Source organism: Botrytis sinoallii (genome assembly GCF_014898435.1).
Source record: "Botrytis sinoallii strain Bc 23 chromosome Unknown BSIN_013, whole genome shotgun sequence".
NCBI lineage: Eukaryota > Fungi > Ascomycota > Leotiomycetes > Helotiales > Sclerotiniaceae > Botrytis > Botrytis sinoallii.
In genome coordinates this window covers 1,600,090-1,655,451 of record NW_024066040.1, presented here as the reverse complement: position 1 = coordinate 1,655,451, position 55,362 = coordinate 1,600,090, and the positions used below count along the sequence as shown (strand labels likewise).

General features: G+C 38.8%; 8 protein-coding genes across 8 annotated transcripts; 5 read left to right on the top strand and 3 right to left on the bottom strand.

The window, feature by feature from the left end:
* Positions 1-7,628: 7,628 nt before the first annotated feature.
* EAF02_007779 (uncharacterized protein) lies at positions 7,629-7,994 on the top strand (the record flags this gene model as incomplete). The annotated part of the gene is made up of 2 exons (XM_038903827.1): positions 7,629-7,709; positions 7,827-7,994. 2 exons carry the CDS (start codon positions 7,629-7,631, stop codon positions 7,992-7,994), a joined length of 249 nt encoding a protein of 82 aa, XP_038756641.1.
* Positions 7,995-10,880: 2,886 nt separating this feature from the next.
* Positions 10,881-12,309, top strand: EAF02_007778 (uncharacterized protein; the record flags this gene model as incomplete). Its single annotated transcript, XM_038903826.1, has 3 exons — positions 10,881-11,069; positions 11,121-12,006; positions 12,071-12,309. 3 exons carry the CDS (start codon positions 10,881-10,883, stop codon positions 12,307-12,309), a joined length of 1,314 nt encoding a protein of 437 aa, XP_038756640.1.
* A 7,076-nt stretch (positions 12,310-19,385) lies between these two features.
* On the bottom strand, positions 19,386-19,903 carry EAF02_007777 (uncharacterized protein; the record flags this gene model as incomplete). Its single annotated transcript, XM_038903825.1, is given in 3 exon segments — positions 19,386-19,538; positions 19,591-19,829; positions 19,846-19,903. 3 exon segments carry the CDS (start codon positions 19,901-19,903, stop codon positions 19,386-19,388), a joined length of 450 nt encoding a protein of 149 aa, XP_038756639.1.
* A 26-nt stretch (positions 19,904-19,929) lies between these two features.
* On the bottom strand, positions 19,930-22,746 carry EAF02_007776 (uncharacterized protein; the record flags this gene model as incomplete). The annotated part of the gene is made up of 6 exons (XM_038903824.1): positions 19,930-20,303; positions 20,354-20,734; positions 20,785-21,387; positions 21,445-22,318; positions 22,369-22,644; positions 22,723-22,746. The coding sequence occupies 6 exons, from the start codon at positions 22,744-22,746 to the stop codon at positions 19,930-19,932; spliced, it is 2,532 nt and encodes an 843-aa protein (XP_038756638.1).
* Positions 22,747-23,379: 633 nt separating this feature from the next.
* On the top strand, positions 23,380-24,452 carry EAF02_007775 (uncharacterized protein; the record flags this gene model as incomplete). The annotated part of the gene is made up of 2 exons (XM_038903823.1): positions 23,380-23,410; positions 23,479-24,452. 2 exons carry the CDS (start codon positions 23,380-23,382, stop codon positions 24,450-24,452), a joined length of 1,005 nt encoding a protein of 334 aa, XP_038756637.1.
* Positions 24,453-30,606: 6,154 nt separating this feature from the next.
* Positions 30,607-32,191, bottom strand: EAF02_007774 (uncharacterized protein; the record flags this gene model as incomplete). The annotated part of the gene is made up of 3 exons (XM_038903822.1): positions 30,607-30,875; positions 30,937-32,067; positions 32,125-32,191. 3 exons carry the CDS (start codon positions 32,189-32,191, stop codon positions 30,607-30,609), a joined length of 1,467 nt encoding a protein of 488 aa, XP_038756636.1.
* Positions 32,192-34,252: 2,061 nt separating this feature from the next.
* On the top strand, positions 34,253-37,961 carry EAF02_007773 (uncharacterized protein; the record flags this gene model as incomplete). The annotated part of the gene is made up of 4 exons (XM_038903821.1): positions 34,253-34,496; positions 34,675-36,596; positions 36,653-37,749; positions 37,868-37,961. 4 exons carry the CDS (start codon positions 34,253-34,255, stop codon positions 37,959-37,961), a joined length of 3,357 nt encoding a protein of 1,118 aa, XP_038756635.1.
* A 3,634-nt stretch (positions 37,962-41,595) lies between these two features.
* Positions 41,596-43,416, top strand: EAF02_007772 (uncharacterized protein; the record flags this gene model as incomplete). The annotated part of the gene is made up of 1 exon (XM_038903820.1): positions 41,596-43,416. One exon carries the CDS (start codon positions 41,596-41,598, stop codon positions 43,414-43,416), a length of 1,821 nt encoding a protein of 606 aa, XP_038756634.1.
* Between the last annotated feature and the right edge of the window lie 11,946 nt (positions 43,417-55,362).

The window sequence follows — 55,362 nt, the reverse complement described above, 5'->3', positions numbered from 1 at the left end:
ATCTGATGTATTTGATGATAGCCGATTCATCGACAGGATAATCTCCCACGTTCACATGTCAGTAATAATGAGAGTAAAAAGAGTAGATTAGCTTTCCCTACACTTTTGACAAAGTGAGACATTCGAGCGGCGCTTTGGAAGTTTGGGCAAGGTGAATTTTAGAATAAGGGAAAAGATATGTACGGACTTTGGAGAAGTAGTGCTGTTACATTACCGGAAGATTCCATACAGTTTTGCATCGTGGAATTCGCGGGTAACATGTGAAAACTGAGTGAACCAGTAATGTTTCTGAATAAGATGATGGAATTTCAACCTGAAACAATACTATGGATACACCGTGAAGAATGGCGGGATGACTGCCGAGACCGGCTTCAGCACATCAATAACATGTTTGTATTTGCGAAACCGGGCCGAAGAAATGTCCGCACATAGTCTGAACATATCGGGATATGGGTATAGGGGACAATCAGATAAGGCTACTTCTTCTTACAGCACCCTGTGATTCTTCACGTACATAGAGTGATAGGCTTCATAGTTTACAACAGATGACACATGCATAATATTGAAAGTTACATACACCTAAACTTTGTGGTGAAAGAAAGAGTACCTGAATCTCAAAGTCAAAATCTGGTCCATGTTGTTCCAATTCGTCGTTACTCATGTCGCTTTGACTGTTGTTAAAAAGGAACTTACATTGTGATTGCCCCATGACAGGAAAGTAAGGTACCATGCTTAAAACTTAATTGGATGCCTGCTTATAGACAATCCATTGGAATAATCGGAGTCAGTATTTCGGTTATCTGAGTATTCAGTAAAGAAACTACAGATCAGATCTTTGAGCAGTTGTAGAAGGCTTAGTTGCTTGTTCAGCACACATGAATCGAATGACTCGGAAGATAGCCAGTCCGCGCTAGAACAACAGCTGCTGGAATGTGCAAAGGTTGCTACGGCAAAAACTCAAAGCATTCACTATTCTTCGACAAGGAAAGAGATCCTTCCTCAAAGCTTACAGTATACCAACTCAGACATGTAAATACGTGCGGGACCCCTTGTCCGTGAATCTTTAATGACTATTCGAGTCACCGTTCCGTTGTACTCTGTGCTTGCAAACACTCTCAGAGAAATGAGTATGTATGCAAAAAGTTTAGACTACTTGAAAACAATGGCAAGTATTCAGCAATTGCCTTTGGGCTAAGCTATTGTTGTTTGTCGATCCAGATTACATTACTTCAAGCATTTGACCTCTATATCATGTAGTCACAATTTTGGACTATGCAGCTCTACTACTCCAATTGATCGAGAAGGATCTGAACGAAAAAGCATATCTTAGCCATACAAGTAAATCATTAATCTTAGTTCTTATTTCCGAGAGGCTAGAAGACAAAATATATTCCATGATAGAACATTTCCAGGAACAGGATTGCCAAATAGGCAAAGGAGTGTATCAGGTTGTTGACAAGCCCAAAACTTTCCTCTAAATCAGTGCTGAATTCTGACATTCGCAAAAATCTATGATGCGATGAAGAAGATGGTAATCTTATGGCTTTCATGGGGCTGGAAACTACTGAAAATTTGACACGCCAATAGTGTTCTGAATGAAACGATGAAGATTAATCAGCAGAATATACCACTAGGAATATCACTGCTGATTCAGACGACGCAATGACCATGAGAACGTCCATACTGGTTAACTTTGAGACATTCTGGAGCGGCTATCGTGATAATGTTTGCTCCGTATGCTCCACCGACACAATTTGAAAAGCCGGTATCCATATTTCCCGGTCCATGGCGAATCACTTGATCTTTCAGCCTGGCAATCAGTGAATCAATCGTTGGCAATTCACGAGAGTGTTCAGCAAGGCAAGCAACATGCAGATTTTGAGGTCACTAAAAGGAGGTTCCTGAAAGACGGTGACCCGAAAATTCGGGATCACAGGGTTTGGCAGATATACTTCTGTTAACTTCAAAGGATATCGGGCAAGGGGAAAGTAGCTATGATCTACTATTCCATCAACTCATCACAGTATAGCGCTGACTATACTTTCCAGATCTCAATCTGTCTACTTGAAGTCTGATCATAATGTCATTTCCCACCATCGATAGCATGAACCGAGGCAAAGTGCGACCCCATTCCCCAGCCTTTAGTCTTTTGACTAGAATCTTACTTTAAAGTTTAGAACTTTCGGTATTCCTCAATAAACCATAATTACTGGTGCAGAGATACATGAGAATGTGTGACATGTAGATCTCTCCAGGAGTAGCAAAGCTGACCGCCACTTCTCCACATTCAAGAGATCGACAACAGAGACAATCACTTTACTGCCACTTAGATCATCGATTTAAACTTTATTAAGTCGTTGCTCTTGATTGTTGATGTTTCTGTTTATCGTGAAGCGTTTGTCATGTTTGTATTTGAAATCAACGGAGATACTGACATGAAATATTCGTATGGCGCCTCGCGCTTGTTTAGCTCACAGTAGTGACTTGGCTAAGCCAACAAAGCATCTAATTGGAGCTCTTGAAGATCATCACTCCACTTTAGAATCGACGAAGAATGAGGCCATGTCTAGCTACTTTATGAAGACAATAGCTAAGGTGTGGCCTAAGGTATCTAAATAAGGGACTGATGGGACCATATAAATCGTTTCGCCGTTAAGCCCGCACGGCTCGGAGATTTCCGAGCAAATCCGGTACTTGTGGATTTCTTATTTTTATTTATTCTCTGCCGTTTCTTTGACACTTAACTGAAAGATACATATACTCCGTGCCGCTCATAATAGCCACAATTATATCAGGATTCAAAAGTGGGGGACGGGAAACACTGGCATTCGCAAAAACGTGGGAAAATACTGTACAGGGGAAAAGCAACACGGGTAGATCGTTATTTCTGAAAGCCCTGTCTAAATTGCCGCGCTAATTGCATTTTTTAATGACTCGTGAGTTCATGACGAAATAAAAAATCGTGCCGTGTAATGTTACGAGTTAGTTTATGAACTGACAGTCTCGGGCCCACTGTGCCTAGCTCTCAAGACTAGACAAACTTGAGCACATCCAGCCCTAAGATCAACGGACGCTTTGAAAGTCCATCATGTTACGGTGAAAGTTACTCAATGAAGAAAGTAATCCGTTGTCAAATATTGGTAGTGTCTGATCTCGGATATGTTCTCCGAGCTATGCATAAATTCAAAGCTAAGAAAACTAAGGGGTCACTAACTAAGAGCCATGAAGTAATAGTAAACAAGCGGACGGCACTGAGATATAATAAGGAATTTGGCAGTTTGACATAAATCTTGGCTTTTCCGGCAAAGTTTTATAATATGAAATTGGAAATTCGGTTCGAATGGCAAGGAAATATTCAGCGATTAGAACAAAGCAATAATGACAAGTGATGCTATACGACGCTATACGAAAAGCTTGAATACCTAGATACTGTAGTCCCCATTATTTTTTGTTGATCGATGGAGGTTTTTTCGTTTGCACAGATCTATCAAAGAGTCCAGAAGGGGCGCTGACGGAAACTTACGAAGGGGGTGAGAGCTTACACACACTTATTTTGCTCGTGGATACCCCCAGGCCCAGAATCGGGTGAAAAATTATGCAAGAAGCAGGAGAAACTTTCAAGCGTTGTTTAGATCAAGACTGGATCTTTGATATTACGAAGGCATATCGCTCCGGAAGGGTGTTGTAAAGGATCGTCCGAGCCAAGGAATTCCCAAAGAATGATAGTCTTTCTTTAGGCTTGTGGCCTCGTCGATAATGATGTTATAGCCGGTATATATCGCTACTTAAAAAAGGTATCGAAACTAGACGATATAGAGGTCCAGAGCATGCATCCAAGTTGTCGGAGATGAGGATTAGGATCCTAGAACATTCTCATGTAAAGTGTGCTAAAACCTGGAATGCGACTCTAGCGTGGGGTATGAACCCTGCTTGGCATTCGTTTCGTTGTCACCAAAAGAACGAGGACCAGACAGAATACCACAGCAACATTGATATTTGTTGTATACTAGAGATCCTCTGCATGTTGCTCTCGAGGGGGTTGCAGGTTCGATGTCAGTCTGATATATGCAGTAAGGTAATAGCGAAGTTGACCACTCGTAGCAAAGATAAGAAAGTAATCAAGCCCAGAGAGGTAATATGAGATAGGGAGCCAATGATGACGATAATCATATGACGGTGTCAATATTGTCTTCGCATAGCGAGAGAGCTCGCTGCTCATCTATGGAAATACATTGGAAATCGAATTTTGGAATGCTATACCCTGCAAAAGACCCTGAATGATGCAACACCAACAGTAATGATGGTGGTGCTTGAGGAGGTTTAATAGGCCTGGGCATTTTGTTTTCCAAGATATTCAGGTCTTTTATTGGAATGTATTGAGAAAATCCTCGCAGCCCACACCTTTATGGGCCGATTAAAACCGGCCCCTCATTCGGATCATCGTGAGTCTTGAGATGCCAACCCTGGGACCGATCTCGACTCAAGTGTGAGATGGATGATATTTGGCTTTGATGGTGTCGCGTAAATTTGCCATATAGATATTAGTATACTGAGGCTCATTGGCGCTGCGATCAAATCGTAACCGTCCGGGTCTTATCCTCTAGAAGGGGCACATCTTTCTTTCAAATAAGATATAATTAACTTTCCAAAATAAACGTCAGATGTTGGTCAGGGAAATCAGATAAGAACCTTGTCGAAGGATTATGATCGCGTGGGGACCATGGAAATCGTGATTGATGACTGCAGTAACTCTTACTGAAACTCATGCAGTATCGAAAAAGATGAAAAGGTTAAGATATTGCGCTAGTGTTCATTGGGTGGAACCCCTTGATTTTGCAACGTTCTTGGATATGGCATCCACGAGGCGAAGCAAACCACTACATCTTCGTAGCTATTGCAGGAAGTGAAAATCGAAGTATGCAGTAAGCTTTGAATGGTTACTTAGCAAAGTGAGACATTAGATATCGGAGAGAATTTCTAGCAATCAGCTATATACCCGTTCCGAGCTATTAATTCAAAAGTCGGAACCAAAAGAACATGAGATCCCGATGAACTGGTTTTGGAACGGCGAGCTGCGTGCAAGACTGGCAGTATCTGTACCACTTACCCTAAAGGCTAGCCACAGGTAGCGAGATGTGCTGCGCCGTCTACTCGGTTTTTAGGTCCCCGAGCTGGTAACAATGTGGACTCGATGGGCCAATTCTGTTGTACATTAGATATGTAAATAGCCGGATGTTCCCAATACTGCTGGCTTCCGCTCGCTTTAGATTGGCGAAGGTGCGATAGTCTCGAGGACATCAGCTCGTGGGTAAAGTCCTGTGATTTGGTGGAACATTCTTGGGGTTACTCTGTACCGAGTGTGTGTCAATGCTTGATGGTGCTTTGTGCATGACACTGAACAGGAGCGATATTGTAAAGTTGAGGATCTTGAAATTGACCGTTGGTGAGGTTGTGGGCGATTACACAACGTAATCACAGCAGTACAAACGAAGATTACGTCCTACAGTAAATTAGGATTGCGTACTCTGTACTGTTGTGACTTTCAGGCTTTGTTTTCCGGCTGCGAGTTCCAGGAACCCCGGAATTTCCACACGGCCATACCCGCACACCATGAATTGAAGCTGCGCCCTCCGGATTGAATGCTGTATGGGTTATTTCCGTATGTTGGCTGAACTTTGCTGTTGGCGTGTTTGTATCATACATATTATACATTTGTAGAAGTACAGTACAGGCAGCTTTCCGGGTAAGGGCATAACGGATTACATAATAAGCGTCAGCACTTCCTCTTCCAGATATTCTTGCGAATTTCTGCATACAAAAGTTTGGTGGCGAGCTTATACAACCATGACAGCTAGAGCAACCAATGTTGTTGCTAGTAAATAACAGGACCCTAACTCCCTGTCGGTGGAAAGGTGCCGCTGTTGATGTGAATTAACTTTAATGATTGACAGATGGAGGGGTTGCACATAGCAGTTGTGCATACAGTCGCAGATATGACATCCAATCGCAAAGCTTTTAAGCTTTCGATTGGATGGTATAGGATGAATTAGTTAAGGGTTCTTCGATCTTAAACGCGTGAGCATATCACAATTAGCATGAATAGACAGCTATCTTTTTCATTTCTGAAGGCCGTCAAGTCTTAGAACCCGTCCGTGCAAGATAATTCCCCGATGAACCATTTGGCATGCTTTAGTTTGCATATATTTGTTTCTTTTGCCAAACATGCAACCGTTCGAAGTTTCGTTGGAAATTCCTATTCTGGAAACATCAGCGATTTCCATGACACCCGTTGCAAAGTTTGAAGTGATGACACTTTGCACTATGGGACCCATGACTCCCGCTGCCATTTGGGCAGCATCCTCGAATATCCTTGGATATTTTGTTCTTGCCGTGACAATGAGGGCTGCTTGGATCTAGGTTGTTTGAGATCTCTGGTCGTTTCATGGGCTCGAGGGGCGGCTCATGGCCCCTCTACATTAAATTGTGGCTTAGATGCTTCGAACCAAATAAAGCACAAGATGCTGCAAGTAAGGAAATCCGGAGGACAGAAAGCATGACAACCTAACCCAAAGCACGAGAAGTCGGTTATTTTTCCATGGCAATTTGCACTTTCACTGCGTTGACTTCTGCTTTCCGAGAATACTGAGAGGGATCAGTACAAATTTCCATAAACATGGTGTCTCGGAAAGACGACATTCGCAAGATTGTACAAATATTTACAATCATCGTATATTTCATCTGAACTTGCCATGACATTTCCAGCCGTAGCTAAGTAAGTATCTCTGGCATACTAGAATCATGAGAAGGATGGCTGCAGTATGTTATGATCACATGTCTTACTGTTGTTCACTATACTGATAGCAAACAGAAGAGGATTCCCAAGAAATGATTCGCTTAGTACTTTGTATACATTCTCCAAAAATGCAAGTTATACGGCCAGGTGCAGGTACATCAAGCATGGGTATATAAATTGATAACTGCATTGTAACAAAACCCCACAGATCATCACGATTGAAGGGACTTTGTGTAGTATAGCCCAACACGACCATAGAAACCTCTGTAATATCGAATTAATGAATCTCACAAAATTAAGTGACTAGTCTAATAAACGTCTGACTATGCATGTTACCCAACCATAACGACATCTATCTCGATTCGTAACGTCGATGACGGTGCCGTGAGAAGGCCTTCGTATAAGTCCAGCCAGTCGTCTGCTGCATGCTTGCTGTAGCATCAAACCTGCCAACCGATATGTAAAAGAACTGAAGTATCCGGGCCTTGCAATATGTCATGTCATGTCCCAAGCCATAACCGAGCCCCACGATCTCGGAGAGCTCGGGGGTTAAATTTGAAATTTGGTGGCTAAATTTTACTATACCCTATCCCCAAGAATCCCATTGAGGATTGAAAAATGCCATATTGAGATTTACTTGCGAAAATTGTGTCACTTGTCAGATAGTTTCAAGATTCACATTTCTCTTACATGGAGAAGAACGGATGAATCATAAACGAACTCCTACACTCAGATCCGTTTGACCTTGAAAAATTTAGACTGGGTGCCTCGAGGGTGCTTATCGGCTTCCAGCCGTTCTAGTATTTCATTTTTTATTTCAATTGGAAAAATCGTTATGGTTGGTCCCAAGCAGACGGGTCACTCGGGTCAGAGAGAAAAAAACCTGCAAGATCCCATCGTTCTGCATCCTGCAAGCGTAAGCAGTAGCAATAGTGATAGGTCGCATTACCTTATCCCAAGTTCAAAAGGTATATTAGCTGGTGGGTATTCGGCGATTTGGATCTCCCCAAATAAATCACTGACAATGATCTAGACAGTTTATTTGTCAATCGCCAAAGCTTTCTCGGCTCATAACAATGTCCCTGTTCTGTACAGCTGTCATTCTTTCTTCGCCATTCATGCCCTAGGATCTCTTGGAAAATCATCAACTCCCGGTGTCGATCATGACACTGGTAGAGGTAAGCCAGTCAGTTTTGCCTGAACGTCGTGGCTTGCGAGGGGATCGGTAGTAGGTGAAACGAGTGGTGAGCTAATCAAACATCTCAAAGTTACTTCCTAGAACCCGGCAGATTACCCTTGGATGTCTTGCCCTATGTATTGCCATTTTCACAGACTCGCTCGGAAGGGGGATTTGATCTCCATGAATTCAGCTTTTAGGTCATCCACATTATGAATTCACTCTGCTGAAGCTAATGCTGTGTCACCGCAAATTGTAGCCTCGGTCCAATCGGTCAATATATCGTAGTAGCACGATCAGAAGCAAGACATGCGTTCTCAACGAGGAATCATAGGGAATTATAGGCAAGCTTTGTATTTGGAACTTTATTGCACACGAAATGGTTTCCAGCTAAACTTCATCAGTTTCTATTTTGATATCTGAACATTTCCCTGTCTGCGAGAGATGATGAAATGGTGTATTCTCGTAACCTACGGAAGTAGAGATTCAGGAGTAACTGAGTCCCAATATCTTCTAGGACGCTGCACTGTATGTTCTGTTTCAATGACAATGATGCTGTATGATGCGTAGGGATATCTCTGGTTTACTATTCCCTATATATAACAACAAAGTTAAAGTTTTATCAAAATTCATCTATGTGAGATATCGAATTATAGTATCTTTTCTCGTAAACTTTCTAATTGTGGATTTCATAAATTAATGACTTTAGAGACGTGTTACCTGCCCTGCTAGTTGCAGTGCGGAATAGCCACCTAACCCCCAAATCATAAATTAACCTCCCATTCGAGGGCCTTGTAGGCATTCCCGTTACTATAACTCGTTATGGTCTAGAACCGCGTGCTTTAATTTTAGCAATCAGAATTTTCAGCAAATCATTCACCGTTCACCGTGATTCAAGTAGTAATACCTAGGTATATGTGAAAATTCTAATGTCTTTTTGGCAATGATCTCTCCTCTTCCTCTGATCCATGCAGATTCGAAGTTTCGATTGGGGTGGTCGAATTAGACGGATTCTCAAAGAGGCTTTCGAAAGGTTAATAACAGATACATTAATGAGAAAGAAAAAAGCCGTCAGCCACAGAGGGATCCTTACAGATATTACATTTGTAAAGTCGTATTCTGATATGTGGGAAGACAGGAAGGGAAACACACAAGACAAGGCTGATCCCAGAAAGCATGAATAGATTGTTCAAGAATCAATGCACATACCAACAATCTACAAGAGAAAGAGGAGCACGGTGAGCACCGACCAGCAGACTGACCAGGGAGGAACTCCACCTATGACCATTGACCATCAAACCTGCCAAATTGAACATCATCTCGATACAAGTCTCCATCCATCAGCTATCACCTAATGTACCTTGACCTTTGCAGCTAAGCAATAAGGAGTAAGAAATATATCTGACCCATAAACCTTCTTACTCGACTAGGACATATATCAACGGATGCTGGGACATCCAAAAACTAAAACAAAACATCCCATGGAGTTTGTTTGTGTATGATGTTTCTTCATACTAACTAATAAACACTCGACCAAATCGCAAGTCTTCCTTCAATTGTCAATTGTCACCTTGACCTTCATCATTCGTTCGGCAAGGTGCAGTAAAGTTGCAGGTTTGGAACATTCCCCTGCTCGGTATTGAATAACATGGAATGTTTCCACCGGGAAATATAGCGGCTGCAGAGCTGCACGGTTGAAGAGCGTAAGTGTGAAAAAAGACCCCGGCATCGTGACGCTGGCACTTGACTTAGAACCTAGCTCGTGGGATGCAGCTTCTCCATTGCGGCGAACACTATCTTTGCATCTCACCATTCTTCTTCTTCAGAAGTACATACTAGATAGAGCCTGCCACACAAAACTTCAGTCACAGGTACATGATATCAAGGGTTCCTTAGTTCTAATTCCATTACTCGCAACTCATACACCTGGAACCTTTTTGGAACTTTCCAGGGGAAAACGCCACACTAGACGCCTACTGAGTTATAACCGTTCTTATTCTTCTTTTGGATTGACGCAAGCAGATTCCATGTAGCATCATCGACGAGGCTATCCTAACCTCACCTACCCCCTTCTTTACCAAAGCACAAACCTCGGACGGACATTAGCTCCACCTCTGACACTGCGGTATTCTCTTGTGGGAAACACCCCTGACACTTTGATCCTGTCCTCCCATCCTCTTAGCCTTCCATGGAAATCCCATTTCGGCAGCTGTGCAGCGGCCCGTTGATCTACCTTCTTCAACTAATCTATTATACTTAAGAGTCTTCAGTCCTCATTCCATTTTTTTTCAAAAGTCAAAATATGTTTTATATCAACTCGAGCTAAAGTGGGATTACTATTTATCACAACGCACACACCAAATCTACATACGGTTCACTGCAAGAACTCTATTTCGATCCTTTCCCTTTTTTACCAATATCGCCATCAAATATTCCTAGTTGAATCTCAGTACTACAGGAGTAACGTCACCAGTCGTTATAGTCTAATTCGAGGCCAGCTTTCGGGAAACACTCGAGTTTCCATTGGAACATAATAGATTTGCACCTAATCAAATTACCCATAAAAGTTATCGTTCTGGAAGCACTATTGTTTTATGAACTGATTTTTGGGTTTGATCCTGCCACTCGTAGTGGTCGATCTAGTCTTGGTCCTTGCCTTGGTAAGTCATTGAATTAGGCCGTTGCAGCTTCCGAATTGTCTAGTTCGAACTTTGAGAGTTCGGACATCTTAGTATAAATCTCGAAGTCGGCATTTATTGCCATCAAATCATCCTTTCACACTTTCATTTCATACTTCAATCATTAATGTCATCAAGTTATACTCTCACTAATATCATATAAGAATAATCAATACCGCTCTCTATATATCTTTCTTCTTTCCACAGAGCCATATCGGGCAAACACTTTGAAATGAACTTTCACACACCAGAACAATCTTACACGCAAGATACCCAGCCACGGGAAACACATCCCACCATGGCTTTGTTACAGAGACCTCACGTATTTTCTGGCTCGGATTGGCGTGGCCTTGAGCCTGTAGAGATGAGGTCAAAACCACGCATGGCCAATGTTGGGGAATCACTTCCATCTATTCGAACAGTAAGTGAATCTTCTAGGTTGCCCTTCAGGACAGTACTGACCTCCAACTAGATGTTTTCTGGATTTGAGAGCCAGGAAAGACCCATTGAATCCGAGTACAGACATGCTACATCATTTTCTCCCATCACAACAGAAAGAAACACATCTCCTGGGTCAAACAAGAGAATGAGATTATCCGACGATTACTATGATGAGGAAAGCCAGCAGCAACGAGAGAGATATCAATCAGTTAGTAGTGGTCGAAGCCCAATGACAGCGACCTACGGTTATCACAGTGCAAACTCTTCGCCAGTTTCCTCAAATGCCCGTCGAGAGTCTAGAGTTCATTCTAGCCATGGAAGCCCTTATGTTTCAAGGTCTGGACGAGAGCAACCTATTCTCTCAATCCCAGAACGCAGAGCCCAGAATCAAGATCACCACACTTCGAGACCACCATTCCATTCTCCCATCTCTGAGCCATCGAGTACGACATACCGCCCAAGCCTCCCAAGTATCACCACCCCCGACCGATCTTACGAACGAACTTACTCCCAAAACCCCGCAGAACGATCACATGGCGAATACCCTCCCATGAATGAGTACCCAAGAAACGAGTATGCATTGGAGGCTTCCCGTTCATACCACCAACAAAAATACGCACCTTCACGATCGGACTACGGTTACCACCAACCCAGAGACCAAGGTTACCCCCAACCTGCAACTTTCCCTCACCATCCAGGCCAAACCCCATTCACCAACAGACACCACGCAGGAAGTTACAGTCCAACTCCCTACCAAGCCCAAGAAATGGGCGACTCAAAACCTCGCAAGCGTCGAGGAAATCTCCCAAAACCCACCACCGATATCCTAACAACCTGGTTCATCAACCACCTCGAACATCCCTACCCAAACGAAGAAGAAAAGCAATTATTAATGAGACAAACGGGTCTCCAACTGAGTGCGTAGCCATCCAACCAACCCCCCAATCTCTCCCTACACATCATACTAACAAACTTTCCCAGACCAAATCTCCAACTGGTTCATCAACGCCCGTCGTCGTAAATTGCCTGCTCTTCAAAACAGCGCTCGTGCAGAAAACGCTGCCCGATCGCATCACAACCGAATGCACTCTGCAGATGGGGGACAGAGTCCCATGAGTCTCTGCAACAGTGAGCCAGGACTAAGTCCTAGAGCCGCATCTGCATTTAACGAAGGATGGCCTTCGCGCCAGGAAGAGCGTCATAGCCAAGAGCATTATTAATTCTTTCTCTTCTTTGTACTTGATTACATTTTGCAGCATTGAAGGCGCACTTTTTTTTTGGTTACGAACATGACTTTTCCAGCCAAGGCTTTAGAAAGGGAGAGGTTGTGTGCGGTTTTTTATTCTTAGTTTCGTTTCTTTCTTCATGTCTGCACTTTTGTTGCATTAATTCTACGACTTTTTTGTATTGCATTAATTCTACGACTTCTCTTGTTAAATTAGATTTGAATTTTGGGTGTTTACATGCTTCTCACAAGTGTAAGGGAAGGTAACCGCACTGAGGTATTATCAGGAAATGTATGACAACATGGGTATATTGGATTTGGGATGGACAGCAACAGATACCATATTTGTATATTTGGGTTATTCGGTGAAACCAAATTCACATGAGCTCAGCGGAGTAAATCACAGACTATCACATCATAGTCTGATGTAAAATTACCCGCGAGCGTCATTGTTAATGTTTTTTAATTCTTACCATATTTTCGCTTCTTATAATGAATATATTACCTACATAGTACAGTTAATAAATCGAGTATTCGCATTCTACATTTTACTGCAAATTGTAAAAGCACGCACGCACGCACGCACGCACGCACACAGATAGAACCCCAGAAAATGTGCCTCGGGGTGAAAATCTCTCGTGCCGTGCGTCCACTTTCAATCACGCATGCGTACCCACATTGATCGCTCAGTTGTTCGCTCAATCTTTCCCTTGTTACGTTTTTCTTAGTAATCTGTTCGGGTACACATTCACATTTGCACATGTATATCCGTATTCCGCTTTCAGCGTTGCACAACTTTATGCGTATCTTCCACGTTTCCCGCTTTCAAAGTCGATCACTTCGCCGCACTTAGGCAATCCGTGAAAACTCCTCTACTCACCGGTATTCGTGGTATTCGTCCTCCCCGCTGTTATTTTCTGAGGGTTAGGGGGTTAGTAGAATGTATCATGTACTGTTGCGTGGTTGTGGCATAGTATGCGTTTGCTTGTCTCAGATCCAAATCTGCAACACCCACCCGCATGGAAGCCATATGGAAGGGAGAGAATCATTCAAAATGCAATACGTCATTGAATATTCTCAGTCAGACATCAATACATTTGGATCATTGTTATTTGAGTTTCTATACGAGTCCTTCACGAGTCCTTCACCACCATGTGATGTCTAGGCCTCAAATGTGGGGTACTTTGCTAATTGTTCGCTCACGGCATATAAGCACAGTTATACATTACTAGCACCGAGCATTAATGTGTAAAAGGCAGGAAATTCTCCGACTGCAAGGGCTGGCTGAGCTTATTTTTCAGATACCATTCATATCACTGCAAAAGCTCTCGCTGCATGAGGATTTTCACATGGCAGTGCTTTGTCGAAATGTGCAGAAACTGAGGTCAGACTTTGAAGGAGAAGATTGTCCTAATGAATTAACCAAAAATTGACTTGACATGACAAAAAAGAAAGTTAACAGACGCCATTTTCATCATCGTATTAACCACCAGGAAAATAAAAAGTGCCACTAAAAGCACTTGGCTGACTGACAGACATCACTATTTGTCATGGAGTCGCTACTCAGTAACAGAATTACAGTACCTGAAAAGCCACTGTCAGAATTTTTTAGTACACGATAGCGTACACTTATCGTGCACAAATCCACCGAAATGCTATTCGACAATCTTCTCTTGACCTTCTATCAATCGATAGTTTCTATTTTGAGTTTGAGATGGATGTCGTACAATGACTAGAGTTATCTAGATGCAGCGAGGGACAAAGCTCATGTGCATTTCATGAGCTAGACACCGTGATTTCTTTCCATGTAAAGTTAGGAGAAGGACAAGCTTCGGTACTGAGGGTCAAAATGATTGGCAACCTGTCATTTGGTGACTTTATTTAACTACCGGTGTGTCGAGTGTGTCAATCAATTTCCGATGGCAAAAAAATTAGACCACATTGGTCGTAGTAGATAGCGATAGAATTGTCAAAGTGTCCGGTAACTCGGATACATGGCGAGATATAGTGTAAGTAGAAGTTCTGGGGTCAGGCACGAGTCACATGACATGGTCATGAGCAGATGAGCAGTATTGAAAAGCAATAATAAGATCATAAGACAGCAATGAATTAACCAAAATGAACGTGAGGTACAGTAATTGCAAAAACCATGTTTATTAATGGAGAGGCTGTGATTCGGTTGAGAGGATACTGGGACTATTTTAGTTCGTGATATAGGCGAATACTATTTTCAACCATTTCCAACTATTTTCACTGGTATTATATCAACAATGGCGGAGCGGAATAATCCATGGGAGAGAGACGGTCTCCTCGCCGAACGTTTACGATCAACTTAAACTTGCCCCTTAAATTTCCCAGATTATGCGGCCAAGAAACGTTCGATACGATACCGCTAATGAAACATATATCGAGATTCAAGATGGAAATATCTCGCACTGTCTCATTCCATGCCGCCTTGAACTGCTTTGACATGTTAAGAAAAGCATTTGGCAGATCCCAAACCTTTTTCTGATATCTCCGGCAACATCTCCGGTGACAGTTGGTACAATGCATGCCACGGACAGTCACTTGACATTCTTACTCCACGTACATTTTCTTTTTTGCCTGTTTTCACCAACCAAGCCTTAGTTGAAAACCCGGAGCTTAATACTGTCGGGACTTGACGTAGATCACTCGACTAAGTACTGATTAGGATATTCGATATCCGCTAGTGCGTATTATTCCTTGTTTCGAAACCAGCATGACCATGACACTGGATGGTGAGCGTGCTACTGAATTTAGTCAAAAAAAGGTTCCTTCCTCTTAGTAAACAGCGAAGCCCGAATATGCCAAGGATACAGACCGCCGCCATTGATGTCAATGGTACTCAATTGAATCACCCACGGTCAACAGACAATGGTATTGCAAGTTGCAACGCTGGTAGAAAATCCCAGTGCCTGCCCCTTACTAGGTATTAGCTAATGCCATTTGTTTTGCCATAGTAGTAGCACGGTGAATTATCGAGATTTGCCTTATCCGCAAGAGTACTAGCAAATGGGGTGCAGTAGACAAGTATGCACGCTACTGGCACAGGACCGGAATCTAAGACGGGGATTCGAAGTCTAAGTATCAAGAACCCGATTGAGGTTTCGATTGAATAGGTACATAATGGTGAGTTGTTGTTTGTCCATCAATGTGCAGAACAAAAAGAGAAGAAGAAAGGAAGAGAATTGTTTTTGGGGCGAACAAAACAAGCTTTTTCTCAAATTGTAAGTTCCCTGCGCACATCAATCTTGTCAAAATCGTATCAATCCCGATTCCCGACCAATCAATCAAAGTGGAAGATCGCCCGAAGACCCACTGGGATAATCAAGGGTCACCCGTCAAACAAGGCCCTCTCTCGCCTCGAATATCACTTGTTCAGTGGCCATCACACAGACACGCAAGTGCACACGCCGCCTTTGTCCCTTATAACATGCAGCTCGTATGGTTTTGGTGGGAGAAAAAAACCCTAATTTGGATCTATGTCCGCCTCACAAGTCCTCAACAAGGACTGCAATTTTGAGATGATCTTTTTGGGAAGTGGCTGCCACCACAAGGCCAAATTGGTCGAATCCACGAAATGAAGCCCTGTCCCGCGGTCCGTATCGTTTTCCAACACTTTGATGATCGTATTTGTAAGGTAGGCACTGATGAAGGTGATGCTGGTCATCAATCGGATGATAATGAATGGTCTCTTACCGACTCGAAGGTCCAGGTGTATTTCTCCACCTGCCGGGGGCAGCTGAGCTCCAATGAACTTCAGGATTTTCGGGATCTTCCATAGATGATCTACTGTGGCTAAGAAATTGTTATTAAAGGTATTCACATCCACTGATGTGAACATTGAATGGGTTGATGTTTCAAATCATGGAGTGAAGATGCGCTTATCGCCGATTGGCTGAAGGGCAAATCACGGACAGTGCCAGCATTATGCTGGGGAAAAGGGATAGCCTTGTTTGTATGCAAGTAATGAAAACACATGAGAGATGATCTGGAATGAGAAAAAGCAATTGTTTTTGGTTTCTGTGCGTGGTTTGTTTTTTGAGGGGGAGGGGGCAATGGACAGTGGGCATTTGGACGAGTAGAAAAGTATTTCCTCATCAGACCCCGCTGTCCACGTGTGAACGAAAAAAGCAAGAATAAATGATGATATAATTGTGTAACATTCCCGTCCGAAGCACTGATGAAGTGCATGAAGATATATATTACGCTTTTCGGGATGATAGTGCCAAAAATTGTCCGCCTCAAGTGAGAAGTTCCGCCCGGCGCGACGGCTCAAGTGGACATCGAATGAACTTGGGAGTCCCAAGTCAAGACGTCTGGCAGTGCACATCATGGTGATTCGCAGCAATCCTAGGAGTCTGGACTAGGTATATCAGAATCATCAATTTGAGTGAAACCAGGTCTTCATGGAAAATAAAAATAGATATACCAGGTTCAAGAGCTGGTATGAATGAACGATGCTGGTACTTTGTTTGAAACATGTGTTGCGAAAAGGAGAGAAATGGAATGTTTGGAAGGAACTGCGCAAAAGTTAATAATACTCATGAAGCGTACAATTTCTTTGAAACTACCATTGAACCCATAAGGTGGGAGACATTGGATAAAGATTCATCCTACCAATAGCAGTAAGGAACATTGATCTCTTTCAAACAAAATATCCATCAACCGGAGTGTTCATGCCGTTCGCAAGGCTGGAGAAGTGGCAATTAATTCGACATGAATCGGACAAGCTTATACTGTCATGGTTATGGTCGGTTTTGTAGGAAGGAGTTTGCTGGTTGAGTTTTATGTCGGTTGAGAGTGAAAAGGACAGTAGAAATATCTTTTATGAGTGGACGGGTGCTGGGAGTAGAAGTAATAGAACAGGAAAGCGCGTGTACACCATAAAGGGAAGGAACGGATTGTCATTGAATACAAGTGACCAAGATACTGTACTCCAGTTCGAAAATCATTTTTAATTCTTCCAGCAAAGTTTATATATGCGATATGAGATGTATAAAAGATATGTCGTAAAAAGCTTGGGGAAGCGATATTCTTAACCGCCACCAGCTCTCAGCTCACAGCTCACAGCTCACAGCATACAACGCCAATTCTTGATTAGAAACAGTTTCTAAAAGCACCACTCATTACCTAGGTCTCTAGGTATCATTTTAAAATGAACAAAGTGCTTTGCTCGCCCTCTTTCCCTCTTAGAGAATCGATGAATTCTCGTCCTCTTATCTACCCAATGAACCTAAAACTTCAAGAGCGTGCAAAGGAACACTCCTAAAAACTTCGTTTAAACTTCACTTCACTCCTAATAACCCCCATTTCCACACCATCAACACTCACTTACTTCACCGTTCACTCGACCATCCTCACCACACATATCCCCAAACGAAACCCCTTATTGCACATCTAATCCAACCCAAACCGTCCATCCCAAATGCTTCTTCTCTCACTCGTCTCGATCGACCATCTTCTCGAGCGCGTTACTCGTAAAGCACTCTTACAATCCATGGCCCCAACGCATACAAAAAATCACCAAAAGAACCATCGACAGAAGCACCAAAAATGAGAATGGAGAAGCGAATATTCAAACAGTATCTAGATGTATAACTGAAGGGCTGTACTACCCATCACTCCCCAACGGAAATAATACCAATCCAGAGGATACAGTATCTCGTGGCTAGCTCAAGTTATCAATCCTCAAGCGAGGCTTTCCCCCACAACCTTTCCCTATTGCATTTGATCAATCGTAAGAGAGAGGACCGCAGGGGGAACCCGCCCAACCCACAGCACAGGAAAAGTGACCCGCCGCAACCGCTCCAACAAAACCCAGCCAAACAAAGCAGACGGCCTCCCCCCTCCCCTCCCCTCTCCCTCTACCCCTCTCATCCACCTCCCTCCCCAACATCCCACCTCTTCAATTCCCCGAACCACCACTCATCTTCCTCCCCACCCTTCCCCGTTCCCATCCTCTTCCCCATCACATCGAAGAACCCCTTACCCCACCCTTCTCATCCACTGCATCCACCCCCAACAATACGCATATCCCCTCACTCCCCATCTTCGCAATCTCCTTCTCTTCTCAAATCATCCTCTTCCTTATTACACCCTACCTTCCATTCACTCTCTCCCTTCTTCGTACCCTCCCTTCCCTCCCCTTCTCCACTTCTACTCTGCACCAAATCTCCTTCATCCCCAGTGCTCATTCCCATTCCGGCCTATACAGAACCCCTCATCTCCGTCACGCCTTGTATTTAATCCATTCACCTCATTGCCCTGCAATCGTCATAGACCACCAACAACCACCATCCATCCTCCTCCATTCACATTTTCTTCTCGCTTCCACTTATTTCTTTGCCCTTCGCACCCCCCTCACTCTCCAACCACACTCTTCAACCACACTCTCCAACCACACTCTCCAACCACACTCTCCAACCACCACTCTCCAACCACCACACTCTCTAATCACATCCATCTTTTCCTAAGAATCTGCGAAACCAACACCCTAAACATCCTTTCTCCCCACTATCTATGGAACTACTCCGCTCTTGAAATTGTAGCGGTGGGATTAATTGGCGGAGTAATATTGTATCTTCTTCCAAGACCAGATCCGCATTCATCACCTCCAACTTCCACTCCATTCCTAATTACCATAGCAAAACTCCAACCAAATTTCAACTCAAGTGGTCATTTCACTCACATTCTAAACCTCTCAGTATTGCTATTGCAAGTGAGAAGCCAAATCATTTATAATCATACTAAATCTTCATTCATTCTAGTCTATCCATATCCACAATCTTCTTTCCTGAATATGTGCAGATTTGAAAGACAAACTACCACTACCACCTATAGCTGATCACCCCATGCATCCCTTCATTCATCCAATCCGTTCATCCAAACACCAGAGAACTATACAACTCAGAAGGAAGAAGATCCAAATTCTTTCTATCCATCGTAAGAATTAAAAAACACCCTACTCCTATCATCCAGAATAACGCCATCCCCTAATTCCGCTCAAAATCAACTGGAAATGAGCACTTGTCCCATCTTTCCTAGTAGTCATCCTATATTAAGGATTCGACAATGAAACGCCATAAAAACACCAACGCCAAACATTAATGGTATCTTTTTGCAATCTAATGTCTTCACGCTAAACATTACTAATCTCGGACTTTTGTTGACTCTTCGCTGTGCCAATAGTGTGTTGTGGACCTAATATCATTGTTAGTATTGGGTGATGTTGTTAAAATTCGTAGAAGCTTACCTTTGTTGCGAACTTCAAACTTGTCAATGTTTCGCCCATATGCAGGCTTCCAATGGGACTAGCCATGACGAACATGAGAGTCTTCGAATTTCCTCCAAGGGAATATTGTAGGAGATAGGTCAATTTGGAATTGCGGTAGGGAATGTGGGTACCCTCTTTTCCTGATCCCAATGCCCCGATAACGTCACCCAGACAACTCAAACTCTTGTTAATGTTTTGAGTTTCCTTCATTCGATCTCCTTCGGCACCAGACACCTTCAATCTTTCGGAACCAGCAGATCAACCAAGTGAGGGTACCCTTCGCAAGTCTCATTTGTAGAACTGTTTCGTCCAAAAGCTTCAAGATGAAGGGGGAACAGAGTGTGATCTTGATGATCGTTCGTTGGATTTGGTGGCAGCAACGCTACGATTCTTGTCCGCCTTCTTAAGAATTGCTTCTACCGCGTTTGGTGAATCCAAAAGCACAGTCTCCAATCCAGTAACAGTGGTTTGCTTCTTCTTATCGTCATGTCGGACCTCGTGCTTCTTCTTGTCAAGGTCTCTAGAGCTTCCCAGTAGATCATGAATTTCCTCGTTGTAGACTTCAACAAAGCTAACTTCCATCGTATAAGTCCATCCTTTCTCCTTGAGAGCTTCGGCGGACTCATAGATTTGATGAGTGGCACGAGGAATCATACCATCAGCAGATGACATGGTATGTGTCTTTCCAGCGCCTGTTTGCCCATAAGCAAATATACAAACGTCTGTAATCCATCCAAAGCACTTTGGACTAATTGTGGAAATTTCTCGAAGACCTCCTGATTTTGACTTGATGGTCCAAAAACCCTGTCGAAGGAGAACGCGTGTGAGTTTTCAATCGAGACTTTTCCAAAGTTGCTCCTCTTCTCCTTTCCAATGATCGATAGCTCCTTTGACTCCTTGTCGGTGTCAGGAAATAAGATCTTTGCGCACTCGCCCTCTGCACCTTCTTTGAAAGTCGGTCGAACTCTGCACATGACCCGAATATTTCCTTTCAGCTCTTGAACTTGGTTGAAAAGAATACGACGAAGAGTCTCCTCCTTGATTAACTTCTGTTTGGATTCCTCTGCGGAATTAAGAGCTTCCTGGAGTCGCCCTTCCATCTCAACAAAACTATCGGATTGGGCTTTGCTTCCAGACTCCAAGAAATGAATTCTTGCGCGAAGGCTGGCCGACCGTGCTTTCGAGTGTTTCCCATCGTTGCTGATGTTTCAACGCCTGTCTTTTGCATGGTTTGCTGAACTTCCTTGATGGTGTTTAGAGCATTCTCCTTCAACTCTCTCTCTCGATCGATATTAATCTTCAGTTCTTCAAGCTCCGTCTTCAAAATTTGAAGTTCTTGCTCCTTCATCTGCAACGCAAGGTTCAACCCTTGGTGACCTGTAGTGGACTTGCTTTCAAGCTCCTGGACCTCACGTAATCTTCGGCTTCTCTCTTCCTCCAATTTCGCATCACTTTGTCGTTCGAGACTTCTGATACGGTCTTCAAGTTCGACAGCCGATCTTCGTTCGAGCTCCAGCATATCGTTTCGGTGAGTACGAAGAACTCGGTCAAGCTCATCTATGTTGTCTCGTCTCATTTTATCTGTCTCGTTGCGATGGTTTCGATTTACGTCATCCATCTCGAGACGGTGCGCTCGAATGTTGTCATCCAAGGCATTTGTGGCTTCAATCAGTTTCTGCTGAATCATACTTAGTCTCTGGGTCGTATCATCTAAGTTAGCTTGTAAGGTCTGGTTGGAAGACGAAAGATGTGTTTTGAGGCCTTCAAGTTCATCGACTATATTGGAGTGGGTTAGTCATTATTCAGTCCAGAGAGCTCCAGTATGCTACTCACGTTTAGTTTTGTATTCGCTGACTGCATTTCTAAGTGCGTCGTGGTCCTTGCCTGTGCCGTCGACTGTTGATGCGAGCCTGGCATACATTGCTTCCATGGATTCGAGGCGACTACGTACATCAAAGGCTACTCCGGAAACATTAGAATCTTTTGTCAAATATGGTTTTTTGGTGGGGGAAAATTTGGAAGATTTGCAAGGAGTCATGGGTGTAGAATTGAAATATTCCGACTTAGCAAGGACAGGAATATGAGAAGGCGTCTTCGGAGCTACTGAGCTATGAACCGGAGCCTGATATAGAACAAGTGCGGCTTCTTCATTGTCTACTCTCAAATTCCGATGTCCTACGCTTTGGGAAAACCTGTGTCGAATACGGGGGTCCTTCCTTGGTGTTGAATTCAAGTTGTATCCCGTGGTTGGATCAGTCTGCTCATCATTGATCTGGAGCCTACTCAATGCCGTACTAACGGAAAGATCTCGTAGGCTGTCCTGGGAGTGAGATCTCACTGAGTTGGTTGAACGATGACCGCGGACTTTTATAACTTCCAACTCGGTATTTCCATTCAATTGTTGGGAAGATGTAAAAGCAGGTACTGGGATCATGGGCTTCCGTCTTCCTCCAGGGGGTGGCATACCGTCATCATCCGAAGAGGTGCTCGAGGCATTTGTTCGACCTTTAGATTGGGATGTATTGGGCCTTGTAGTTGTAGATTGACTGTAGGATGGTGGGCGTGAGCCAAAAGCAGACTTTGGTCGTCCAGGTCCAACACTTTGAGAGAAGCTGCTGCTTGATGTGTGACGCGAAGATACTGATGGTGTCCGGGATGACATTGATGAAGCTGAAGTGGTTCGTGGTTGAGAGAAATTATTCTTTATCTATTATCTGTCAATGAACAAATCCGATCGGCGCAGAAAATGCGACTCACATCTACAATAGAAGTTCCTCTAACAGATGGCTTGCGTACAGAAGGTGTTCGAGTCATTGTAGTAGCAGGCTCCCCTGCTCTTTCAGCAAGAGTCTTGCGTTTGGGTGCCGGTTCGTTGCTTGACTTGTCATTTTGACGCTTCAAGGTTGTAGGTTGTGGCATCTTTGATGGGAGTCGTGATCGAACGTTGCCATGAGAGTCTGTGATTTCTGCAAGAGGCTTTCCGAGAGAAGGAATGGCACTCATTGTAGGTTTGGATTGTGATGTGTGCGAGTACTGTTGCACACGAAAGGTTTCTTGTTAGTATTTGATGGCACTTTTATTTGTTTACTCGGAATGGATGTTGTACAGTACCTGATTTTCTTCTTGATATTCCATTATAAGAAGTAGCAAATGCTACACAATATTAAACTAGATAGAACATGCAAAGATAAAAAGAATTGAATGGGTAGCAACGCGTCCAGGTTGAGGAGCAAATGGTTGTTCTTGTCGGGTGGTAATTGGTAAAATTGAATACTTTAACGCTTTTGATGTATTTTCGAGTTTGATTCTGTTTACCTCAGTATCCTGGTCTCGAGTTATCCCTTCAATTTTGGTTGCTGGGGAGAACTCGGATGACTAAGAAGTCAGTTTTGGTAAGGTGACGATTTTATGCATTTTTGCTAGTTTTTGTCCCACCTGTCAGAACTTATGCAATTTATGCAAATCTAGATTAGATCATCACATACCGGTATACCTCCAGCTGTCATCCATTCATCTTCACGTGTCAAAATAAGCTTATTATTATGTTTGTATGTACCTGGTACTCCATATGTGTGATGTGAAAAAAGATGCGACTTTTGCCCACCAAAGAAAGTATTTAATACTGTCTTGTTCAAGCAGCTTACAACATTCTTAATATACTGAACAGTATACGGTCGGTTGGTCTGTTGTAGTAGGAATATCAACAAAGTCATGATATTATAGTATTTCGAATAGTTTTCCTTCATCCAACTGTCCAGCTCATCTACCATGGAGAAATATTCACAGTTTCGCGACAGAGGTACGTATCACACCCACATGAAATCTACTGAAATAGGAAGATCCCAACTAATCCAACCCATCATCCAGGATCTGGTATCGCTCCGTTCTTACCCGTTCAAACTCCAAGTGCCGGCATCTATGCTCCCGTCCATCTTTTTCTCTTCCTCTTCAAATTACCACTCTTCCTCACAGTATCCACGACTTATTTTCTCTTCCTACAATGGTTTCCCTTAGGGTCCCTACTCAAGAAAGCGATATTATGGATGTTACTTGGAATACCGGGAGTGTGGTGGATAGATTTGCAGATTGATGGAGTGAAGAAAGGTTCTCTGGCGAAGAAACATGAAGGACGAGTACCAGAACCTTCGGATATTATCGCATCCTCCTTTACATCACCCATCGATTCTTTATATTTGGCTGCCATCTTCGATCCCATATTCACAGTGTCCTACCCGCATACCCGTCAAGTTCACCAAATTTCTCTTCTGGGCGCCATCTTCCGAGCACTACAAAGTCCCCAGGAACATCCACCCAAGGGTTCAAAAATGACTGATTTGTCCGCCCTACTCTCTCGATTTCCTGGGCGTGCTATCGTAGTTTTCCCAGAATGTACAACTACAAATGGAAAAGGAATACTACCCGTGAGCCAAAGTCTTTTGACTGCTCCTTCAGGAACCAAAATCTTCCCAATCAGTCTCCGCTATTCGCCCTCAGATATTACGACACCCGTCCCAGGGAAATACTGGTCATTCTTCTGGAATCTTCTTTCGAAACCTACACATTGCATTAAAGTCCGAATCGCTGAAGTTGTATACAATACATCCATGTACGAATCAGAAAAGGCCACTAAATACTTGAAGAATCAATTAGATACGGCGTATACAAGCAGCTCAGATACTCTCACGTCTAAGAACGATCTATCGGCAGAAACAACATCAGAAGAACAACGTGTCTTGGATAAGGTTGGGGAAGCATTGGCACGATTGGGAAGAGTCAAACGCGTTGGATTGACTGTGAAGGATAAAATTGCATTTGTGGATGCATGGAATAAGAAAAGATAAAAGATGTATGATATGGTGTTCGAGGCATACATCTATGGAACAATATCATATGGGAACCTTGACTCAATGTATTGGGAGGAGGATGGTTTGATACCTAGTGGATGTTTACAACTAATCCCACTCAATCACTATAAATATTCACTTCGATTTAACAATGAAGTCTTCAATCATATGGTGTCCCCAAGTGTCTTGAGTGTTCCATTTGATAGAAGGTTAGCAATATACCGAATTTCAATAGTATAAGTCATGATAAAGGATACCCCTGATGGTTCAGAATGATCTATCCTCAATACTGCATGGAGAATATTCGTTTGTTTCTTGTTTACTTGCATTAGCCATTTCACCTCCATTCTCTAAACTCTCCCTATTGTTTATCCACCCCCTCCCCAAATTAACTCACCCTGACTTTGTTCAACCTCCCTTCTCTTTAACCCCTTTCATTTTTTCTCTTCCTCCTTCCCCTCAACTACTTATTTCGCCGCTCCCTTTGAAATCCTTGTGCTCCAATTTCTGGCCCTCCCTCAAGATATCAAGATCCATGATGAACGCCCAATCAAGTTTCACAAGGTAAAACCAACAGTCCAGCTGACTGGCTCATCACCTTGCCTCATACCTCCACGAAAGATTTATCTATCATCTCCTATGCTATTGCATAGCCTTCTTCCTAGCTGCTGTTAGTTAGATATCAAATTGAGATATCCACGATGTCATCACGTATTGAAGATAACACCCAGGTACACATCAATATCAATCTCACATCAGGGTGAAGACTATCGATGAATAGGATCTGAGATGTGAGATGTGAGATGTGACATGCCACACCTCAAATCCATATTTTAGTAAAGAGTAAGCTCTGTAAATGAGGATAGTAAGAAATTGAATCGATGTTGACATGGTGTGATGTGATGTGATGTAATGAGGAAAGGAAACATATCTTTACTCTCTAATTCATCTCACAAGCAAGATTTCTGTTCTTCAGATGATAGGTCTATATTGCATATGGTTAGGAAGTCATAGGAGTGCTTTTGAAGGATTTGGGTACATATGTACTCCGGGTTTCATAGGATGAAATGGTTAGGGGGAGCTTGGGTGGGGGGTAGCGATGGGTGGGGGGTTATAGAGGGCGGTATGTTTTGGATGGATGATTGTTTTGGTTGTGGTGATTTGGTCATCGGTGTATTTGAAGAGGAGAGAATGGGAATGAGGAGAGGAGAAGTGAAGAAGATGGGAGGGAAAGGGAGTGAAAGGAAGAGAGATACAGAGAGTCAGTAAACCAAGAAGATTGAGAATATGAGAGATCGAGTGCGCATGAGGTGATCAAGAAAGAGTATGCGGGAAGTGATTGGCGCGCACAAAAAGGAATAGGAAGATCCAGAGAATGGAGAAAGAATTAATATCAGTAGAAGATATGTTTCTACAGTGAGTAGACGTCTAGAGGGCATGAAAGGAACAATCCAGATATAAGTACACTAGAACATACATCCTCTCACATCCCCTCATACCAAAACATCGAATGCCCAAAAGAAACATCCTAAAACCCCCCGACTGAGAATCTCACTAATAGTACAGTATCTCTCGAATCCTTCAAAGATAAAGATGCTGTTAGAAATCATCAAAGATGTAAAAATTCATATATTCCCTATCTCCCATCTTACCTAGTGTTCATATATAAAATAAAATAAAACATATTAGTGATTGAGAATATGGAAGTGCATGTATAATTCAGGTTTTTAATCTAAGAGCAGGAGTGTAGAAGTGAAACTAACCTCCCACCAGCTTTTTCCCTTAATACTCTTCAATGCTTAATGCTTCAATGCTTCAAATATATATCGAAGAGTTTGAGAATGGAATCTCCACTACACCACAACCACACCACACCAAAACCTCAACCAAACAATCTTCCGCAGACGGTAAAATATACCAGTTCTAAATCTAATTTCAATATCCACTCCCAAAAATCTCACCTCACCCTTCCGCTCTTTCAAAATTCAAACCGGCTCCACCCCTTAATTAGAGCAAAACTACAAAATCCAAAACTCCTCAATTCTTGAATCTTTCATTGAAACTCTGGATTACAGCTCTAAAACTATAAATACATTTCATTATATCATATATATCATATTCTATAACACACACCCCAAAAAACCACCCAGCTATCGCTAATAGGGGAAGCCTACAAATTAGCGAGCAGGATTTCTTTTCCCCTTTTCCTTTTCCTTTTCCTTTTCCATTTCCACTTTGCATATAAGATATTATCTATCTACCTACTTATAATTATCTCATACCTGCATAGCTGGGAATCTAACAATAATATCTACGATATAATATAATACAATACAACGATTATAAAACTCGTAGAGGATGGAGATTAGATATGTCTATTCTTTATTATTCATCATTCATCTTATCAATATCAATATATCCCAGATTTGATCAAAAATTCAAAAATTCAACGCATCTCGATCATCCGTTGAGTAGTCAACTAATCAGCTTGCTAGACATTTTCACATGTGAGGGAAACTTCTAGATGATCTCAATACATATACACACACACACACTCTCTCTCTCTTTCTTCAGATACCGATTTTGAAAAGCTAGTGCGTTTCTTCTTTTTTGAATCTTATGTTTGAATACTACGAGATTAGATTAGATTGGATTAGATAGTTTTATTTTATTGTATATAATTTTATATATTCCATTCTATTCCTTTCTATCCCATTGATAAGTTAAAGAAGTCTGGTAACTATAGCTATATTACCCCATCCATTTATACTGTATATCTCGTTGCTATCCCTGCTATTCCTTTCATCTGTTATGAATAAACTTGTAATTAGGGATGCGAAGACTCAACATCTGTACACAGTGCATCCTACAAACCTCCAGCTCTCTCTTGAGAGTCTGTAGAGCTAAAATTGAGTTGCAAATGGAATTAAAAGAATTGAAAAGAAAGAGGTATCAGAAATATAGCGAAGAATTATATTATAATTTTATAACAATAATATTTATAAAGAGTTGAATATTAGCTTTAGATATGAATACAAAGATTATAAAAGCTTTAGTCAGATTCAATATCTATTATTGATTATTATTTTATAGAAATAAGATATGCAATAGGTCTCTTTTCTTAAGAAGAGTCTTTTCAATATAAAGCTTGTATTACTCTATTTGTACTACAATCCCTTTTTTTATATCCTTTGGCTTTCAATCACTTGAATATCACAACAATACAATACAGAGAATACTATTGCCTTCAAATTAATATTATACTCTAAGTATTAATACAATATAACGTTTTTCCTTTTAATTTTCGAATTTTCGAATTTTCCGAATTGATTTGTGTATAGGCTTAGGGTTTAGCTTTACCCTATTATTATTAATAATTTCGATTATATATATCTAATAAAAACTAAAGGATATTAAGTTTATAAAAATATACAAAGGGCTAATTTAAAAGAAATAAAGATAAAAAAGAGTAATATCTTTTATTACTACCTCACTAGCAAAAGAATTCTTTATTATATTAAAGGCAACTCGGGAGAGGATAACTCTTGCTTTTTATAAAAAAAAGGAATAGCAAATGGATTTAGGATTTTAAAAAAAGAGAAATTGAATATTGGGATACTTTAATTGGATTAAGGGAGAGGAAGAGTTAGAAAGGAAGTGTCTCAAAGGATGAAGACAATTATCTCTATTTGCATTTCGAATAGAGATCGGGCTTGGGATACAAAGACTCAACACCTATACGCAGTGCATTCTATAAATCTCCAGCTCTCTTTTGAGAGTCTGTAAAGCTAAGATTAAATTGCAAATGGAATTGAAAGAATTAGAAAGAAAGAGGTATTAGAGATATAGTAAAGGATTATATTACAATTTTATAACAACAATATCTATAAAAAATTGAATATCAGCTTTAATATAGATATAAAGATTATAGAAATTCCGATTAGATTTGTCACGGGATCACCTCTGGGAGTATTCAGAAGCTTTACCGCTGAGCTAAACGCCCAAAAGACTAGGAGGTAGAACTGGAAGTTCTACCTTACTCTCACATATATAGCAGGACAGGACAGGACAGGACAGAAAGGGCTTAGTGTCACCCCGTGACAAGATTTAATATCTATTATCGATTATTATTTTATAAAAATAAGATATACAATAGATTTCTTCTCTTTAAAAAAGTCTTTTCAATATAAAGCTTGCTATCACTTTATTTGTACTACAATCTCTTTTTTTATACCCTTTAGCTTTCAGCCATTCGAATATTATAATAATATAATACAGAAAATACCATCACCTTCAAATTAATACTACTCTGGGCATCAATATAATATAACATTTTTCCTTTTAATTTTCGAATTTTCGAATTTTCCGAATTGATTCGTATATAGACTTAGAGCTCAGCTCTACCCCACTATTATCAATAATTTCGACTATATATATCTAATAAGAACTAGAGAATATCAAGTTTATAAATGTGACGGAAACGGTGTTGTAGACCACGTGGATCAGATCATGTGATGATCAGGTATTCATTATATAGAATACTCCGGAGCGGAACAACGATAACCGGATCGGCCGCAGGACCGATCACCGCTCCCGTGATCGGTACCCGAAGATCACCCAGTATATAATCCGATCTCTTCTCTACGAGAAGAGATCAGTTCTAACTGTAGATGAGGAGATATACACATTCTTATACTTATACCATTATTGTCCAATCATTCCCCTCCATCGTGATATGCTATTGTCCTGTACGATAATAAAAATATACAGAGGGCTAATTTAAAAGAAATAGAGATAAAAAAAATAGTGCCTTTTACTACTACTTCACTAACAAGAAACCCTTTATTATATTAAAGACAACTCGAAAGGGAATAACTCTTGCCTTTTATAAAAAGGAAAGAATAGCAAATTGGATTTAGGATTTTAAAAAAAAGAAATTGAATATTAGAATACTTTAATTAGATTAGGGAAGAGGAAGAGTTAGAAAGGAAGTGTTTTAGAGAATAAAAACAATTATTTCTATTTGCATTCTGAATAGAGATTGGGCTTAGTTCTCTAGTATTCGTTTTTACTCCCCCAAATTGAATATATCTACTGTAGATATTCAATAGTATTTGCTAGGCCCCTATAGCCTAACTGTCCTAAATAGTCATGGACTGAAAAAGGACGTTAATAAAATCAATCAATCAATCAAACTTGTGATTAAACCAGACCTCTCAAATATATCAGCCCTTCAGCCCTTCAGCCCTTTATATCTTCTAATTTTCCCCCTTTCTTGTCTTCCTTTTCCTTTTCCTTTTCCCTCTCCCATCGCCCATAGCCCATCGTCCATCGTCCACCCCCTTCCACAGTCCCCCAACCCTCAAACCCTGAAATCCTCAAACCCACCTCAACCTTCCTCAACACACACACGTACAAATCTACCCTACAAACCCAAACCCCGAGATATCACCCCAAGACATTCCCCTTCAAAACAAATCCAACTTCTTGACTTGAATATACTATATATATCTAGATACAACTTTTGATCTACCAACCCAAGCACTTTATATAATTCTCCTTCATTCCCAAGAATCGCATCTAATTTGAAATCCACATTCACATTCACATTCACCCATCCTCTCTCCATATACTCAATTATTCTACTCTATCTAACAAACCATCCTATCCCATCCTATCACACAAAACTTCCCCTCCCAAATCCAAAATCCAATCCAGTATCTTCAATAAATCCAGACTATCCATATACCCATCAATTGAAGCATCATCAAATTCACAAATACAACACATCACAGATTCATCATTTCCAAATAATCCAAAATCAAAGGCATTTTCATTTTCATGTCCAAAAGGGATAGAATTCTCCCAATTATTGAATTTCGGACTGCAACATATGCTATTGGACACCCTTCATCGTTTTGATATCCTCTCTCCTAGGTATGCTTCCTCATAGGATTAAATCTCGCTCTCTCTGCCATATGGTATCCTTCTATCAACTTTTATTACATGCCTTTCAATAGTTCGTTTTTTGCACAATCGATGCAAATCCCAATGATTCACCAGAAATCCTAAATATCATCTCGATTCTATATTCCCATCAGAATTCTCCCATTACCACAAGTAGCCTTTAGCATCTGTCTCTCCCTTCTTTCTACTCCATATCCTCATCTTCATCCTCCTCACCACTCGCAAATTGATTAGTTTGATTTCTCCGTCCATGAGCCGCAACTCTTTGCCATGGATACTTCAACTTGTCAGTTTCATCATCACTAAATCCCATTTCATCTTCATCACTATCATCCTCGTCAAATTCCTCGAGATCTGAAGCGTTACCAGTACGATATGCATAAGCATTTCTATTGTACTCGTCGTCCGAGTCAACTTCCGCATCGGGATAATCTGCTGTGTAGTAATTCTCATCTTGAAGGGCATGTTAGCATAATTGTTTTGAAAAAAACTAGGAAATCATAAGGGAACGAACCATTCTCATCTTCTTCTGCCTCATCTTCTACTTCTTCATCTGTATCCCAATCTTGAAAAAACTCGTCAATGTCTGATTGAGCATCGAGTACAAGAATACCAAAATTGATCTTATTATCTTCATTGTCGATATCTTCCGCAGGGACACGAATATATGTCTCAATGATATACTCTGAGTCAGTATCCACATCCCCATCAGTCTCAACTCCAGACATTTGATCCTCGTCAACCTCCATGGTATTTTCCTCAGGATGACGTTCCTTGTAGCGCAAAGCTGGTACTTTGGGCTTGAATCTAGTAGATGTTGATTTGCGATAAGAGGATTGTACTGGCACAGATGGTTTAGGTTCTGCTGCCTTGGATTCTGCAATGCTACGACCAATTTCTTGTAGTGTATAAGCTTGCATCTGTGCTGCCAAATCATCTGTATCAAGACCCCAAGGATTGACCAAAGCAGAGGGTGGTTTTGGTTGAGGTGCAGGGATTTCCTTTGAATCCTTCTCATCTTTCGTTTCCTTTGGAGGTGCTACTTGTACTCTCGATCCTCGGCCTGGCTTTTTCTGTGGTTTTTCTTCTTGGTCTTGTTGCTGGGTAGCAACATTCTCTGATTTTATCGCAGCGTTGGCTACAGATGTCCACTTCTCCTCCTGGGTCTTTTGTCGCACGCGACGCTCAATAAATACTGTAGCATTGCGCTTTCGTACCCCAGTACTTGGACCTGGGGAAACGGAAGGTGTTGTACTTCTCGAAAGATGGAAACGTCTCTGTTGCACTGCTTTCTTTGTATTTCCACCACTTAACGGAGACCCACTACTTGAAGGTTGTATGCTGCCTGAAGTATGATTTACTTCGTCATCTTGTTTGGTAGGGATGTTGGCAGTCGGAGGTTGGGTATTGACTTCTTGATCCTCTTTATTGACTTCATTTATTGATTGAACAGTTCCCTCACTTTTCCCTTGTTTTTTGACAGTCAAAGACCGGGAGCTTGTGGAACGATGTAAAGGTTTAATGCGTCGTCCTGGTGGAGCTGATTGAGGAGTAGAGGGGGTCGTATCGACTTGTGGAGTTTGCTGTCTAGAGTAACCAAAGTCGGTGGTCCTACGTTGTCGTTTTGTAACGGCATCATCAACACCTATGACGATTTGAGTTAGTAATTATTAGCAGCGCATAGAGTTTCTGTTTAGCTTACGAAGAAAATCTTGAGGTAAATCTGTGGCTTTCCTCTTGATATGAATAATTGATGGTGGCAGAGACATGATTGAATGGAATTGGGGAGACCACGACCTGGAATCAAGGGATGATCGAGAAACGTTCTGCGGGAGATCAAACAAGACTGCACAGCGATTATATATCACTGTAGACACCGAGATACCGAGATACTAGTAACAAATCCGTGTTTGTAATGTGGTTGATATTTCTCTGTAGATTGTGAAATGGTTGAGGTTAATACTGGACGTAGTAAAGTCGAAGTCCTCGAAGTCTTCAGTCGTGAAGTGAATTAAGATTGTCGAGGTACAGCTTCCGTGTGATGGAAAAAAAGCGGCACACCAAACCACTGGAATAGAATCACATATTGAAACATGTATATATTTCGATATTTTACAAGGGTATTAATTCACATCATAATATCAATTATGATATATTGATAGATTGCTAATGTATTTATTCAAAAATCAATTCCAAATAATGTACAATTGATTTCACATTGAATATTGAAAAGAGTGGATATTTTGCGTGTCCCTTCTTTTTCCCTTCCTGCTGGAGGTTCAGCCTCGAAGAAAATAAATGTTGGCCTCGCATGACAAGGCTGAGATATCACATGTCCAGCATCATTGTAGTACTGCGGTGGTTCCCGTTGGCCATAGTGAAGGAACCAATGATTAGTCAATGATTAGTCACACTGTCCAGCTTTCTCACAGCTCCATCCTTGCTTGTAGAAATCTCCCCACTTTCAATGTCAACCTTGGAAAGCTAAAATAGAGGCTAGGCCTATCATACGAAGTACTCCAGATCTTCTCTGGCGGAAGGAAATGTCCACATCAATCTTTTATCATTCCACACTTCACTTCACTTCAGTCACGAGTCACCACCCACTCACCACCCACTCACCACCCACTCACGTGCCACTCACGTCCCACTCACGTCTCTTTCCCTTCACTTCGTTCCGTGCATATGTATATTTTGACTCCTCTGAAAGGCAACGAACGGTTGAACTCATACATCACACTTCTCAACCCATCAGATTCACCTCCCATGTCCTCATCCTCAATGAAAAAATTTCTCACGGAGGAGAAGCCCAACAATCATCCGTGGCGTGAGCTATGATGTGGCTGCCAACAATGTCGCACAGATAGAAGGTGGATATCAAGCCTCTCATTCGTCCAGATGTGCATAGATCAAGGATGATTTCTTATGTGACGCAGGTCTTTCCCCTCCCCAAATGCTGGTGTACCCAAAGAAAGAAGAGTTTGGTATGTATCGAGAAGGGCTAGGACGAGTACGGAGTAAACTTGCATTGTATCTAAAAAGTGGTGGTGTTGCTTTGCCAATCCAATAAATCTTAAAGTTTACCCTTCCAAACGAACAACTGATCTGATCGAATGTTCTTTGTACTTTCGTGATTCATCTCTCATCTCGATCTCTTCAATCCTCTTCGTAAAAGAGAAACATTACTACGACCCCATTTGATATCCGGCTCATCCTATCAGTTTTTGGTCCCGATAAGCCTTGTCGTTATCAGCCTTATCTGAACGACAATAACCTCCGAATACTCTCTTTTTCGACGTCGATTTTTGGTATACATTACTCAATTCATGCATCGTTGTGAAGTATAAGAATCACGTTGGCTCTCAGTATTACCACCTCCTAGATACTATCAAAGGCCTTTTCCGTTGCAAGGCATTCTTTGGTGAATAATCTTGTTGAGGAAAAGTTGTTTAGTATCAGAGCCAATTAATTATCTCTAAACAGGTACGGACTAACCTTCTTTCCCTCTTTCCTTCCTTTCTTCCCCTCTTCTCCCCTTTCTCTACATGTTCCTTTACATTTTGTCACTGTTCGTCCTTCTCTCGGTGAATTATTGTGCATTCCGGTAGCATTCACGCTGCCGTACACATCTCTGTTTGTTTCGAGAACCTTCAAAAACCCCCTCTGTCGTTGTCATTCCATTTCCCTACTGTTCTCATTCTTCCAGGCAGTCTCTCTGCTGTCTATAACCGGCACTCCCTATATTCTATGAAGCAGTGATATCTTTCCTTTCTTGATCTCAATTATACGTCAAACACCGGTAATGACAGCTCGCAGATTACTAGGTCAATATGGCAGACACGAAGACATCAGTTGTCATTACATATTCCAAACCAGGAACTGCCCCACCAATATATCTTGCCGGTTCCTTTCCTGAATCAGGATGGCAGCCTCGGGAGATGGAATATAAAAATGTTTCCAATGATCATTACGTATTCTCGAAAGCTGTCGAAGTAGAAGAGGGGAAGGAATATCAATACAAGTTCAGAATCGGTGATGGCGATTGGTGGATGTCGGATGAAGATGCTCCAATTGGTATGTGGATAACCCTCATGTTTTTGTTTACCTCACTACTCCAAATCTCCCACGGCTTCGTTCATTACAAAATTTGGTTGCCACATATGAAGCGAGATTTCCATTCATCAATCCACTTTTCAATGCATGATAAACAATTTTAAATTTTCGGTCATTTAAATAACACTCATTTCTACAGTTGTCGATGACATTGGAAATCGAAACAACCTTCTTTCAGTTCCAATCAAACCATCTTCACACAACAAATCCTCTTCCGACGAAGAGAATTCAACCCCTCGCACAATACCCGAAACTGATATCAAAGCGTCAACAATGGATACCATAATTGAGCCAACTCATCACACTGAGTCTGAAGACAAAGTTTCTGATAACCCAAATCTCGAGGCAGTCACGTCAGTCAAGGATTCTCCATTGGATCATGGTGTCGAAACCGAATCAGAGAAGCCCAAAGAGACTCACGAATCATCACTACCTGTTGCCGAAGCTGGCCATGCAGTTGAGTCTGAAAAGGAAACTCTAGAACTCGATTTGTCCAGCGTGCCGGCCGAAGAGCTCGAAGTTTCAACCACCGGATTCGATGAACCAAAAAATCTGGAATCACACCCTCAACCAGTAACCGAGGAAATAAAGACAGCAACCGCAGATCTCCCTGATACGTCAAGTGTACCAGTAGATGAGCTTGAAGTTTTAGACACTGAAATTGAAGAACCTTTGAATTCGGAGTCACATGCTCATCCAGAGACTGCCAAGGAGTTGGAGACAACAACTACAGAAACTCCTGACTTGCATCCAATCTCAACCGCCCAAGAGGCTAATGAGACTTCCAAGGATTCTTCCGCTACCGAAGCGAATGTGTCAGAGTCTAACGAAAACAAAAGTCAAGATGATGAGGTACTACATGCCGAGACTGGTCCAAAGAAGGACGAAGTCACAGAACAACCAGAAGAGCCTACCCATTCTGCAATCGAAGAACCAAAATCTAGCGAGAGTGAGACAAAAGAAGAGGCTACGCTTACTCACGCCAACGAGCCAGCGTCCATCCAAGAGCCTGTTACTAACGAGGACGTGAATGATACCAAGGAAGAACCAGAAGTTGCCCACATCGAAGAATCAACATTGGAGCCAGAACAACATGCTAGCAAGAGTGAACCAAAAGAAGAAACCGATTCGGTGGTTGGTGACGCCAATCCCGAGGAAAAACTTACGGAAGAGATCGACACAAGCAAATTACATTCTGAGCCCCTCATTTCGAGTCCAGTCATCGCCGATGAAACCACTGAGAAGGTAGCCGAGGAGCCCAAGGAAGAAAGACTAGAGAGCTCCGAGATCGATACTTCTAATGCTGTACCTCGCAAGGAAAGTGTTGAGAGTATTTCAGAAGATTCTCACCCCACGGAACAAGCGAATGCACAGGAAATTGACACTACAACTAAAGAAGAACAGCCAGTGCCTGAACCAATTGGAGATGAGAAACCGATTGAAATCGAAACGACTACCTCTAGCAATGAAAATGCGACCCAGGACGATGTCAAATCCAAAGCAACTGATGTGGAAGAAAACTCTGCTGTCGAAACATTAGTCGACGAGACGATTGAAGCACAGAAGCCAGTTGATGAGATCGACTCTAACAACAAAGAAATTCCTGACCAGGAAGTTGTTCAAAAAGATGAAGTCGACGAACCTGCTGATAACACGGAAAGTGTTAGGGAGGGCGATGGCCATTCAAGCATCCCGATCGAAGCTGCATCGGCACCGATTGTAAGTGTTGAGAAGGTTGATTCTGAGCCACGTCTTGGCGATGATTTTGGAAGTAACGCAACATATGCGCAAAAGGACGCACATACTTTACATGCCCAAGATGCTTTACCTGATCATATCACCATCAGAGAGCAAGCTAGCACTCCAGACCTAGCCAATGTTGCTGCTGAGGTTGCAGACTCTGCTGAACTGCTTGATGAAACACCACCAACACCTCCTATGTCAGATACGGAGGCTGGTAAGACTGGGTATAGAAGACTCTCATATACACCAATTCCTGAGGTTGCAGCAACTGCTGCCGAGGTTGCCGATACAGCAGCTCACATTGATGACGATTTTAAGGTAGGCCGCTCACCATTCTTTTATTCACGTATGCAGATTATTGACCTCTTTCGCAGCCAACTTCAATTGAGCTACCAACTCCTCAGCGAGACTTCGTCTCACAAGACGTTGAAAATTTAGAACGAGATTTGGACACGGAAACGCCATCCGAGGAACGAGCACCACTTTTCGCTCATGAGTGCAACGGACCCCCTACCGCTGAAGAACGTCTAAAATACGAGAGTGCTCAGACTCGATTACCAGCTTCAGAGCCAATGTTTCGAGAATTTGATCCAAATGATCCTGGTCTCGAGCCATTCCCTAACAATTTTAATCAGATATTGGAGCATGTCAGAAGACTTGAAAATCACTTGAGCGAAGATCCGGCAGATGTTGAAAGAACCCCACTTTCCCCTGTTACCACGAATGGCAATCATCATGCAACTGCCGGTTTAACAACCCCATCACCCCAATCGCTTGCACATGAGATTTCTCCATCATTACTTCCAATTGTAGAAGAGAATGCTGAAGGTGAATCAGACTCCAAATTGACTGCTCTACCACCTAGTATGGAGACGTCTCAATCTGATGGGAATGGTCCGGAAGGAGCGAACGAAGACTCCGGCGAACAACAGATTGAAACGAATGACAACGAGACTTTAAAGACAGATGTAGCAGAATTGCCTGAACCTGCAGCTCTCGAAACTTCCAAAAGCGCATCGCCTCAATTACCAGCCATGAATTTCACCGAGGGTCCAGGTAAACTCCGACCGGTTCTTCCAGATTTTCCTCCAACTCCTTTCGTGGAAAACAAATCTCTCAACCTTGCTGAAGGCTCTGCAACCAGCTCTCCCGTTCCAGTTCAGGACAGCCCAAGCATCACAGTCCAGCCAGCAACTCCAGCTGCGAGTGTGAATGCAAATATCGACCGATCTGCCCCTGAGGAAGATGCTGCTAAGACCACATCATTCGCAGATGGGGCCAATGACTCGCAATTGAGAGCTCGCAAACAACCATCATCTAGTGCACCCGACCGATCGATTACCCCATCTTCCATGCGCTCTGCCGGAAATGACGCCAAATCCCGCAACTTTCTCCGAGCATTTTTCCAGGTAGTATTTGTAGATTGGATTGGAGGACTGATTAGGAAGTTATGTGGTGGCGGGCGTCACACGTAAGGATTTCTTCCTTTGGACTTGATCTTTCCTTATTTTCTCACATGATACCCTCGAGTCTTTTATTATAACTTTGGACTCGCATCAAGCTGATCGGTACCCTTAACATGAAATTAGGCTTATAGCCGTTCCTGCACTCCTCATCGTCGTTACTGCACCCATCCTGTACTTATCTGGCCTGGCCAATTTTGGTCTTGGTCTTAGCTCCTGAACAACACAATTGCTTGCTTGCAACGGAACGGATTATGTTTATTTCGCGAATTGCTCTTTTTTTGAACGAAGGGGGGAGGAGGGGAGGAGGTAATACAAGGGTGGGAAGGGGAGGATGATGAATGATGAATGAAAAGAGGATCGGACGACGCAATCAATCATTGATTCATTGGTTCATTCATTCATTGATGGTTGGTGAAGGCAGTTGTCTTTTTTCAAGGAGGTTATTTACAACATTACATTGCATTGCATTGTATAGTATCCTAACGTTCTTGATGCTTTTGTACTTGAGGTATTTGAGTAGTCTAAGGTGTAATGAAAATGAAAATGAAAATGAAAATGAATTATGAAATATGAAATATTTTCCGCTTTAAAGTTTGTGTGTGTAAATTGATTTTGGTGCTACGATGTGCGTGTGTGTGTGTGTAGTAGGTATATGCCTGTGTATTAATATAATGTTTGATGGTTGCTTGTTGGGGCATCTTAGGGCATACCTAGGTACTCTATACAGTGATCGTATGTACGTAAATTAATTTAGAGAAGTGGAACGGAGGATGGAAGGTTAGGGAAGGAATTATGGGGACGGGTATTTCAAGTGGATATTTGGATGTTTGTTTGAATGGATTGGAAATTCATTTGTGGGTGTTGTAACTTGTGGGTTTTGTGGGATGGATGGGATGGGATGGGATGGATGGGTAATTTGCGAATTTATACCGTGGGTAAGGTTGTTTATAATTGGTTGGTTTATGGTTTATGGTGGGAGTGGGAGTATGAGTATGTGTGGGTTGTTTGTGGGTTATGGGTTGGGTTGTGTTGTAGACTTGTGCGAGTGTGAGTGGAGTGTGAGTGCGAGTGTGAGTGTGAGTGTGAGTGTGAGTGTGAGTGTGAGTGTGAGTGTGAGTGTGAGTGCGAGTGTGAGTGTGAGTGTGAGTGTGAGTGCGAGTGCGAGTGAGTGATTACTTTATACGTACTGTGAAGGATTTTGTATCTATCTAGATAGGTGGTAGATAGTAGGTAGTAGATAGAATATAGAGATGGAGATGGAGATGGAGATGGAGATGGAGATGAAGATTATTTTTTACGTGTTAGGTAGGTAGATAGGTAGATAGATAATTTAGATATATATATATTGACATAGTGAGTGTATGTGTATTGTATGAAAAATAATAAGGGAATGAAATTGTTATTGTAATTGTAATTGTTGAGAAGCTACTATCTATCTACTAGGTAGTTGATTTGTTTGGGGAGAAAAAGGTTTGAGAGTAGAAGATGATTTGGGAAGAGATTTGGAAGTGGAAGATGGACGATTGAATAGATGGTTGGATGGTTAATTTATAGTGAGGTATTCTGTAGATACTGAGTCTGAGGGCTGTATACTTCGTAAATAGGATAGGACTCGTGGGAGATGGCGAATAGATAGAGTACATATAGCGTGTTCGAGGGGTGGATTGGGTATGATATGGTGGGGTGGGGTGGAGAGATTGTGTATAGTATGGTATGGTATATCGTATTGGATACGCGGATTATTTTGTAGGGATGGCTGGTGGAGGTTGGTGTGTGTGTGTGTGTGTGTGTGTGTGGGGAGAGGTGGTACGGTGAGAGGGATTGGAGAGGGGATTGGAGAGGGGATTGGAGAGGAGAGGAGAGAGGAGTGGGGGAGAGGGAGAGATAGAGGAGGATACCTAGTAGAGTAGAGTAGAGGAAATTGGGGAGGGAGTTGAGGGATGGATGGATTGGAAGTATATATGCATGCATGCATTGTAGTCACGTGATATCGTGCTGTATTGTATTGTGTTGTGATCCATGGATGTGCTGAGAATGTATGTGTGGCTGGGTTCATTTGGGGATTGGATGTTGAGGGTTGAGAGATGAGAGATGGAGATGGAAGTATTTATATATTAGTATTATAGATAGGTAGATATATCACCACGGAGGAAACGCAAAAGTACAAAAGTGCGAAAGTATGATTTCAGATGTACGGAACGATGTATCAGTGCGAATGCGAGAGGCGAGTAAGAGGAGGAGGAGGAGGGGGATTGAGATGGGATGGGATGGAATGGGAATCATGGGATGATATGATATATACTATGTATTACTGGCATGGATACTCGTAGTGGGATGGAGAAAATTGGAGGTGTCTATTGTACTGTGCTATTCATATTGAGATTCGAGAAGACTCAAAAAGTTTGAATTGAACATTGAAAGGGCCAGGGAATTGTAGGTGAGAGAGAATGGATGGAATACGATTAGTAAGACACCTAGATAGGTCACTCTCTTGATTCTGGTTCGTTTGTTCGTTTGTTCGTAAGTTCAATGGAAAAGAGAAGAGGAGAGGAGAAAGAGTTGAGGATTCCGAGGTAGTACTAGTACTAGGTATGGACATATGTACACCGTCCGTGATCAAAAAGAAACTGTTGGATTTGAGGTATACTCCGTATACCTGCCGAGTATATTCAGTCCAATGGCATTGCATCATGTGTGCTGTGCCTCCTTATACGGTCGTAACTGTGCATTGAATCGACATGACAATCGATATGACACTCTTGACATCAATCTTGACATGATAATAAAGTAAAATGTTACACCAAAACCTCAAAATTGATCAAACCCCAAATTCCTCAATACAGTAACCACTGCGTTAATCTTACAAACCATCATTGGTCACAAGTGGAAAGAAAAGGAAATATGATGGAATGATTGGATATCAATGACCGAGGTTTGTTTGACGGGAATTTATAATAATTTATAATAATTTATGATAATTATGATAATTATGACAACTTATATCGTAATAACTTAACAACTTATGGTAATTACGGTAATTCCGCCTTTTGTCGGGCATCGGGCCTTGTATCATGTATTGGCCGCGTCAATTGTGAGAGGCTAAGGACGCTAGTTGAGACGCTAGAGAGCTTAGATTCTGGGGGCTATGCAGATGCAGTAAAGTCGATGTGAAAAGGGTTTTGGGGGGGAAAGGAAAGGAGAAAGACTAAGAGAGGACCCTGATTGAAGTGAAGGTGAAGGTGAAGAGTGAAATTGAGGTCAAGTGAAGTGAAGTATAATAATAATCATAATAGAGTAATACCTAGGTAGTAATAATAAGTTTGATGAGTTGATGAGTTGATTCGAATTTTAATCTCAATTTCAATCTCATTCTCTCTCTCTCACACACACATACACACACACACTCTCTCTCTCTCATCCTCATCCTCATCCTCAAACAAACAATCCAACAAATAATTTCACCACTTGTTATATTCTTTTACGCTACTGCCTATTTTATTCTGTTTATGGTTTTTTAATTGTGAATACATACTCCTCCCCTTGATTCACTCTTGCATTGTGATTTACTACTTTCTTTTTTTATTCTATTCAATCCTTTGGACCTTTCCTTTCCTCTTCTACTTCTACCAAGACTTTTCGTCATCACATGGCAGTTATTCCGCTCTTTATTATCTCACCATAAATATATTTGCTTGGAGTTGGAGTGCGACGACGAAGGAGAAGAAGAAGAAAAGAATTTCGATTGTCCCAAGAACAAAACCACACAACGAAGAGAGTTACCGATTCAATAATACCAAAAACTCGTCAGATGAAGGACAACTTATATCAGAAATCCGAAGAATAATCTCATCATGGGAATCAAAAGTCAGCTCTACCGGATGTCGCGATCATCGTCCCCTCGATACGCTCCTCTCCCTCGCAATTCCCTCGATGCCAACGACTTTACCTATGAATACAAAGATACATCGGTTTCCTCGCGGCGTATCGCATCGAAACTCCTCCGGGCTTTGAGAAGGATCTGCAAACCGACATATATCTTCCTCTTCTTCATCCTGTTTCTATGCTGGCAGGTTATCTTCAATGCCAGTTACACCAATCCTCCGAAATTCTCGATACCTAGCGATGAAAAGGTATTTATCGCAGCGAACATTGTCGATTCGAAACTGATAGATGGGCTTTGGGGCGATAATTTGGTTGCGCTGGTGAATGCGATTGGAAAGGAGAGGGTTTACGTTAGTGTGTACGGAGGACCGAAAGATTCCTTGAAGCGATTGAGCGCGAGGTTACATGGTGTGCAGAAGAGAATTGTGGCAGAGTCAGACGATGTTATTGATCTTTCCACTTTACATCGCATTACTTTACCTAGTGGAGCGACGAGAGTGAAGAGAATTGAATATTTGGCTGATGTGAGGAACAAGGCTTTGGATCCCATGACTTCTGGCGAGGTGAAGGAGAAGTATGAGAGAGTGCTTTTCTTGAATGATGTAATCTTTGAGGTCGAGGGTGCGATGAGATTATTGTGGGGGACAAATGTCAATGAAGAGGGAAAGGCCGAGTACAAGGCAGTTTGTGGTGCGGATTTTATTACGAGCTGGAAGTACTATGATACATATGCTACAAGGGATACCGAGGGTTATAGTATCGGTGTACCAATCTTTCCATGGTTTGGAGGAAAAGGAGAAAGCACCAGCCGAAATGATGTTTTGGCTGGAAAGGATGCGGTCAGAGTTAAGAGTTGTTGGGGAGGGATTGTCGCTTTCGATGGGAGGTTTTTTCAAAAGGAAGTCGCAAAGTCGACCACTTCGAAGTCGAAAGAAAGAGAACCCAAGGACTCGGATCATATCTACGAACGAACATCCTCGGTCGCAGGACTTCCACTCAAATTTCGATCCGAACCAGAATCTTTCTGGGATTCTTCCGAATGTTGTCTTATTCACGCTGATATCCTCGCAACACCCGATTTCCCAGATTATACTACAAATACCCGTGAAGATTGGGGTGAAGGAATTTTCATGAATCCTTTTGTGAGAGTGACATACGATGTGAAATCATTCCACTATATCAAGTATGCGAAGCGATTTGAAAGATTATTTACTCCATGGCAAGCGATCATCAACCATTTTGCGCATCTTCCGCGATTCAATGACAGGAGAATGGAGAATGAGGGAGATCTTGTGGAGGATAGATTATGGATTCCTAATTCGTTTACACCCGCGCAAGAGCAAGCTATGATTGATTTACAAAAGAATTTTGGTGGAAAATATGGAAAGGCTTCTGGTTCCACGGACAAGAAGAAGCAAGAAAGGAGAGATGTAGGCGATGAGGATTCGACCTGGCAAGGAATCGATTCCATTCAAGCATCGTCCTCATCATCATATTTTTCCGCAATAGTTGGAGGTCTTAAATCCCGTGCAAAGACTTCTCCACCATCGAGGATCATGCATGCGAAACGACAGATAACACCGAGTGATGGGGAGTTAGCAAAGCCAAAGGGATATTGGGAGAGAGAGGGACATTATGTGGATTATGAGAGAGTAGCCCGAAAAGGAGGATACTGCGGAGTGAGACAATTGACGATTTTGAGGGAGGGAGTTATTGGAATTGGAGAAAAGGGATGGGTAAATCTCCGAGGAGAGGTACCACCTAGGGAAGCTAATGCGACGAGGGTATAAGTCATTACCATCTGTTTGTTTGGCTTGATGGAAGCAAGAAGGAGGAGGAGGAGGAGGAATTCCGATTGATTGATTGATTGATGAGTTGAAGATAAACCATTTTGTTGATGTTTTTTTGGCGAATAAACCGCATGTGCTATGTATTGGGATATAAAATAGATCGATTGGCTTTAACACCTCTGACAAATAGCTAGTCGGGGAATGATGGGAGTAGGGCGTTGAAGAGTTTTTTCTTTTTTTGTCTTTTTTGGTGGATGCATGGATGGGTGGATATGGATATGGATATATCTGTTATCTACCTATCTATCTACCTACTTACCTATTCATGGATATATATAAGGGATAGGGGTTCCTTGTAAATAGGATATTCTATTTTGAATTTTTAGGGGGGGATGGAGGGATGGATGGATGGATGAGATGGGTTGAGATGGGTTGAGATGGGTTGAGATGGGTTGAGATGGGTTGAGATAAATAAGGAAATTATATTCTTTTAATATTCTGAATTGTGTTTTTCTGTATTTTTGGGGGTGTTATGAGGTGTATAGATGTGGTGTGATATAGTGTAGTGTATTGACGTGAGATGCTTGTGAATGTGAATGAGAATGTGAAGAGGAGAAGAAGAAGAAATAGGGAGCTCGAGGAGGAAGAGAGGAGAGAGCTCGAGAAGGAATAGAGAGTTTGAGAGCAATAGAGCGTTTGAGGAGGAAGAGGGAGCTTGAGGAGACAGAAAGGGAGTTTGAGGAGGAAGAGAAGGAAGAGAGAGTTTGAGGACAAGAGAGGAGAGAGAGAAAGAAAGAGAAGGAAAACGAAAAGAGGAGAGAATTTGAGGAGGAAGAGGGAGCTCGAGGGGAAGGATAAGAGGATTCGAAAAGAAGAGAGAGCTCGAGGACAAAAAAGGGATATAAGAATGTGAAGAGGAGAAGAAAGAGAGAGTTTGAGGGGGGAAAAGAGCGATATGATAATGTAAGAAAAGAAGGATATGAGATATGAAAGAAGAAAAAAGAAAGAGTTTGAGGAGAAGTAGGAAGGGAATTTAAGGAGGAAGAGAGAGCTTGATGAGGACGGAAGAGTTTGAGGAGAAGGAAGAGAGAGCTCGAGAGAGAAAAAAGGATATGGGATGTGAAGAAGAGAAGATAAGGATATGAGAATGTGAAGGAGAGAAGTAATAATATAAGAATATGAAGGAGAAGAATATGAGAATATGAGTGTCACGGCGCCCAACTATATGATCTATAATTGCCTTCATGCCTCAGGCACAGCATACTAGTACGCCCTACTTTCCTATAAATAGGGCTTCACTCTTTTATAACTCTTCTACCCTTATAATACAATATAAATCTTTATCTATATCTTAACAATTTATATCATTTTTAAATAAATTATCATAGTTTTATTTCTTATTTTATTTCCAAAATCTTATCAACACTTTATCCCGATTATGTTAATTACACTTACCATTAATCCATTATATACCCTACCACCAATATTTTGAACCTCAAAAAGTACTAAAGATAGATGAACAAGTATCTATACTAGAAGTACCTATATCTAGCTACCTTTACAATTCCTTTTCTTAAATTATATTTTCAATTTTACTAAAGCTGATATTTCTTTCTTTATAGATCTATTTAATGATCTAAATATTGTATATTTCGTTATTACTTAAATTATATTTGAATTGATTAAATTGATTATAGGCTTATTATAAGCCTAAATTGTTATTGTTTAGGTTTAAGTTATTAATACTTAATCAAAGATTATTGAATTGAAAGATATAATTGAAATATTGAAATTACTATTTGTAATAATTTATTAAACTCTATTTTATTATAAATATCTTGTTACTTTCAAAAAGTTTAATAATAATAAATAAAATATTACAAAGTATCAAGATTAGTATATAACTTTTCATAATATAGTTAATTACTATTTAACTATAAATTATAAAAACAAATCAGAATTTCAGAAAATTATATTTTTTGTTAATTTATTTTCCAGCTCTGTTTATACAAATAATCAGATACATTTTGATATAATTACTGATAACCCGCATAATTCTGATCTTTAACCCTTTTGAATAGTATACTATTATAGATATCTAGTATAAACTAAATAAGCAATACCAGATTCTAGATCTTTTACAAAAAGTTTCTATAAATTATAATAAATATAAAATGAAAAAGGCTTTATTTAATAACTTCATTATCAAATTCAAATAGCTTGTAATCAAATGCAAAAAGATTGTTAAACAATAAATTGCTAATCTTAAACTCAAGATATCACAAAAATTCATTAATACTTCTATTCACTGTCCTAATAAATCATTCACTACTAATATCGATGTGTGGGTAGTATAATAATAAGACATCTATGATAACCTAAAGAAAAAGATTCATTTTGATAATTAATGCAAAAAACTAAAATATCAACTTCAATAATCAAATTAAATTCAATACAAAAAAGCCTGTTATTATACTATAATACTTATATTTGATTATTTTAAAGATTCTATATAATTAGATATCGCCTACCAAAACTAGCGACCCTTAGTATATTATATTAGAGAACAATATCTCAAGCTTGACCTTTGCCTTTATTACAAGAAGCTGGGTTATATCAAATTCAATTATAAGAAAAAATAATATAATGATATAAAATATAATATTAGCTTAGGAACCATATTATACCTCAATCACTTTCCTGTTATGAATCAATATACTCCGAATGTTTACCGTTTTCCTATTATTAATTATGATCATAATCCCAGATCTTACCGCAACACTTATTACTTTATTTATTAGAATATATTTTTGATTATTATGGTACCAATTCGATATACCACTCTAGCCCCCATTGTTAGCTTGGATCTGGGTGGATTTATAAAAGGCTTTGTATATTCTAATAATAGCGAAAATTCAATTCTCTAATTAGATATATTAAAAGATTAATCTTGATTTATAGTTATAAATTGAAATCCTTTATAAAAAGCTTGTCTTTATAAATTAAAAAATCAATTATATTTAGGGATTTTTTATATCTTAGAATAATGAATAGCAAATCTCTTAAAATCTCAATGAAAATTTTCCTTACATCTAATATAATCATTCTGTTTATTGACTTAATAGATAGTGGAGTTATGGGATATGGGTTTATAGATAGAGCCCTCATATCCAAATTTGGTATCTCTATATGCCTTTTTCCTATTACTTATAATCTATTACTAATAGATAGAAGGATTTTTGATATTTTATTTCAGTATATATTATTAGATCTATGGATTAACGATTATAAAGAAATCGACTTATTCTACATTACCAATCTTTCCAAAACAGATTCTATAATCCTTGGCTTTCTATAGCTCTAGTGTTATAATCCTATTATTGATTGGACAGCGATGATTTTCAAGTTTATATTTATATATTACTTTAGGTATTACTATTTAATTAATTTTGTTACAATTATCATCCCCAATCATAATAATATACCAATCCCAGTAGATACAGCGCTCAATCTGATATTATATATATTTATTAGAAAATCTATTTTGAAATCTAATTTAAAGAAATCTATTTTAATCCTATATCAAGCCTTTATTGAGGAAATTATTGACGAAAGTTTCCAGATCCTCTTCTCCTTATTTCTGGAACAATCGATACTTTTGGAATATGTTTTTCCAATCCTAATTATAAAAAAGATTATTGGTAAAAATCTTGATAATATAAATCCTACTAACCTAAGATTAATTAATTTAAATTATTGCTATAATTTATTGAATCAATAAGAAAGCAGAAATCTATATCAAAATGATATCGAATGGCCAATCTTGAAACCAGTTTTAGTACAAATCATTGCAGACTTTAGAATATATAAAGACCGTTACAAAAACCAAACGTTTATTTTTATTGAATTTCTTATTGTTATCGAACTTCTGGAGGAATTGTTTGATGTCTTATAAATATTCGATAAAATATGAATAATATAAGTTCCTTCTAACTAATAGCTTTATTTAATTTTATAACGATCAAAAAGCTTATATTATAAAGTAATATGGAATAAATAGATAAAGCTTACAAATTACATTGGATTATAACAAAGATCCTATTCAATTATAATTGTAATATTATAAAGAATAATTATTGAAAGTTTATGGAAAGACTGACCAATTTATACTATTATAGCTGAGATCTAAAACAAATTCTTGTTTTGACTTTATAATCTGTTCACTAGTTTCTATCCTTCTTTATTAACAAGCTTCCATTATAATGCTTCTGGGATTACAAGATTGAGATTATGTCAGGTAAAGAACCCCGTACAATAAAGATTGTTTAATATCCCTAGTCAAGCTTTAAGTTATTCATAAATAGCTCAATAATAATCTAATAAAGGATTATCCATAAATCCTGTTTCCAATTAATTATCCTACTTTTTCTAGCTGCAAAGCCTAGAGAGGATATTCGGATCTGCTAGGACTATTGAGGATTAAATAATATTACGATTAAAAATTATTATTCATTACTATTAATCAAAAAAATCTTTAATGCTCTATATTATACTAAAATTTATATTAAATTGAATATTATCACTATATTCAATAAACTATGGATTATAGAAGATTATAAATGGAAGACTGCTTTTATAACCCGCTTTAATCTATTCGAATCCCTGATAATACTTTTCGGTCTTTGCAATACTTTTGCTTTATTTCAAAATTATATTAATCATATTCTTTTCGATTTTTAAATAAGAATTGCATAATATATCTAGATAATATCTTGATTTAATTTCGAGAATATTATAGATTATCAAAACAGATTCGCAAAGTTATTCAAAGATTTATTGATACTGGATTACAAATCGATATTAATAAATACAAATTCGAAATAAGAAAAATAAAGTATTTCAATCTAATCATTATTTCTAATAATATTGAATGAATTCTGATAAGGTTAAGATTATTTTCGAATAAAAGTTGTTAATTAAGTTAAAAGATCTTCAATGTTTTTTAGGGTTTACTAATTTCTATTGATACTTTATTCATAACCTTTTCTAAAATTATAAAATCTTTAAACCTTTTATTAAAAAGGAAAATATATAGAATTGAATTATTAATTAAAAGAATATCTTTAAAAACTTGAAAAATGCCTTTGCCTCCACCCCAATTCTTATAATATTTGATTACCACTACTATATAATTATTGAGATAAATGTTTTCAATTAAACTATAAGCAGAGTATTCTCTTAGTATAATGATAAGGGCTGATTACACTCGATTATATATTTCTTTTCAAAATATAGTATTATTAAATACAATTACAAGATTTATAATAAAAACTATTAATTATTATTAAGTTCTTAAAGAATAGAAACCCAAACTATATAAAACTCAAGAGTTGTTCGAGATTATTACTAATTATAAGAATTTAGAATACTTTATATTAATAAAAATATTAAATTAAAGATAAACTAGATAAACTAAATTCCTGGCTGATTTCAATTTTTGTATTATATATAGACTAGGTTTTAAAGCAATTCGTCCTAATATATTAAATAAGAAAGCAAAAGATTGCTTTGTATATATTAATCTTAATAATAATTGAATCAAGAATTGCTTATAAACAATTCTTTCAAAAAGAATATCGTGTCACGGGATCACCTCTGGGAGTATTCAGAAGCTTTACCGCTGAGCTAAACGCCCAAAAGACTAGGAGGTAGAACTGGAAGTTCTACCTTACTCTCACATATATAGCAGGACAGGACAGGACAGAAAGGGCTTAGTGTCACCCCGTGACACCACCCCCCTCCTTAAGGTATGGTCTCCATACCATCACCTACTAGGAGGTTTCAGGATTCTGGATTCTAATGCCTCAGGCATTCAGACAGGCAGACAGGATCTATATATGCTAGCCCCAAACCAATGAAGGCTTGTAAGCTATAAGTAGGCCCCCCACACAGCTCCACTTATAACCAAGGTAGTTCTACCTAATGTCACGGGATCACCTCTGGGAGTATTCAGAAGCTTTACCGCTGAGCTAAACGCCCAAAAAGACTAGGGAGGTAGAACTGGAAGTTCTACCTTACTCTCACATATATAGCAGGACAGGACAGGACAGAAAGGGCTTAGTGTCACCCCGTGACAATTCGATATTATTGTATTTAAGGATTTTATTCAATAAACAAATAATAATATTAATCTTATTGTAGTACCTATAAGTATAATTATCTTTAATACTGAAAAGCCAATCGACAATCTTATTGATAAAGTATACGAATTATCTGAATTAATTATTATTATATATAAAACACTTCAGAATCCAATTACTCATTATTAGCTGTTATTAATCCAAAAAGATCTCCGAATTACTCTTTAAGATTATAGATTAATTAATAATAAAATTTTCTATTATAATTACTTTTTTATTCTTTTTTTATTAAACTTTACATCCAGATTATATATCGAATATACTTTATTAGTTTAGTAGGATATTCTGGTTGAATTAAAACTATTGATTTTGTTTCCTGTATATACTGGTAGCTCAATATATTGAGGGAAATCGAAACTTATGTATAAATCTATTAATTCTATTTTCAAATCAAAGCCTTTTATTTTACCACACTTAGATTCCTAGAACTCTTGTTAATACTATTTTACCCCTAATTTAATATTTCTATTAACTACATTATATTATTATTAATTAGTAAACACTATAGCAAAAAACATCAATATATTATTACAGTTATCTGTTATCTAATGAAAATATATTATTTCATTCTGGTTATAGAATTATCTGTAAAGGAGCTCGCCAATCGGTTTATTGAAAAAGTCTATTGTCTATATAATACATCTAATAATATAATATCTGATAAAGGTTTATAATTTATATCAGAATTCTAAAAGCATTTATTCGAGCATCTATTAATTACTTTGAAACAATCCTTTTCATTCCACCTCGAGTTTGATAAACAAATAGAGAGAATTAATATTATAATAAAATAATATCTTTGGGCTTTTATAAATTTTCATCAAGATAATTAATATAATTGGCTCCCACTTACAGAGTTTATACTTAATAATATTATTTTAAAAATTATCAATATATCCCCATTCTTCGCTAACTATAGTTTTTATTTATATCTTAGTGTTGAATTCTCTTTATTTGTTTCTTCAAATCTATTATATCAATGCAAATGCGAATTCCTAAAGACTAACAAGATTACAGATTGATTTAATATTATTCTAATAAAATTAAAAGCTCTAGTTATTCAATTTATTCAGAGATATAAAGATTATACTAATAAAATTTATATCGATGTTTTTTTATATAAAGAAGATAACAAAATATAAGTTAATATTAAAATATAAAAATCAATTATGTAATAAAAAAAGGTAATAACAAATAGGATGGTTTCTATAAGATTCTAAAAATTTATAAATGAGTTTGTTTATTTCAATTCCCTATTAGTTTTAAGATTTTTTCAATATTCTACAATTTATTATTTTGATTACTTTATTGTTTATCTAAACTAGCCGATTAAGAAACAATCAATAAAGCTGAATCCTATTGAAATCAAGGCTGTATTCTAGAAAGAGATAACAAAACGAACAAAAAAACTAAGTAATAGAAATTCGATAAATTATTTGATTATTATAATAAGAATGGATTTCATTATCAAATCAAATAGAAATATTATTTAGTATCTTAATAATCTGTTGAAAACCTTTGTGGTTAGAAAGATATAATTATTGCTTTCTATTTAATAAATCTAAATAAACTAGAATCGCCTATTTAAATAGGCTTTAAAAGATCTACTATTTCTAATCCTTTGTTAATATTTATATCAAGTATATTCCCAAATCGAGGTCAAAGTAGATCTAAAAAGCTCCAGCAATTAATTACTATTCTCAAAAAAGTTTATTTTAATTTAATAATAGAAATTAGAGTATTTTAGTATTATTTTGTTTTCTAAAAGGTTAATTGATATTATGATTGTGGATCGATTGCTTTGAGCGGGGGGTATTATTATGGTGCCAATTATATAATCTATAATTACCTTTATATTTTAGGTATAGTATACTAGTGTGCCCTACTTTCTATAAGTAGAGCTTCACTCTTTCATAGCTTTTCTATCCTTATGGTATAATATAAGTCTTTACCCGTACCTTGACAATGAGAATATAGAGAAGAGAAGGATAATGATATAAGAAAGCGAAGAAGAGACTTGGAATTAGATAGGTTGTTTTTAGTTGCATGGCTGGCTGTTAATCTTGATTGGATTTGTATATTTATACTTGTATAGCTGGAGGTATCTATTAGATAAGTTGTAGGTAGATATTTACTTGGTTTTTTGGATTTTTGAATTTTTGGATGGGATATATGAAATAGATGAGATAGGATGAGTAAGATGAGATGAAATAGAATGAGTAAAATAGAATAAAATAGAATAAATAGAATAAATAGAAATAAATAGAATAAATAGAATAAATAGAATAAATAGAATAAATAGAATAAATAGAATAAATAGAATAAATAGAATAAATAGAATAAATAGAATAAATAGAATAAATAGAATAAATAGAATAAATAGAATAAATAGAATAAATAGAATAAATAGAATAAATAGAATAAATAGAATAAATAGAATAAATAGAATAAATAGAATAAATAGAATAAATAGAATAAATAGAATAAATAGAATAAATAGAATAAATAGAATAAATAGAATAAATAGAATAAATAGAATAAATAGAATAAATAGAAGAAATAGAATAAATAGAATAAAATAAATAAAATAAAATAAAATAAAATAAATAAAATAAAATAAAATAAAATAAAATAAAATAAAATAAAATAAAATAAAATAAAATAAAATAAAATAAAATAAAATAAAATAAAATAAAATAAAATAAAATAAAATAAATAAAATAAAATAAAATAAAATATTAAATAACTAGCTAATTAACTAGCTAGCTAGTTAGCTAGATAAACAATTAAATAAATAGATAAATCAATAGATAAATTAAACCTGTGACGATCCTGTCATATTAGTGGATCGGCTAGGTCCTCACGTGATCTAAAATCCTGTATATTACCACTTCCTTCCGAAAAGCTCTTCTAGTTCTTCACCTTAGTATTCTAAATAATACAATCATCATATTATACTAAAATCATATAAATTTTTTAAGCTCTTAATCGCTTCTACGAAGCTTTCTATTGTTAGCCCGCTTGTCGAATGCTTATTACCTTTTACACCTGCTCCTTCGATACAACTATTCGTACAACCTCCGATCAAGATCTCTTCCTAGCTCTGCTCTTGCGGATCTCACTTACTAATAAGCTGATACCTCATTATCACATTATTTAGAGTTTCCCTGCTCTATTGATAATGGATCCAAAAATCCTAAACCTAGCATGCAAACTGCAGGAATTGATCGATTCGAAGTATTAATATGCTTGCACAATCGATGTTGCAATGAAGCAGCTTATTCAATTGATCTATCAAACCAATTCGTGTTCTACTAATGCTTTCGCTGCTCCATCAGTATTACTAACAAGAGACGTATTTCAAGCAGATCTTCTTTTTTTTCGCTTATTTTATTTTTCAATAATTCTTGAAACCTTTTTCTATTAATTTCGAAGTCTTTTTGTAAAAGCGATGACATTGCAAAAACGTGTACTTCTGCAAAGCGATCGACCATATTATGAATTATATTATAGGCAACATTAGAATAGTATTGGAATTATAGATTAGATATTAATAGTAATAGAGAATACAGATTATAATATAATTGGATTGAAGAATTGTATTTAGAATTATTATTAATACATTCAAGGGTGAGCTTTTCAGACGGGGGGGGTAGTGTACACGATCCTGTTATATTAATGGATCGGCTAGGTCCTCACGTAATCCACAATCCTATATATTACCACTTCCTTCCGAAGAGCTTGTGTGAACAAGGGAATTCACCTTCAAAAGAATGACTTCAATACAATGGCTACTGTATCAAAGGTATTTAGGCGAATGCGAAGGAGACTAGCTCTTTCAGTAGTGCTTATATAAGGCCTACTATTTCCCCTCATTAGCTAGCTCTTTAGACAGAATACAATACAGACATTTAGGGGCCTACTAATGATAGTGGAATTACGTCTCCTGTATTCCTGATCTTATTATTGAATCAATATTAATTAGTTAATATCACAATTACTGAACTTACTTATTCGAAATATCTTTTTATTTTTATTTCTTTTATTTTCTATTATTAATATTATGATATTCCGGGCAAATTGCTAGTATTAGCTTTAAGCAAGTTGGCAAGAAACCCGATGCTAACAAGAAATCTATTCCATTCGATCAATTCACTAGTATAAAAGGATTTATCGATATGACAATTAATGATACCGATTCTTTGTAACAGAAATTCAAGACTCTTTTATGAAGATATATCAATACTCCTCCTTATTCTTCTGCTTTTTCAATCCCTATATTCCTGATAAAGCAGTAGTTAAAAAAAAAAAACTCAGGAAATTGCTAAGAATTTGAAGTTCAAAGGAGAATCTCAGAATTATTCCTTTTTAAAAGATCTTAATAAAGCTAGGTAGTTCTATGAAGGATATATATATTAAGATAAGGATAGAGTATCAGATTAATAGATACTTTCCTTTTCGAATGGTTGTGTATTTGAATATAAAATCACTAATACATTTCTTCAAAATATAATCATATTTGATTTCAAGTTTATTCGATGAGTTCTATTCAGAAGTATTGATAAATTGATATTATATGATTTTTGCAAAATCTTGTAATATTATAAAGTTTATATTAATATAAATATAAATCTCGATAATACTTTAATAGAAGTATTTTTCTGTAAAGAATATTATGATTAAACTGCGGATTAGTTTTTGGAATATCAGATTAATGAGGTACAACTATTCATATCTATAAAATGGGCTTATCTTCCTGTCGGACTCGGTCCGAAACTACAAGTCGAACTCCTGCCGATCTTCTACCGAATCTTTGAACGGTAACCCAGTTGATCACCTAACTTTATCAAATATTAGCAAAGCTGTTTTACCTATTCTTTTTGAGGTATATAAACCTCCTTTATTTTATAACTCTGGGGATATACGAAATACTTCTACAGGATTATCTGGTGAATAATGATGATCCGGATAATAATGATAATTGGGATAGCGGTTAAGATGGTAATATGGTAGAAGTAAGGATAATGGTTGGTAAAGGTAATGGTAGAGGTGGTAGGGATAGGGATTATGATATTGATTTTAAGGTAATTTTATTAAATTCTGGTAAAGTTATATTATTTCCTTTAGGAATAGCGATTATATATACAACGAATCTAGAGGAATCTTTTTTAGATTTATTCAAGAATGATTAGATGTCTATATTAATATCTTTTCCGCAAATAGTTATATTTCAGATTCAAACTTATATACAAAATTACTACCCCAAATGTTTTGTTGCTGATTTCAAGAATTTTATTATGTATAAGAAATCCAAAAAGAAAGAAATTGATAGATTAATAGTTAAAGGTATATTTGAAGTTGTATCATTTTCGGATGTGCTTTTTGATATATATATTTTCAAGTTGCGATTTATTGATAAGATTAAGAATAAAGGAATGGGATTAAATAAAGGAATGGGATTAAAGGAAGGGATTGGTTCTGTTGGTAAAGAGGTCAGGGATTTAAGCCAGTAGATAAAGGATTTTTTATGATTTTACAAATTTCTTTTCAGTTATTGTATTTGAAGTTATAAAAGAGAGTTTTGAATATATAAATAAAGGAATTTATTTCAAAAGAATGATTTCAATACAATAACTACTGTATTAAAGGTATTTAGGCGAATACGAAGGAGATTAGTTCTTTCAGTAGTATCTATTATAAGGCTTACTATTTCCCCTCATTAGCTAGCTCTTTAGACAGAATACAA